The sequence below is a fragment of the Zootoca vivipara genome, chromosome 15 (assembly GCF_963506605.1).
Source record: "Zootoca vivipara chromosome 15, rZooViv1.1, whole genome shotgun sequence".
In the NCBI taxonomy this organism is placed as follows: Eukaryota; Metazoa; Chordata; class Lepidosauria; order Squamata; family Lacertidae; genus Zootoca; species Zootoca vivipara.
In genome coordinates, this window is record NC_083290.1 from 734,128 (window position 1) to 804,080 (window position 69,953).

At 51.3% G+C, this 69,953-nt stretch overlaps 3 protein-coding genes across 3 annotated transcripts in view; 2 read left to right on the forward strand and 1 right to left on the reverse strand.

Moving 5' to 3' along the window:
* The window catches only part of SARM1 (sterile alpha and TIR motif containing 1), a 13,940-nt gene extending 12,942 nt beyond the window's left edge, over nt 1–998 (forward strand). Inside the window, exon 9 of the mRNA XM_035139328.2 lies at nt 161–998. Coding sequence (XP_034995219.1) covers nt 161–284 — 124 coding nt within the window. The 3' untranslated portion in view covers nt 285–998. The remainder of the gene's footprint in view (nt 1–160) is intronic.
* A 628-nt stretch (nt 999–1,626) lies between these two features.
* On the reverse strand, nt 1,627–9,541 carry SLC46A1 (solute carrier family 46 member 1). The gene is made up of 5 exons (XM_035139944.2): nt 9,170–9,541; nt 7,022–7,877; nt 5,957–6,040; nt 5,143–5,299; nt 1,627–4,192 (listed from the first exon to the last, which is right to left on the reverse strand). Exons 1-5 carry the CDS (start codon nt 9,539–9,541, stop codon nt 4,111–4,113), a joined length of 1,551 nt encoding a protein of 516 aa, XP_034995835.2. The 3' UTR covers nt 1,627–4,110.
* Nucleotides 9,542–22,714: 13,173 nt separating this feature from the next.
* Nucleotides 22,715–59,314, forward strand: SLC13A2 (solute carrier family 13 member 2). Its single transcript, XM_060268618.1, has 12 exons — nt 22,715–22,921; nt 40,776–40,904; nt 43,038–43,174; nt 44,893–45,101; nt 46,463–46,646; nt 48,859–48,981; nt 51,814–52,035; nt 52,342–52,445; nt 52,574–52,686; nt 54,085–54,246; nt 54,777–54,914; nt 56,750–59,314. Exons 1-12 carry the CDS (start codon nt 22,829–22,831, stop codon nt 56,879–56,881), a joined length of 1,746 nt encoding a protein of 581 aa, XP_060124601.1. The 5' UTR covers nt 22,715–22,828; the 3' UTR covers nt 56,882–59,314.
* The last annotated feature ends 10,639 nt before the right edge of the window (nt 59,315–69,953 follow it).

The following is a 69,953-nucleotide window of genomic DNA, read 5'->3' on the forward strand; positions in this document are numbered from 1 at the left end:
CGAGGGATGATGAGCAGCGTGCGAAAGGGCTCCGGAGAGGGGCTGCTTACAAAGCCCAGCCCCCTTCCTCCTCTAGGCAGGGCAGGGAGAAGCCAGGAGGAGGGAGGGAGGGAGGGAGGAGCCCTGTGGTTCAGCTGTTTCATTTCCACTTCCCTTGCAGATGGTCCCACGAATACCAAGACGCCACCATTGAGAAGATCATCCGCTTCCTGCAGGGCCGCTCCTCCCGGGATTCCTCCGCTGGCTCGGAAAACAGCCTGGACTGTGGGGCCCCTCAAAACTAGGGAGCTGGAAGGTGCTTCCCCCCAACGGAGCGGGCGGTGGGGCGGAGTGGGAAGAAGAGGGGGACCCTTTGCTTCTGTCCCCAAGTCTGCACTGGCCTAGAGAGTGGCCTCACCCCACTGCTGCAGCCCCTCCCCCCCAGCTTTTGCAGGCTCAGCCACTGCTGCTGCGTCAGTGCCCCCTGCTGGCTGCCTTTGGGATACGCCAATTAGGTTATGCAAAACTCCGGAAGACAGTTGGAGCAGCAAACTTTCTCCCTTGCTAGTGGCCTTTCACCAGAGGCTCTTAACTCTTTGTGTGCCTGGGTAAGATTTTTGGTTTCTCAACAAATTCGGTTATTACTTGGCTGTGGGGAAAGTAGTCGGGAAGGTGGCCTTTGTAGCCTTTATCTTGTATTAATTAAAGTATTTATCAGATTCTAGGCTCCAGAAGCTTCTTTAGGTGTCTGCTCATCTGTTTTTTAAAGCTAAGGAAATGGTAAGAGGTTTAGGAAATGACTGCATTTCAAACCCCTTCATAAACCCTCTAGAGATTGGAAGGAGCGGCAAAGTGGCCAAGTTCAGGGACGTTTAAACACAAAAGAGATTCCAAAGAGCTCCGAAACGGAGTGGATGGGTGGTAAAATGGCAAATGCAATTCAATGCAAACAAGTGTTAAATGATGCTGGGTCAAAAAAGTCTTAATTTCATGTACCTGCTCATGGGGACCTGAATTGCAGGTGGCAGACCAGCAGTGAGACCTTGCGCTCCTAAGAGACAGCTCAGTGAGGCTGACCGAGTGACAATGCACATCCCAGGCAAGGGATGGTTAGGAAAGGAACTGAGAACAAAACGGCCAGGATCATGAGGTCGTTATAGAAATCTATCGTGCGGCCACGTTTGGAGAACTGTGTGTAGTCCTCAAAAAGGAGATGTTCAGAAAAGGGAAGCCAAAACAGCCAAGGAGGTGGAAGAACGACTCCCAGCGTGAAGAAAGTCCGCAGCATTGGGGATGTGAGAAAGAGGCGCCATGGTAGAAGTTCATAAGGTTATGTGTGGCGTGGAGAAAGAACAGGGCTGCTCACTACTCCTGGAAGGGACCCCCAAGGCTCATCTAGTCCAACCCCCTGCAATGCAGGAATCGCATTTGACCTGTTGAAAAAAAACCCGGTGTGCCTCAGGAGTAGCAGCAGAACACAGCCCCTTATTCTTCCTTGGCTTATCTATCTATCTATCTATCTATCTATCTATCTATCTATCTATCTATCATCTATCTATCTATCATCTATCTATCTATCTATCTATCTATCTATCTATCTATCTATCTATCTATCTATCATCATTATTATTATCTATCTATCTATATCTATCTATCTATCTATCTATCTATCTATCTATCTATCTATCTATCTTTTTTGCTTTCCTGGCTGGACTGCTCTCAGCCGCCGTCCCATCACCCAGCCTTTCCTGCCCGTGCCAGGCTCGTGGCCTCTCCTCTGTGGCCCCGGAGTGGCGTGGAGTTTGCAGAGTCAGGAGGAAACGTGAGCGGAGCTGGAAGGGAGCGTCAATTATACAGGCGCCCAAGTGAGCCGTTCCCCTGAATTATGGGTGCCTTTCAGTTGGAGGGTTGGAGGGAAGAGGGGGAGGAGGGGGAGACAGGGAACCAAGTGCCGAAGGAAGGTCTCCCCTCGGTCACCACCCAGTTCCCCCACACAGGGCCTTGGTCTTTATGACCCCCAATGATTGCAATTTGCACCCCTGCCAGTCAATTTTAAGGACCAGATTCACAGGTCACTTGGAAGCTGCCTCTATACCGAGCCAGACTACTGGGTTTGCCTGCACTGACTGGCAGCAGCGGCTCTGCAAGGGCATCCTTGAGAGCTAGTGTGGTGTAGTGGTTAAGAGTGGTAGACTCGTAATCTGGGGAACCGGGTTCGAGTCTCCGCTCCTCTACATGCAGCTGCTGGGTGACCTTGGGCTAGTCACACTTCTCTGAAGTTTCTCAGCCCTACTCACCTCACTAAGAATAAGAATAAGAATAATTTATTTATACCCCGCCCATCTGGCTGGGTTTCCCCAGGCACTCTGGGCGGCTTCCAATAGAAATATTAAAATACAATAATTTATTAAGCATTAAAAGCCTTCAGATGTCCTCTAAAAGTCTGGTAGTTGTTTTCCTCTTTGACATCTGTTGGGAGGGCGTTCCACAGGGTAGGTGCCACTACTGAGAAGGCCCTCTGCCTAGTTCCCTGTAATTTGGCATCTTGCAACGAGGGAACCGCCAGAAGGCCCTTGGCACTGGACCTCAGTGTCCAGGCAGAACGATGGAGGTAGAGACGCTCCTTCAGGTATACTGGACCGAGGCTGTTTAGTGCAGGCATCCCCAAGCTGCGGCCCTCCAGATGTTTTGGCCTACAACTCTCATGATCCCTAGCTAAGAGGACCAGTAGTCAGGGATGGTGGGAATTGTAGTCCAAAACATCTGGAGGGCCGAAGTTTGGGGGTGCCTGGTTTAGGGCTTTAAAGGTCAGCACCAACACTGAATTGGAAATTTACTGGGAGCCAATGTAGGTCTTTCAAGACCGGTGTTATGTGGTCTCGGCGGTCGCTCCCAGTCCCCAGTCTAGCTGCCGCATTCTGGTTTAATTGTAGTTTCTGGGTCACCTTCAAAGGTGGCCCCACATAGAGCGCACTGCAGTAGTCCAAGCAAGAGATAACCAGAGCATGCACCACTCTGGCGAGACAGTCCGTGGGCAGGGAGGGTCTCATCCTGCGTACCAGACCCAGCTGCCCTGGATACAGAATTAACCTGCACCTCCATGGACAGCTGTGAGTCCAAGCAGAGTGTTTGTTGTGGGAGAGGATGGGAAAGGAGAATGTTAGCCGCTTTGAGACTCCTTCGGGGAGGGATAAAGCGGGATATCAAATCCAAACTCTTCTTCATCACCGTCCTGCATGCAAACGGGCTGGAAATCACAGGAGGGAAAAGGGCGCTTAGGTTCTGCACTGTGAGAACGGGACGCTGGACTCAGTGGGCCCCTTTGGGCCCGATCCAGCAGCCTCTTCTGATGTTCCTGAATTGCCAGCTCTCCCTTCTTATCTGTTCTCTGTGCAGAAGGACAGGCGGAGGAGTGGGAAAACCCTCCCTCCCTCCCACGCCAGGCCCACCCCCAGGCCGAGATGCATCTCCAAGGCCGCTCTTTAGGGCCCCAGTTGGCACACCTCAGAGTACCAACGTGCCACAAAAGGGCAAAGAGAGGAGCGAGCATCTTATCAGCACACACCTCCAACTTTATTGTGACATGTCCTTTGATGCACACCCTCGTCGAGGTGTGTCCGGGAGCCGTCTGCAACCAGCAATTTCCCCTTGAAGTAAGAATGGGGAAGCAAACTTGAGGAGTGGGGGGGGGACCACCTCCCTTGGCACAGGAGAGCTAGCTGTCATCGAGAGATGGGCCGTCTCCCCCTTGGCACCCAAGCCCGTCCTAGAAGCCTGCTCTCTTGGGATGAACTCGCTGTCTCTGTTTCCTGGAGACTTGCGACAGACTGGGCTGGAAAGAGCGGCAGCTGCCCCACTAGAAAAGGAAAATACTCCCCACTGCTGGGGTGGGTGATACCCCAGAACGGGGACGGAAGAAGAGATTCATGGGAGAGAAGAGGGGGCTTTCTTTGCGGTCTCCCCTAAAAGCCAATGTGAATGGCACACACAAAGTCGTCCCCCCCCCCGCCACTCCCCTGGCTACGATTCCTCCTCCCTGCTCCACAGATCTGAAGAAAGGTTCTAGTCCTCATGACACACCCAATCCAGTGGCACAGAAATCACAGCATGTCTCAGGTGAAAGTCAGCTGGTCATTGTTCCGCCTCCTGCAGCGGACCAGGCATGTCGGCAAAGTGGCTGTAGTCGGGTTTCGAGTCCTGGATTTCAATCCAGCTGGGGGAGGGAGGGAGAGAGAGAGCGAGAGAGAGAAAAGGGGCAGAGTTAAGGACCTCCGAGGAATGGAGCCGATAGAGCCCAGGGTGTGCTGCAGCTGCACAAAAGGCAAATGCAATGCCAGGCGTCATTAGGAAAAGAAAAATTAAATTAAATGCAGCCATGATACAACTGCATTTGGAATACTGTGTACAGTTCTGTTCACCTCAAAAAGGGCATTGCAGAGAGGGAAAACGTTTCAGAAAAGGGCAACCCAAATGGATCAAGGGGGGGGTGGTGGAAGAAAAATTGTGTCGTTTGGGACTCTTTAGTTTAAATGGCAACATTAGAGGTGTTTATAAAATTCTGCAAGTGAATAGAGAAGACTGTCCCTCCCTCTCTCCTAACACTGGAACTAGTGGTGATCCCACGAAACTGATTGATGGAAGATTTAGGCAGAGTTAGACTGCGGAACTCCCTTCCACAGGAGACAGGGATGGCCACCAACTTGGGTGGCTTTTAAAGAAGATTAGGCAAGTTGGAGGAGAGGGCTCTGGAGGGCTCCTAGCCAGGAGGCTCGGCTCTGCTTCCATGGTTGGAGGTGACAGCCATGCTTCTGAATCCCAGTTGCTGGAAACCGCAAGAGGGAAGAGTTGCTCTTGGGCTCGGATCCTGCTGGTGGGTTTCCCATTGGGGCATCTGGTTGGCCTCCGTGAGAACAGGAGGCTGGACTAGATGGGCCCCTTTGCCTGAACGAGCCAGGCTATCCTTACACAGGCTATCCTTACACACTATCCATTTCTTCCTATATAAATAACAACTAAATGCTGTCGTCACACTGCAGTTTGAGTAGCTGCCACTAGGGCTCCCTTTGGCCTGACTCAGCTGCAGCCAGGCTCCTCTTATGGGGTTTGAGGTGACCTTGCGATGCAGGAAGCCAGGGTGGTCAAGATGGAGAGAGGAGGACTTACCCGATGATGGCGGCTGGAACGAGGAGGATGACGGCCCCAAAGAGGAAGGGGAATCCTTTCATGAAGGAGAGGCTGGCTGGGTAAAGGGAATTGAAGACCCCCGTGGCCACCAGCGAGCAGAGGCCTTCCACGCAGGCCACGGCAGCAAAGAGAGCCCCTGGAGGGGAGAGCGGAGAGCTGAGGCACGCATGGGGCATGCCCCCAATGCCCCAACCCCAAATGGTGGGTGTTTTCATACAATCATAGAGATGGAAGGTGTACCCAAAGGTCCTCTAGTCCAACCCCTGCAATGCAGAAATTGCAGCTCAATTTCCTGACCTGACCTCTCCAGTCAACGAGAGACCATCTTATAAAGGAGTCTGCTCTTCCCAGGGTGCTGGGAACTGTAGTTCTGTGACGTCCAGACCTTCCTAGCTGGGGATCTGAACTTGCTCTTTGTCCCCAGCAACACACACACATAGGGAGCCTACCCAGGAGGGGTGTTTGGGAGAGAGGTGAGGTCCTCAAGCCTGTTGGGGAAGCGACTCCCACCAACCACCCAAAAAATGTCTGAAACTCACGTTGTGCTTCTCCAGTAAATGCACAACCCCTGATTCTTGCAGCTCGTTCCAGCACCATTATTTCTGGATTCTGCCACGAGGACTAGAAACTTTTGAGTTTGTTTTTAGTCCTTAGGGTAGCAGTGGGAAGCTTTGGCCCTCCAAATATGACTGAACTACAATTCCCATCAGTCCTAGCTGTCAGCCATGTTTGCCCCAATGCATTGTGGGTCAGGTGATTTGGCTGTGGATCCCCGAACCCTTGCTTTGCTTACCTTGCTCCTTCTTGTCAACCAGCCTGGATAACTTGGAGCGGATCACAGGCGTGACCGTCATGGAGAGGAAAAGGAGGCCGTATCCTGTCGGGGGAAGGAGGAGAAAGAAAACGAAGAGACCCACTGAAATGACTTCGGTTTGGGGCAAACTTAAGTGTCCTTGGATGTCCACCAACTGGCAACCAGAGGCCTTGACTGTCTCTGACAGTTAGTGCTCTCTAGGAATCTAGATAGACTGCCTCTGGGCCTGGAGGTTCCACAAGAGCATCATAAGAGCCTGCTGGATCAGGCCCAAGGGGCTCTGTTGGTAGGGTAGGAGGAGATGTTTAATCTCAGAGTCATGGGTTCAAGTCCCACATTGGGCAAAAATATTCCTGCATTGCAGGGAGCTAGATGAAACCTTGCGTTCCCTCCCCACTCTACAATTCTGCGATTCTAGCACGGCATCCTGTGCCCATAGGGAAGGCCACTCAGGTCCTGCTTGTGATCTCCTCGCTTGCGCTTCCCACCCACCAGGGCTCACAGAATCTTATAATCATCCGAGGTGGAGGAGCACCCAGGGGTCATCTAGTCCCACCCCCGCAGTGCAGGAATTCAGAGGCACGCTGCCTCTCGACACTGAGGGTACGTAGCACAGAACGAAATGGATCAGGCCAGTGGCCCCTCTAGCCCAACACCCTGTCCCCACAGTGGCCAACCATATGCCCCCACAGGAATCCCACAAGCAGGACCCGAGGGCAACAGTTCTTCAGTTCTGCACCGTCTATTCAGGGGTAGACTGCCCCTGAGCATGGAGGTTCTGTTCCCACAGTAGGCCTCCAAGCGGAGAGCCCGGTAGCAGGATCAGGCCAGGGACCCATCTGGCCCAGCATTCTACACAGATGCTTGGGAGATGGTGGACTCCCATTCCCTGGAGGTTTCTAAGCAGAGGCTTGGTGTCCATCTGCCGGGGGACTCTTTAGCTTTGACCCTTGCGCGGCTGGGGGGTTGGGCTAGATGGCCGCCAGGTGTCCCTTCCGACTCTCCAACCCTCAAGCAACGCCTCCTCTCCCAGGAGCAGCTCACCTGTGAACATCAGGGGTGTGGTGCTCGCCAGGGCGATCGTCCCCAGGCCCAGGACGTTGGACAGCAGGCCGACTTCGGCCACCCAGCCGTCCTCGAGGCAGGTCTGCAGCAGGCGCAGCCCCAACAAGCTGGCAAGGTAGGCCAGGTAGTGAGCGGCCGAGCCGTAGCCGATCAGCTCCGAGCCCCAGCAGAGCGGGGTGCTCAGCTCGTACAGCACCAGCAGGTCCGAGGCCCCAAAATGCACGGTGACCACCAGGAAGAAGGCGAGGGAGTACAGGAGCAGCTTGTGCCACTCCCAGCCCCGGGCGCCAGGCACATAGAGGCGGAGGACGGAGGCGTAATGTTGGAGGGTGAAGAGCCCCGCGGGCCGTCCGGGCTGCTCCACCGATTCCCGCAGGCAGACGGCGGCATAGAGAGCGGCGGCGAGGCTAGCCGAGAGGGCCAGCCAGAAGGGAGCCACGTAGCCTTGGGCATGGCGCCACTGCCCGCCCACGATGCTGGCTCCCATTCCCGCCAGGCCCAGGCAGGCCTCCAGGATGGCCACGCGGAAAGTGCGCCCTCGCCGGTCGCTGACATCGGCCGCGTAGGCGAAGGAGGCAGCCAGGATGAGGTTGTAGTCGCCCGAGAGGCCGGCCAGGATGCGGCCCAGCAGGAGCCAGGCCACGGGGAGCCGGAGGGACATCACGGCCAGGAAGATGGCCGCCTGCAGAGCCATGCCCAGCGAGGGGAGGACGAGGGCCGGGCGGCGCCCTCTGGAGTCGCTCCAGGGGCCGAGCAGCGTGACGGAGAAGAGGCCCACCAGGAAGCCGGACAGGTTGAGGTAGAGGTTCCAGTGGGCCACCAGGGTCTCCAGTTCCTGAGAGAGAAAGAGGGGGGGGAGGCAGAGGGCTGTGAGGCAGGAGGAGGGCTGGACTACTGCAAGGCGCTCTTCACAGGGCTGCCCTTGGGCTTGGCTTGGAAGCTACAGCTGGCCGCGGCCAGATTGCTGGCAGGAGGGCAAGAACAAGGGTTGCCCTTGTGAAGGAGCTGCGCCGGCTGCCCACCTGTATTCGAGGGTCTTGCGTTAATCAACAAGGCCCCGAGCTACTTGGGTCTACAATTCCTAAGGGATCGCCTGAACCCTTCTATCCCAGCTCGCTCACTGAGATCACCCGTGGTGCGGCTCACTTGACAACAATGAGAAACCAAGCCTCTCAGGTCATGGACCCGGTCCTGTGGAACTCCCTGGCACTGGAGATGCAGCGGGCACCTACTAAAAACTTTTCTATTCTGCCTGGTCTAGGCAGGCCACGAAGAACACAAGGGTTGGCTGGTGTTTGCTTTTAATTCTTTGTTTGCTTTTAACTCGGTTTCAAATTTTTATGATTTTATTGAACGGTTTTATGCTTTTACATTGTTGTAAACCGCTGTGATATGTTTTTATGGTACCGCAGTATATACCGTACATATCTATTATAAATAAATAACTTGGAGCTGGGAATGTCCCCTGCCTGAAACCCCGCAGAGCTGCTGCCAGTCAGTGTAGGCAATACTGAGCTGGGAGTCCAGAGGGTCTGACTTGGTATATATGTCTGCTATCTCTTAGGGACACCATCAAGGCCGATGCTGTGGTGTTGTTGTTGTTGTCTGTTGTTTTTAAAATTTGTCTACTGCCCCTCATTCATAGATCTCAGGTCGCTTCACAGCATTAAAATCCAAGATAAAAAACACAAAGTACATATTAAAGCAAGAACGAAAAAAGCCACAAACCAATAACCCTGTGCTATCTTTTATACCCACAAACATTCTTCTTCGTTTTCTTTTAAAAACGGTATGTGGTTTCAATTCCATTCATATTTAAAAACTTTCCTATGTTTCCAGCTTTCCCCTACTTTATCGGTGTTTCTGCTTTGGTTTTTATCGGTAAGCCACCTCCAGTCCCAATCTGGGGCAAAAGGTGGGAGATAAATAAACGCAGCAACAACTACAACAGCCCCCCCCCCAGCCTGAAACCCAGAGGAGAACGGCTGCCAGTCTGTGCCTGCAGTCCAGATCCTGATGGAGCAAGAACGTGACTGGCTCTAAGACACCTTCCCGGGCTGCCTGGTCAGGTGAGCTTCCCCGTTCAGGCGCAGTCTACCCCAGCCAAGCCCCGTTGCCGCGACGCACCTCCTCCTGCTTGGCGGAGCCGCTCCCGTTGGCGCATCCTCCTCCTCCTCCCTGCCGGGCGGCGCTGCTGCCGTTCCCGGAGCCGAGGCGCTCCCACAGGTACTGGGTGCAGAGGGGGCCCTGCAAGCCCATGGCCAGCGTGGCCAGCAGCAGCACCGGCTCCACGGCCCGCGGGCGCGCGCACCCGGCCCGGCGCGCCCGATCCTCCGTCTCCGTCTCCGCCTCCGCCTGGTCCCCGGGCTGCCCCGCCGGGGGTCCCGCCGGGGGTCCCGCCGCCTGCTCGGCCATGGCGGCGGCGGCGGTAGCAGCGACCAAGGGGCGGAGCGGCCACCAGCTCCGCCCGGCCCGACGCGGCGGGGATGGGCGGGCCATGGCCGGGTCGGCAGCCGGGAGGAGAGAAGGAAGGAGGCGGCCGCCGGGGCGCGGAGGGAGGAAGGAAGGAGAGAGAAGCGCCGCGCGCGGCTCTCGCGGACCTGCCGTGACGTCACGGCAAGACGGCGGCGTGCAGAGAGCCATTGCAGCCTGGGAAACTGGGAAGAATCTTGCCCGCGTGCTTGGCTTCCTCTCTCCTCGATTAATAGGGACTACTAGGCATAGCTGCCCTGTTGTCTTTGTCCATGGAGTTTTCTTGGCAGGGTTACTGGAGTGGCTTGCCAGTTCCTTCTCCAGGTGGATCACGTTTAGTCAAAACTCTCCACTATGACCTGTCCATCTTGGGTGGCCCTGCATGGCATAGCTCATAGCTTCTCTGAGTTATTCAAGCCCCTTCGCCACGACAAGGCATTGATCCCTGCTTATTTAACTTATATGCAGAATTCATCATGCGAAAGGCTGGACTAGATGATTCCCAAGCCAGAATTAAGATTGCCGGAAGAAATATCAACAACCTCAGATATGCAGATGACACAACCTTGATGGCAGAAAGTGAGGAGGAATTAAAGAACCTTTTAATGAGGGTGAAAGAGGAGAGCGCAAAATATGGTCTGATGCTCAACATAAAAAAAACCAAGATCATGGCCACTGGTCCCATCACCTCCTGGCAAATAGAAGGGGAAGAAATGGAGGCAGTGAGAGATTTCACCTTCTTGGGCTCCTTGATCACTGCAGATGGTGACAGCAGTTCGAAATTAAAAGACGCCTGCTTCTTGGGAGAAAAGCAATGACAAACCTAGACAGCATCTTAAAAAGCAGAGACATCACCTTGCCGACAAAGGTCTGTATAGTTAAAGCTATGGTTTTCCCAGTAGTGATGTATGGAAGTGAGAGCTGGACCATAAAGAAGGCTGATCGCCGAAGAATGGATGCTTTTGAATTATGGTGCTGGAGGAGACTCTTGAGAGTCCCATGGACTGCAAGACGATCAAACCTATCAATTCTGAAGGAAATCAGCCCTGAGTGCTCCCTGGAAGGACAGATCGTGAAGCTGAGGCTCCAATACTTTGGCCACCTCATGAGAAGAGAAGAATCTTTGGAAAAGACCCTGATGTTGGGAAAGATTGAGGGCACTAGGAGAAGGGGACGACAGAGGACAAGATGGTTGGACAGTGTTCTCGAAGCTACGAACATGAGTTTGACCAAACTGCGGGAGGCAGTGCAAGACAGGAGTGTCTGGCGTGCTATGGTCCATGGGGTCACGAAGAGTCGGACACGACTAAACGACTAAACAACAACAACAACAGGCATAGCTGCCAAGTTATCCCTTTTTTAAAGGGATTTTCCCTTATGCTGAATAGGCTTCCTCGCGAGAAAAGGGAAAACTTGGCAGCTATGCTTCTAGGCACTTGGCTGCGTTGCTTTCCTTCGAAAGAATGAAAGCTGGATCTTTCATGGAGACGGGCAAACATACCCTCCTCTGGATCAGGCCCTAGGGGCCCTTCTAGTGCAGCCTTCTGTTCTCACAGTGGCCAAGGGGAAACTCTGTGAGCAGGATCCGAGCGCAAGAGCCCTCTCTTCCGATGCGCCTTACAAATAATGGCCAATAGCCCTTGAATGGCAAGATCAACATCCCAAAATGGTTTTCGACCACAGTGATTTTCACCGCTCGACAACTTCAAGAAAAATGCAGAGAGCAAAACCAACCCCTTGATAGGGGAAAAATCCTGGGGTGCAGATTTACTCCCCTGCCCAGCTCGTCGGGGTGCAACTTCCCTCGGATCTCTCTGGGTCAGCAAAAGGAGGAGTCTGTCTCCAGCCAAGCTAAAGAAGCAAATACTGTACAGTACTACTACTGAAGGAATTGTTTTATTTTACTGTAGTGGTCAGTAGATCTGATTTTTATTTGTTTCAACAAGGTTCGAACACACAAACAGTAGGAACCCCTGAGCATGGGCTTGCGTGAACTTCTTAAGACCTCTCCCCATTTCCCATAATACATTACATTTTTCAACAGCATCATCGATACATCACAAATATGTCACAAAGTGGGAGTGTTTGGCATGTAGAAACATGAGCCCTGTCAATCACCCCAGTTCTTCCCAACACCTTTGGGAAGATGTAAAGTACTACACTTCGGCAAAAAAAAATGAAAGGCACAAATACAGGATGGGAGACACCTGGCTTGAGAGCAGTACATGTGAAAAGGATCTAGGAGTCTTGGTAGACCACAAACTTGACACGAGTCAACAGTGTGATGCAGCAGCTTAAAAAGCCAATGCAATTCTGGGCTGCATCAATAGGAGTATAGCATCTAGATCAAGGGAAGTAATAGTACCACTGTATTCTGCTCTGGTCAGACCTCACCTGGAGTACTGTGTCCAGTTCTGGGCACCACAGTTCAAGAAGGATACAGACAAGCTGGAACGTGTCCAGAAGAGGGCAACCAAAATGGTCAAAGGCCTGGAAACAATGCCTTATGAGGAACGGCTTAGGGACCTGGCTATGTTTAGCCTGGGGAAGAGAAGGTTAAGGGGTGATATGATAGCCATGTTCAAATATATGAAAGGATGTCATATAGAGGAGGGAGAAAGGTTGTTTTCTGCTGCTCCAGAGAAGTGGACACTGAGCAATGGATTCAAACTACAAGAAAGAAGATTCCACCTAAACATTAGGAAGAACTTCCTGACAGTAAGAGCTGTTCGGCAGTGGAATTTGCTGCCAAGGAGTGTGGTGGAGTCTCCTTCTTTGGAGGTCTTTAAGCAGAGGCTTGACAGGCATATGATGGTGTTTGATGGTGTTTCCTGCTTGACAGGGGGTTGGACTGGATGGCCCTTGTGCTCTCTTCCAACTCTATGATTCTATGATTCTATTCCCCAAAGAACAATAAAAGTGTTTACACACACCCCTAGCTGCGAGGCTTCCCTGCCCTTCTCCTTGGAACGTATCAGGATTGAATCAACCATCCCGATGATTTCTTGCTTAAAAAATCACGTGTGAGAAGGTGCCTCCGTGTGGCTTTGGAGCCTGTTCTTTGCCCTCTGAGGAGATGCGGATGTGCTGGGGGGGGGGCAGGAGCAGAGCCCTGTGGTCGTGCCCTCCTCCTTGTTCCTTGGGGCTGTGAACCCAGCCGAGGCTGGAAGCAGGATCAGGGTCAGGGTGCAGAGAGCCCCTCCCCTGCTTCAGCCAGTGAACCCGACCAGTCCAGGGGTTTATGACCCGTAATTGCAGATTGCAGGCCGTGACTTTTGCGACTTTTCCGAAGAGACAGGAGCAGGACAGGGGGTTAAAAGGGGTCAGGCAGATCCGTCTGTGGGAAATAAGGCTCTGTTCTCAGAGTCAGTCAATGCTGGGAATCTCAAATGGAGAGTTTCTGCTGTTGGGCTCAGCTGGTGGGCATCTGGTTTGGTCTGATCCACTTGCAGGGCTCTCCATATGGAGGTTTACGGTGGCAGCAGAACTTCCACACCCAGGGACAGTCTACCTCTGAATGCCAGTTGCTGGGAATCACGAGTGGAGAACGTTGCTGCTGTTGAGCTCAGGTCCTCCTTGCTTGTGGGCTTCTTTCCTCTGGGACACCTGGTGAGTCACAGGGAGAATGTTGGGTTAGAGACCCTTTGGCCTTATCCAGGTGCAGCCACTGTTCTTCTGGAATTCCTAGAGCCCACCGAGTCCAGCATCCTGTCCTCACAGTGGTCAAGCAAGTCAAGTGTTAGGGGAAATCAGCAAGCAGGATCTGAATCATCATTGCCTCTGACCGTGGAGCAGAGCACAGCCATTGTGGCTAGTTGCCCTCTCCTCCCCTAGGAATGAGTCCAACTCTCTTTTTAAAGCCTTCTCAGTAGTGGTGCCCGCCCTCCTATCAGATGTCAAGGAAATTGGTAACAACTGCCTGACTTTTAGCAGAGTGGCTGGGTAAACGGGCAGGGTATAAATTTATTATTATTATTATTATTATTATTATTATTATTATTATTATTATTATTCAGGTTGGTGGCCATCACTGCCTCCTGTGGCAGGGAGTTCCACAGCTTAACTCTGTGCTGCACAGTTGGGCACTTAGATATGAAGAACCTCTGATGATCGTGATGAAACACGGCGAATGGCCCTGCTGGGCCTTCCAGATGTTCTTGGGCTGCAGCTCCATTGTCCCTGACCATTGGCCATGCTGGCCACTGAGGAAAACTGGAGTTGGGGCCCCAGGAACATCCATGAGGCCCCAGGGGTGTGCTGAGACAAGACATTTCTGGGGGCCATGGAGCTTCTTCCCCTGCCATGAGATGAGATCACCTTACCCCACAACGAGATCTACAAGATCACCTTACCCCACAAACACCCACTCGGCCACTTTGAACAGTGCAATTGGCACTACTGCAAATAATTCCTGCTCTACGTTTGTAAAAACAGCACCTCCCCTTTGGAACTCCCTGCCTCTTGATATCAAGCAGGCACCTCCCCTGCATTCTTTTCAGCACCTGCTAAAAACATTTTGCTGAGACAAACCTGCCCAGGCACTTAGAAAGCCACTGCAAGTTTCGTTCTTAGTATTTTAACTTTTCCGGTGTTTTTAAAGTATTGCTGTGGTTTCCCCTTGATTTTGTTGTTTCATCTTCTCGTAAATCGCTTTGACGACTTTTAGAAAAACAAGCACAAGCGGCCTATAGGTTTTATGAAATAAATAAATACACCCGGCCGGGGACTTTGCTCCTTGTGCCCGCTCCCAGCTGCAAAAGATAAACGATCCCTTTCCAAGGTTTGACGTCCCTCCGCCCCTTCTCCTTATTATTCCCAGAAGTAATTCATGAGGCCGGTTTATGATGAGGCTTCTTGGCTTCTAGCGAAGGGGCAGAGCAACGCTCTTGCGACTGGCATTGTACTTCCACGGAGAGCGCAATGTTCTCCTTGGTGGAGGGGAACAGAACTGTGATAATTGCTATAACAGCAGAAAAAGGCTTCCTCCTAAGGCGCAGAGTTCATTGGGAGGAAATGAAAACCATCATAACCACCCCATTACCGGCTAGGATGGGCTGGAGACGGATGTTTGTGCTTGTGACACCCTAAAGAGCTCTGAGATCCTTTGCACAATGGCTGGCCTTGTGCTTGCCCCTCGAGGGGGGGGGGAGGTTGTGATGTGGGGCAATGGCTCTGGGGCTGAGCCCTCGCTTTGCAGGTCAAAGGTCCCAGGTTCCTTCCCTGGCAGCATCTCTGGCGAGAAAAGGAGCTGGAAAGGAGGAAACATATGGAGGTTGTGGACTCTCCTCTCTTGGAGGTTTTTAAGCAGAGTTTGTATGCCCATCTGTCCTGGATGAGATTCCTGCATTTTCCAAAGCAACTACATACTCTATTCCGAACTTAAAAATGGAAAGCGTAATACTGGTGGTCAACAAGAAGGGTCATCACCGCCTCCTGTGGGAGGGAGTTCCACAGTTTAACTCTGCGCTGCGTGAAGAAAGATTTCCCTTTATCTATCCTGAATCTTTCAACATTCAGATGAATGGGATGCCCACCAGAGTTAGGAGAGGTGGAGAAAAATCCACTTTCTCCAGGCCAGGCATAATTTTAACAGCTTCTATCATGTCGCCTCTGATCCGCCTTTTGTCTGAAGCAAAAAGTCCCAAATGCTGGACCCTTTCCGTATAGGACCTGTTGAGAGATCGGGGTTCGAATCCTCCCACTTGACCATGAAGCTCTCACTGGGTGATCTCGGGCCAGTCCGTTGCCTCTTGACCTAGTCTGCTACTTCGCAGGGTTGTGGTGGGGAATTAAATGAGGGGAGGGAGAACGGTGGGTGCTCATTGTGCGCACGATCATGTGACGTCATGATTTCACGATGCAACGTGACGTTGTGACGTGACGTCATGTCATGTCATGTGACGTCATGGCGACAAGCGGAGGGCACATGTGTGATCTGCAGCCGCAGCAGCGCCAGGGCCTGTGTGTCTCCTCTGCGGGGCTTCTGCAGTGCCCCAGAAGCCTGTCCACAGCCTCAGCAGGCGGCAACAGAAGCCCCAGAGACGCATGTCACCTTTTTTATGTATGCCACGACGGCGGCAAGAATTTTACTAGCTAAGAACTGGAAATCTCATGAATTACCAACAGTTGATGACTGGCAGATGAAGATGATGGAGTTTATGGAACTGGCTGAGATGACCGGAAGAATCCGTAACCGGGGAGAAGAAGCGACAGAAGAAGATTGGAAAGATTTTAAATTATATTTGCCAAAGTTACATATTAAGAATAGAATTAGGATAGAAGGAAGCTGTGGATTGAAGAATTATGTTAAGTAGAGGAGTAAAATAAGTCTAGATAATGTTAGTAAAATGTTTTAAAGGTAAAGGGACCCCTGACCATTAGGTCCAGTCGTGACCGACTCTGGGGTTGCGCGCTCATCTCGCATTATTGGCCGAGGGAGCCGGCGTATAGCTTCCGGGTCATGTGGCCAGCATGACAAAGCTGCTTCTGGCAAACCAGAGCAGCACATGGAAATGCCATTTACCTTCCTGCCGTAGCAGTTCCTATTTATCTACTTGCATTTTGACGTGCTTTTGAACTGCTAGGTTGGCAGGAGCTGGGACCAAGCAACGGGAGCTCACCCCGTCACAGGGATTCGAACCGCCGACCTTCTGATCAGCAAGCCCTAGGCTCAGTGGTTTAACCACAGCGCCACCTGGGTCCCTCCTAAAACATTCCTAAAATGTTTTAGGAATTGCTAAATTTTAATTTGTCAAAGAACCACAGTAGATGGGAGCCTGAGGGGGTCCCAACAGATAATGTGAAATGAAAAAGGAATAAGTATTTGGATTTTTCTTGTTTCTTTTTTTGTCTTTTTATTGTTGTTGTATTCTATGTTGCTCTGTCTTTTGTTGTTATTTCTTTAAAACTAATAAAAATTATTATTAAAAAAAAGAGACACTAGCCCTGATCTAGTTGCCATCGCCACCCTGGAGCGCCAGAGGTAAGGTGGCAGCCAGTAGTGGCTGCAGGCAGTGTGTGGCAGCGGTGGGGGGGGGGAGATGCCGGGCACCCACAAAAAAAATGCTGGGTGCCCAGACCCCCAGAGCCACCTGGCCTTGGCACCATTACCACAGATGAATTATTATTTTCTTTGTTCAGTAATCGTGCAGCAGAGGCTTCCAAGGTGTGGCTGCAGAGGAGCGGGCGAGGGGGAGCGAAAGCAAAAAGCCACCCCCCCCTCCCTAGACAATCCATGACCTTGGACATGATCCAGCTTCCTGCTCACCCTCAGGATGGCAGGTTTTGTTCCCCTCCTCCTTTCCTCCATTTGCTTCTTTCAATATCTGTTTTGAACGTGAAGCTCAGCCAAGCAGAGCAAAGGGATGTGGGATCTCGCTTTCTCTTTCACACACTCACAGGTTGGGCGGTTTAATTATTACAGGGATATTTTTTAATGGCTTTATGATCTTACATAATGTGCTCACTTTGCATCATAATATTGCAAAAGGCATCAGATAAGGATCAGATGAGAGAGAGAGAGAGAGAGAGCTCTTGGGATGGGAAGCCTCAGTCCTGGAAGTCAAATCTCTCTCCCCCCCCCTTCAATCTGGACCTCAGAACTCTCCCTAAGCCACACCCCTTCTCTCCAGGCCACACCCCCAATCGCCCCTGCTCTGCACCCTTTTTGAATGTTTTTGCTGGACGGAAGGTGGCCTTGAGCTGTGATCCTGCCTCTTGCTTTCCTGGAGATGTGCCCCTCTTACTTCCCTGTGGCTGGAAATATAATCTAACGTACAAAGGTTAGAGTCACATCCATTCCTCCGCAGCTTTTGCCTCTGGCCCCGCCCACTTTGGCACCCAGCCCGTTCATGTCTGACCCCTGACCCCCAAAACATTTCCCGTGAGACAGTGTGGGCCCCAGGCTTAAAAACAGAGTCAGTAGGGTATAATGGTTGGACTCCTGGACTAGGGACTTGGGAGAGAACAGGGTTCAAATTCCTTGTTGTTGTTTAGTCGTTTAGTCATGTCCGACTCTTCGTGACCCCATGGACCAGAGCACGCCAGGCACTCCTGTCTTGCATTGCCTCCCGCAGTTTGGTCAAACTCATGTTGGTAGCTTCGAGAACACTGTCCAACCATCTTGTCCTCTGTCGTCCCCTTCTCCTAGTGCCCTCCATCTTTCCCAACATCAAGGTCTTTTCCAAGGATTCTTCTCTTCTCATGAGGTGGCCAAAGTATTGGAGCCTCAGCTTCAGGATCTGTCCTTCCAGGGAGCACTCAGGGCTGATTTCCTTCAGAATGGAGAGGTTTGATCTTCTTGAAGTCCATGGGACTCTCAAGAGTCTCCTCCAACACCATATTCCTACTCAAATTCCTACTCAGCCACAAAACACAAAAATTCCTACTCAGCCACAAAACTCACATACGTTCCAACTTTTTCCTAACTCAATTTGGGACACCCCCGGCCCACTCTTGCCACTTGCCCTCCCCACCCTCGCCCCCTGCTTGTGCCACTCGCCCGCTCTCGCCTGGCGCTCTGGCAAATATCCGCAGAGTCGTGCCACAGCTCTGGACGGGAAAGTGCTTTGATGCGGCACTGTGTCTCTTGGTCCATGACTTGCACCAGAGCCCTGGACCCAAAAACGGGACATTCTGGGATCAAGACAGAAGCCGGGATTGCCTTCTGTGATCCAGGATGTCCCAGTAAAGCCAGGACAGTTGGTGGGTCTGTCTCTTAGCCTGATCTACCTCACAGGTTCTTATGGGGAGAAGGAGAATGATGAATGCCACCTTGAGCTCCTTGGAGTAAAGGTGGGATATAATAATAATAATAATAATAATAATAATAATAATAATAATATATATTTTTATTTATACCCCACGCATCTGGCTGGGTTTCCCCAGCCACATATAAATGCAGGCTGCTCCTGACTGGTCTGGATTGCAGAACTGTGCAAAGTTGCTCTCCATCGCTAGCCCTGCTCTTCTCCCTCTAAACAGCAGCCTGGTGCTCTGGCACAGAGCTGCAATTTCTCGCTGCAATTCCTGCCGCCCAGGCTGCTATTAAAAGCAGAGGAGTGGAGCCAGTTTAAAAAGCTGGCAACCACCGGAGCCTGGGGGAAAGACAGTGTGTGTTTTCTAAAGGGGCCATAAGATTCCCACAAGCGGAGAGGAACGCCATACATTTAAAGCATTTTCAATGCCCATCTGAAACACAATGACTTCTCCCGCAGAGTCCTGGGAACTGTAGTTTAAGGGTGCTGGGAATTGTAGCTGTGTGAGGGGACAAGTTTGGTTGTGCGCTGAATATCAATTAAATGTGCTGTTCAAAGATTTAGGAGAGATAACAGAAAGTTAAACCTGGTTAACTGTGGAACTCCCTCCCACAGGAGGCCGAGAGGGCCGCTAACTGGGATGGCTTTCAAAGAGGATTCGACAAATTCACGGAGGAAGAGGCGGCTATTGATGGCTGTTAGCCAGGGTGTCTTTGTTCTGCTTCCACGTTTAGGGGCAGCAATGCTGGAAACCACAGGAGGGGAGAGTGTCGCTCTTGTGCTCAAATCCTGCATGCAGGTTTGCCCCAGTTTCAACCACTGTGAGAACAGGGTGCTGGACGAGATGGGCCTAATCCTTGTTATTCTCTTGGACACCAGCAGCTACACAATCCAGCTTTCTGAGAAGCTCAAGTTCCTAGTCCTCATCATTCTATGAGAACAGGATGCTGGCCTGATCAGCAGGCTGCTCTTAAGTTCTTAGAATCATAGAATCCTAGAGTTGGAAGAGACCCCAAGGGCCATCCAGTCCAACCCCCTGCCAAGCAGGAAACACCACCAAAGCATTCTTGACATATGCCTGTCAAGCCTCTGCTTAAAGACCTCCAAAGAAGGAGACTCCACCACACTCCTTGGCAGCAAATTCCACTGCCGAACAGCTCTTACTGTCAGGAAGTTCTTCCTAATGTTTAGGTGGAATCTTCTTTCTTGTATGTAGTTTGAATCCATTGCTCCGTGTCCGCTTCTCTGGAGCAGCAGAAAACAACCTCCCTCCCTCCTCTATATGACATCCTTTTATATATTTGAACATGGCTATCATATCACCCCTTCACCTTCTCTTCTCCAGGCTAAACAGTGCTGGGAATTGTAGCTCTGCGAGGGGGAAGCTACAGTTCCTGGGATTATTTGAATGGGCGTTGAGCGTGCTTTAGATGCCAAGTGGGGCAATACCGTGAGAGGGGAGGCTGCTTCTGGGTACGTAATCACCACTATAGAGAAAACATGCAGCGAGCTGTCTTTCACTTCCTTGTCCTCCTCCCAGGAGTTGGCACACAGGGTCTTGTCGCTCTGCACGTGCACCCACACCCCGAGGATTAAGTGTTGGGGAAAGGTGTGGCTTTCTCTGGGAATTAACCCCCTCCTCAACCTTCCTTGGCTGCAGCAGGAGCACAAGGGAGTCCTCGATCTGAACCTCCTCCCTCCATGAGCAGATGGAGTCACTGGGATGCCAGATGAGAAGGGCAAGCTCTGACTACATTGGAAGCTCATCCTCCCCAAAACAAGAACTACCGGGTGCTGGGAACTGTAGCACAGTGCAGAGTAAACTATAGTTCCCAGGATGGCGGTTTTTTGGGGGGTGGGTGGGATGATAAGATATGGTGTGTATGCAACCATTCAGAAGTAGAGCCAGGAAGCTCCACTTTTCACCCCAGCCTGCAACATGGGACCCTTTTAGCTGAGATTCCTGCATTGTAGGGGGTTGGACTAGATGACCCTTGGGGTCCCTTCCAACCCTACAGTTCTATGATTCTATTATTTTTAATTTAGTCTTGGGGGGTGGGGTGGGGGTGCTTCCAGAAGGGGAGTTAAAAAATAACAGAGTCATTCAGAAATTGCAAAGCAGGTGTGGTTTGAAAAATTTTAAAATGCAGGTTTTCTGGTCAATGGTTTCTAGCCACGATGGCTCATCTCTGCCTTCATAAGAAAGGGCTCTTGTGCTTGGATCCTGTTGAAAGGTTTCCCATAATAGGCATCTGGTAGCCTGCTGTGAGCGCAGAAGGATGGGCTGGAGGAGCCACAGGCCTGATCCCGCAAGGCTCTTTTGGTATTTGCCTGAGTTTGCAATCTTTTCCATTTTATCTCACTGTGCCCTGTGCCCTGCTTCAATAACTTGGTCGTGAAGCAATTATCTACCAAGCTAGCAGATTAATAATAATAATAATAATAATAATAATTGGATTTTTCCTCGAAAGGTTAATTCTAGGTTAAATTTGGGGGTGGGGGTGGGGGAGAATGCAGGCTGCCATTCTGATGTCAACCAAGGTGTGCACATGCTGTGATAATATTTTCTGCATGATCACCCATCCCATAATAAACACCCCCCCTTTCCCTCTCCCTCTCTCCCTCACCTATATTACGGATATCTTTGTGGGAGATTGGGGGGGGGCGGCGGCGGACGACCAATTACAGTTCCAAAGTTTTGTGGTTGGGGCCGAAAGTTAGACTGGCACAGGACCAATACAAATGCGTAATGTTGGCAGAGGTTGGACCAGATTCCTGTATCTGAACTTTGCCTACCTCCCAGGGTTGTTGTCAAACAGGGAGGGGGCTTTGAAGAAAGTGCAAGGGACTGTGCAAATATCACTGGCAGTGTCGCTCCTCTAATCTGGGGTGGGGGTGGCAGCTGATTCTCTCCAGTGAATGATAGCATGCAAAAAGGAGCAAAACAGACCCCCCTAAAACATCATAATAATATAGAAAGACATCAGACGAAGAATCATAGACATTGAGAGACAACAGGACTGCTCAAGATGCCCCGAATACAAAACTGGAGAAACTGAGAGAGATATAGCCGCTCCGGCAGCTTACCTCTCCTTTCTCTTAGCCAAGAACGCAAGAAGGGCTTTCACACTTGCCAGAAGCTCGGCCCTGCCCACGCCTGTCCTGGAAGGATCTTACAAAAAAGTCCCCTATGCTCAAAGACTCTGCGCCTGCTCATTGGGGGAAATAGGTAGTCCAGAGCACCTTTTCTTGAGATGTCCCTTCTATGAAGAGGCACACAGGGAGACCTTGGATTCCATGCTGGTGAGGTTAGTTGACACCCAGGAAAAGCAAATATACGACATGCTCCTGTTAGGCAAAGACCAGAAGACAACCCGGACGTTCGCCAGATTCTGTGTGTCCAGATCTGCAGACAGACACCTTCCCATGAGACAAACCAGTTCATTTGAAAGTCCCTAATTCCGGTCCCCCGAGCGACCCAGGGCCCGTTTTCTGTGGCAGCTTTTCTAAAGTTTCAAGTATTTTTATGCTCATTGCATTTATAAATATTATTTTTATTGTTGTATAAAGTTTTTTATATATGTTTTGTACTTCGGGATTGTTCTCCCAAATGGGTTTTCAGAAGCTGGTCTTCGACCGTAATAAATTATTCAATTCAATTCAATACAATACAGAAAGCCTCTTGCATCCCATTTTTATTTTTAATTTCAAATTACACGTGCAAATTTTTTTAAAAAAGCAAAGCAAACAAGTTTCATACATCTGGAAAACATTCAAGAGTTCACGATGGAGCTGAACGTGTGAAAATGCAATGTTGACCCTCCTTAACCCCCCCCCCGCATTCACTGCCTCCAAGAGGGGAAGGAGCATAGCCATTGTGGCTAATAGTAGCCCCTGATGGCCTTCTCCTTCCGCACGAATCTGCCCAATCCTCTTTCAAAGGCCTCCAAGTTGGTGGCCCCCGCTGCCTCTTGTGGCAGCGAGTTCCACGGTTTCAGGCCAAGGCGCAGTGCGTGTCTGTTGGGGTTGCATCCTCCCCATCGAGCCTGCCCCCAGCCTGGTGGTGCTGCTCTTCCCGATATCTTTGGGAAGAACACCTCCCCTGCGTCTCGGGGAGCAGCTGCAGCCCCAAATTTCTGGAGGGCGGCACTTTTTTGGGGGGTGGGGGTGGGCGGCAAGTCTGGCCTAGAAGTTGTTGCCAGCAGACGCCCACAAACTGAAGCGGCCCCGCCGCCTTGCCGAGGCTCTTGCCGGCTGCCGCGCGTGGGAACTTGGAGGCGGGTTTCGCCCGCCCGACCTGGAGAACGAGATCAGCGCACCTGAGTCACAGGTGAGCGCCGGAGAGCGTTGAACTGGGAGAGGCTGCCAAAGAGTTAACTTGGCGAGCGCGCAGGAGTTCCTCCCTGGAAGATTTCGAGCAGCTCCTGATTCTTCTTCCTTGGCAGGCGGGCGCTCAGGTGCCAAGGTCGGCAGCCAGGTGCCGCGGAGCCTTTATAAAGTCTCCGAGGCGAGATCGAGCGCTCCTTTCGGCCCCAGGCACGCAGAGTCTCCCATCAGGATGTGGAGGGAGATTCTGGCGCACAGGAACTACCTGATCGTCCTGCTGACCCCCTTCCTCTTTCTCCCCCTGCCCGTGCTCCTACCTTACAAGGTAAGCCTCTCTCCGGGTCCTGTGCCCCTCGCCATGGAAAAGGAGAGGCGTTGGGGATTCATAGAATCCTAGAATTGTAGAGCTGGGTGGGACCCCGAGGGTCATCTAGCCCAACCCCCTGCAATGCAGGAATCTCAAGCATCCATGACAGAGGGCCAGCTGTCATCCAACAAAGGAGAGATTCCCTTGCCCTGTCCCAGCGGCTGCAGGATCCAAGCAATGAAGCCATCAAGACTTCATCAAAGAAAGAAGATTCCACCTAAACATTAGGAAGAACTTCCTGACAGTAAGAGCTGTTCAGCAGTGGAATTTGCTACCAAGGAGTGTGGTGGAGTCTCCTTCTCTGGAGGTCTTTAAGCAGAGGCTTGACAGGCATATGTCAAGAATGCTTTGATGGTGTTTCCTGCTTGGCAGGGGGTTGGACTGGATGGCCCTTGTGGTTTCTTCCAACTCTACGATTCTAGGATTCTATGATTCTAAGACACAATTTTCTTTTATGGGCATTGCTTAGGGTGACGTATCAGGGTTTTGCTTCCAGAGGAAAAGTGGGGGGGGGGGTCGCAGTTGTGACACCACAGTCCCTTTGCAGAGGGAGGAACCCCCCCACCTCCCAGGCGGTCCCCAAAGATGGCAATAACAACACAGAGAGAACGCTGTGTCCCGAAGAAGCAATGTTTCCTTTGCCGTTTCCAGAACACGCCGAAGAGGCAAGCAGCTACTTTAAATTGTGGCACCTGAAAAGCAGCTTGCCTCTTCAGCAGAAAGAGTGACTGCTGGGGATGCTGGCGATAAGCCCCTGTTGGTGTTGCGCTGTACAGAAGGCAGATGCAACAGGTAACTTAAATAATAATAATAATAATAATAATAATAATAATAATAATAATAGGAATTGGAGGCCCTCCAAGCAACCTCTAACCCGACAGCCACAGCGTGGGGTGGGGTGGGGAATCTAAATGAAATGGGAACCAACAAGTTGGAAGAGCCCTCTAGGTGGAGCAAAGTGTCTTTAGTTGTGATTCTTCCATTGCAGCGGGTTGGACTAGATGAACTTTGGGGTCCCTTCCACCTCTATTATGAGTCTATGAAGCGGGAGAAACGGGGGCGCCGGAACTGCAGATCAGGCTTGCTTCCAGGGATTGGGTGCTTAAGAACGCAAGAGAAGGCTGGCTGCAGCCGGATCAGGCCAAAGGGGACCCCTCTAGGCCAGAATCCTGTCTATACAGGGGCTCCCCAGATGCTCACAAGAGGCAGGACCTGGGTGCAATGGCAGAACTCTCCCCATTTGCGACACACACTTCCGGCAGCCAGAGACATTGCTGCCTTCTCCCAGTGGAGAGAGAACATAGCCATTGTGACTAGCAGTAGCCTTTTCTTCCTCCATGGATTTGCCCAGTCCTCTTTTAAAGCCGTCCAAGTTGGTGGTCACCCCTGCTTCTTGTGGGAGGGAGTTCCACAGTTTAAGGTCAAGCCTGGGTTTCTGTGTGTGTTGGAATGCAACTCAGAGGGTTTGCATGCAGTGGCCTTGATATTGCAAATTCCAAGGAGGGTCCGTCCAGGGAGAAAGTTTGACAGACGCAAGTGGAACTGTCTCCCACGACCTGCTCCAGTCCAAAGCACCTCTTTGAGGGAAGGGCTGTGTTGCTGAGTGGTGCTGAGCACCTGTTTGGAATGAAGGAATGTGCCAGGTACAATCCCCAATGGCAGTGCTAGTCACTGCCTCCGTCCCAGGCAGGCAGCTTCCTATGCTGGAAACTTCAGAGAGTAGAGAAAAGTATAAGAGGCTTTTGGTGAGAAAAGGAAAGGAAAAACAGCTTGATGCCTGGAACAGCAGGTAAAATCCAGCTGCTTTGGAGAAGAGAAACTCCACCATTCATTGGTGGCACATGATCGCCTCCCATTAAGGAATCCTGGGAACTGTGGTGTGTTAAGATTCATAGAATGGTAGAGTTGGGAGGGACCCCAAGGGTCATCTAGTCCAACCCCCAATGAACACACGAGTTGGAGCATTTGTTCACCCAGCCCAGTGGTACTTGCACTGGCTGGCAGCAGATCTTCTGGGTCTCAGCCAGGAAGCTTTCCCCAGGCACTCCCTGCCACCAGTGACCGACCCTGGGACCCTCTGCAGGTGCTCTGTCACAGAGCTGTGGTCCTTTCCTTTGAAACCCTACCCCTTGCAAGAGTCTAGTCCTCATGGATCTGGAGCGGAGAGGCGCAATTTGGGCACAGGATGGCATTTTTAGCAGGACCACCTCCTTCCGCTGAACTCTGCCGCTGCCTTCATGCCCATTTCCCAATTACATAAGCAGCCTGACCATCTGGACGCTGAGTTTCCTGCTTGGACCCCTTCCAGCTCACTCTCCGTCTTGCCCTCGAGGTGTGAAAGGACCGGCTGCAGGGAAGGTGCCAAAAGAAATGAAGGCTGGGCAAATGGACCAGAGAGAGGGTTCCCTGGGCCAGATGGGCCAAGCCTTGATTCGGGGGAGGACAGACACCCCCACCCCCTCGCTTTCCCATCTACCCAAATTGGAACATTGGAATCTGCCTCACACCGAGTCAGACCAGGGGTCCATCTTCCAGATTCTAGATTCAGGGAAGATGAAAGGAAGCTGCGTCGTTCACACGGAGCATTGTTAAACGGTGGAACTCCCTGCCACAGGAGGCAGTGATGGCCATCAGCTTGGATGGCTTTTAAAGAGGATTGGACAAAATCATGAAAGAGGAGAGGGCTATTGAGGAGGGCTAGCCAGGATGGCTCAGCTCGGCCTCCACGGCTGGAGGCAGCCATACTTTGGAATACCAGTTGCTGGGAAGTGCAGGAGGGAGGGGAGCGACTTTTGTGCTTGGGTCCGGGGGGGGGGTCTCCCATTGGGGTATCTGATTGGCCACTGTGAGGACAGGAGGCTGGACTAGATGGGCCACTGGCCTGATCCAGCAGGCTCTGCTTATGTTCTTAGGTACCAGTACTGTCTGCACAGACCGGCAGCAGCTCCCCAGCATTTCAGTCGGGGGGTCTTTCCCCAGCCCTACCTGGAGATGCCATTGGGGATTGAACCCGGAGCCTTTGTGTAAGCAGGTGCTCTAGCACAGATGTCTGGTTCATCCCACTAAAAACACAGTAAGATTCTAGTCCTCATGGTTCTGGATAAATGGATGCTTTCAATAGGAACATAGGAAACTGTTTAAGGCTGAATCTGGCCATTGGTCCACCTACCTCAGCATTGCCTACACTGACCGGCAGCAACTCCCTAGGCTTTCAGATGAGAGATTTCAGTAGCCCTGCCTGGAGATGCTGTTGAGAGTTGAATCTGGGACCTTCTGCATGCCAGACAGGCGCTCTAGCATAAAGCTCTTACTCACCCTCCTAAAGCTTTAAACAAGTCAGCCTGGGTAGCTCAATTAGTTAGAGCGTGCTGCTGAAGAATGCCAAGGTTGCAGGTTCATAGAATCATAGAGTTGGAAGAGACCACAAGGGCCATCCAGTCCAACCCCCTGCCAAGCAGGAAACACCATCAAAGCATTCTTGACATATAGCTGTCAAGCCTCTGCTTAAAGACCTCCAAAGAAGGAGACTCCACCACACTTCTTGGCAGCAAATTCCACTCTTACTGTCAGGAAGTTCTTCCTAATGTTTCAATGGGGTTCAATCCCCATAAAGGACAGCTGCATATTCCTGCATTGCAGGGGGTTGGACTAGACGATCCTTGGGATCCCTTCCAACACTACCATTCTTTCATTCTAAGTTTCTGGTCCTCGTGGTTCTGGTTTAAATAGGAATCTGCTTTATACCGAGTCAGCAAATAATCAATTAACCCCTGCGCTGCAAACTCCGAAACTTGTGACAAAAGAAGCAACACGTAGACCAACGAACGATAAAGGCATAAATACATAAATTCATAAAGCATAACAACAAAGCATGGTGAAAAACCACAATGTATTATTTAGAATAAGATTCCTAACAACATCATCCCTATCAACAAAGCGAGTACTATCGTCTCTTAATAGTAACTGAAATACTGCTCATCTGGCAATGCAATCTTTGAAATGCACGTTGATGCACGTCGATGCACGTGAACTGGTGCCAAGGTGATCGTAAGGACAGTGATCCGGATAATAGCACTGTTTCGACTTCATCTTCCTCAGCGTTAACTACAAAAAAATAATAATAATACCAGGGACGAGATGCATGCATGGTCTCTTTCGCCCATTCATTTCTAAGCCTGGGGTGCTTTGACCCTGCCAGCTGTGCCGGGGTCGAGAGGGCAAAACAATGAAAAGGTAAACCACCGTGAAGTGCAAATATATAAATGTATATGCGCCAACAACCTTCACATATGCGAGGAGCTTCAAAAATGTGTACAAAATCTCATGTTCGAGGTCTTAAAAGTCCAGTATAAAGTGCAAGAATCAAGTCCGACAGTAAAGTGCTATGATGTATCATGTGCTCTTATCTCTTCCCATGCATTCTTATCTCATCCGACGAAGGGTGGCCAGCTTCTTCCCCGTTTCACGGGAATGCTTTCCTCAGGGGGCGGGCTCTTTCTTAAGTAATAAATGTGTATAGATTTATATGATGCACCATACATACTTATACATTTCTTTAAAACATTGTACAGAAATGTTTAAAATACTCACCAAAGGTTCATGCGCAAAAGCTTACCAAAGGTTCAAAATACTCACCTTTATGCTGGACTTTTAAGACCTCGAGCATGAGATTTTGCACACATTTTTGAAACTCCTTGTATATGTGAAGGTTGTTGGTGCATATACATTTATTCATTTATTTCATTTATTTATTCAGTATTCATCCTGGAGAGTAGTGACTAGTGGGGTGCCCAGGGTTCTGTCTTGGGCCCAGTCTTATTCAACATCTTTATCAATGACTTGGATGATGGGCTTGAGGGCATCCTGAGCAAGTTTGCAGACGACACCAAATTGGGAGCGGTGGCTAATACCCCAGAAGACAGGATCACACTTCAGAATGACCTTAACAGATTAGACAACTGGGCCAAAGCAAACAAGATGAATTTTAACAAGGAGAAATGTAAAGTATTACACTTGGGCAAAAGAAATGAAAGGCACAAATACAGGATGGGGGACATCTGGATTGAGAGCAGTACATGTGAAAAGGATCTAGGAGTCTTGGTAGACCACAAACTTGACATGAGTCAGCAGTGTGATGCAGCAGCTAAAAAAGCCAATGCAATTCTGGGCTGCATCAATAGGAGTATAGCATCTAGATCTAGGGAAGTAATAGTACCACTGTCTTCTGCTCTGGTCAGACCTCACCTGGAGTACTGTGTCCAGTTCTGGCCACCACAGTTCAAGAAGGATGGAGTCTCCTTCTTTGGAGGTCTTTAAGCAGAGGCTTGACAGGCATATGTCAAGAATGCTTTGATGGTGTTTCCTGCTTGGCAGGGGGTTAGAATGGATGGCCCTTGTGGTCTCTTCCAACTCTATGATTCTATATATTTGCACTTCACGGTGGTTTACCTTTTCATTGTTTTGCTAACATTACCGTGTTCTCTGTTTGTTGCTGCTACTGGGGTCAAGAGGGCGGCAGCAGCGGCAGAGGCTGGGCAGACAGAAGTTACACTTTAAGGGGGCAGAGTTTGCCTCTTTGCTCCGAGGAGACCTCCGTGACTAACCTGATCTCCTGTCTCCACGCCAGCAATTGGCGCAGAACGTTCGTTCTTTATCAACTCAAGGTTCTGGTCCTTATGGTCCTGAGTTAAGGTCTGATTCAAATAGGGACTGAGGAAGTGGCCTTATTCCAATCCAGACCCTTGGTCCTCTCAGCTCAGTATTGCAGACTCTGGCTGGCAGCAGCTCCCGGGCTTTCAGGAAAGGAGTCTTTCGCAGCCCCTACTTGGAGATGCCACCGCGGACTGAACTTGGGACCTTCTGTATGCAAAGTTGGAGCTCTGCCACTGAGGGGTGGGCCTATAACTAAAGTAAGATTCTAGTCCTCATGAGTTCGGACAAAGGGCTGGTTTCAAGAGGAAATACCTGGGGGTATTTCGTGAAGAAGCGCCTTAACTCAGTGTTAGAGCCTCTTGCATACAGAAGAGTCAAGATGAAATATCCGCAACATGTCCATTTTAAATACATATATATATATATATATATAACCTAAGGTGATGATGTCTGCCTGAGACCTCAGAGATGTGCTGCTAGCCCCAAACTGTTGATGAGCTGCGGTTTAGAAAAAGACAATTAAAAAGGGAGCCATGATATAGGTTTACTTTACAAGATGAGGTTCCTCCTGTGGTTGGGAGTTCCAGAGTTTAACGCCATGCCACAAAAGAACTCCTGGATCTCCCAGCAAGGGAGGTTTTCATCTGCCTCTCGACGTAGCGAAAAGCAACTTATGCACAAGGCAGAGTTAACAGTCCCGTTTTAAAAGCAAACCCAGAGCTGCTCGTTACTCATCCACCACAGACCACATCTGCCAACGTGATAAAGCAGCTGTAAAGCGGTGATTGACCATAAATGAGGTTGTGTAAATCAGCGAATGTTGTTTTTGCCTTGAGCCAATTAAACTCACCAAACAAGAGGGCAAAACCAACCAGGCAGTGCCTCCTAAACCACGTCCACCAGACACAATTAAAATCCACTTGCAGGCCTGCTTAAATATCACGGCCCTCAGCCAAGGAACGCCTCTGACCTTCTTTCCTAGACACAAAGTGGCCCCTGTCTGCATAGGACCAGCCGTAATATCCTTTGGAGTGAAGGGGGAAATCTAATTCGGTTTCCATTTACTGTCTCTGTTGTTGTTGCATTGAGGGGGTTGGGCTAGATGACCGTTGGGGTTCCCTCCCAACCCTACAATTCTATGATTCTGTGATTATCGATTGCATTTATATCACAGCTTTTTCTCCAGGGAGCTTTAAGGTGGCATAAAGGTAAAGGGACCCCTGACCATTAGGTCCAGTCGTGACTGACTCTGGGGTTGCGCGCTCATCTCGCGTTATTGGCCAAGGGAGCCGGCGTACAGCTTCCAGGTCATGTGGCCAGCATGAGTAACCAGAGCAGCGCACAGAAACGCCGTTTACCTTCCCGCTGGAGCGGTACCTATTTATCTACTTGCACTTTGACGTGCTTTTGAACTGCGAGGTTGGCAGGAGCTGGGACCGAGCAACGGGAGCTCACCCCGTCGCGGGGATTCGAACCGCCGACCTTCTGATCAGCAAGCCCTAGGCACAGTGGTTTAACCCACAGCGCCACCCGCATACACCTTGTTTAATCCCCACAACAGCCCTGTGAGGTAGGCTAGGCTGAAAGGCAGTGACTGGCCCCCGAGGCCCACCCAGTGGCTGAGTGGGGATGTGAACCCTGGTTTCTCCCAGGTCCTAGTTCAACACTAACCACTGCACTACACTGCCTCTGGCTCCAGTGGAGTCAATTGACCAAAAAAACACTTTCTGATGGTGAGAGCGTTTGGCAGTGAAATGGACTCCCTTGGAAAGTGTTGGCCTTGCTTTCCTTGGACGATTTTAAACTCAGACGGGACGACCACCCGTCAGGGTTCCCTTAGCTGCAATTTCTGCATTTCAGCAGCCCTATCTCGACGGCATTAGGCATCGGCCGGCCCTTGGGGTTTTCTTCCAGCAAGAGACCCATCTCGGGTGGCAACAGGGGAGGAGAAACGCCAACCCTGCGGGGCGGGCGGTGAACCCTTGTGCCCTTGGCAGCACGCTCATGCCGCAGAATGGGCAATAAAACGGAGCATTGTGCTGAAGTCAGCTGAGGAGGAGGAAAACAGAGATCAATGTAGACGATGTGGCTGATAAGAGGCTGTTGTTTTCAGGCAGTTCTTCACCTGTCTCTCGCTCTGTTGCTACGCAGGAAGCAGGATCCCGAGCCAAGGCAGAGAACACAACAATTTAGAGAAACAAAAGAGGCTTCATGGTCCACGGCCCAAAGAAAGGGCTGGATCTGTCTTGTTCCGGAGGTTTCAGAATACCAGTTCCTAGAAGCTGCAGGAGAGGAGAGCGTTGCTCTTGTGGATTTCCCTTGGGGGCACCTGGTTGGCCACTGTAGGAACAGGAGGCTGGACTAGGTGGACCACTGACCTGATCCATCTAGGTTCTTCTTAAGGAGGTCCATTGTGATAGCAGAACCTCCATGTCCAGTGGCAGTCTACCTCTGAATACAAGATACTGTAATAACATCTTGGAGGTCCCTGGCCTCAAGGAAATTAGACTGGCCTCCTGTCACAAGACACAACAGGGCCCTGCGGGATTTGACATCTTTCTGCAGGGCCTGCAAGACGGAGCTGTTCTGCCAGGCCTTTGGCCGGGGTCCAGCCTGACTCCCCCCCTCTCCTTATAAGAACTTGCATGAAAGTGCCCCCCTGCCTTTCTCACAGGCACATATAAGATCAGTATAAATCAGGCATCCCCAAACTGCGGCCCTCCAGATGTTTTGGCCTACAACTCCCATGATCCCTAGCTAAGAGGACCAGTGGTCAGGGATTATGGGAATTGTAGTCCAAAACATCTGGAGGGCCAAAGTTTGGGGATGCCTGGTATAAATAGTTAGGCCTGGTGAGCATTTAAGGTCCTCATTCCTACTTAGCTGGTTGCCATCTGATTGGATCTCACTTTGATTCTGACTTGATTTTAAGATGTATTTTAATTGATTGCTTGATTTTATGGTAATTTGTCATATATTTTCATTTTATTGTATTTTTAACTAGTTGTTTTATATTTGGTGTTAGCCGCTCTGAGCACGGCCTTGGCTGGGGAGGTGGGGTATTGTGAGGGACAGGGGATATCGCGAAGTCCCTCCCCTCCTGAGTTCAAGCCCGTCCCCGAGCAAAGGGGAAAGCAGGGAGAGTTCCGATTCCAGTGGGGAAGCAGGAAGTCGTGTCCGAGGCTCAGGCAAGGTAGAGGAGCCAGGGTCCCAGGTGGGACAGGAAGGGGCAAGTAAGGGGGGAAGACCCATCCCCCCAACTCCAGAATTACGCAGGAAGAGGAGGGGCAAGAGGATGGGTCTGCCAAAGCTTTTGTGTTGGAGAAAGACGCGCCAAAAGCCATTAGGAGGTTCTGAAACCGACTGACAACATCGCTCCGTGTAAATAGCAATGACTTGAGCACTGTAAATACGCAGCACCAATAAAAGAATAAAATGCAGAGCTGCGTAGCGTCGTTACTCTGAAGTAGTCCACTCCGGCCACTGTGACAGCAACCTCCTAATCATTTTTGGGCTACTTTGGAGTTGCCGGGATGAGCGTGTCAGAGGCGGAGAAGTGGCGGCAGATCGCTGAGCAAGCCCAGCTAGAACTGCAACAGCTGTCGCTGCAGGCGCAGGGAGAATTGAAGGCAGCTAAAGAGGAGACTAAGAAGGTCCAGGACGACCGGCTACAACTTGCGGAACAGGTGAGAGAGCTCCAGGAAAAAGAGCAGCATTTAAGGGCGGTGGCGGTAGACCTCCAAAACAAGCTGGATGCAGAGAAAAACAAGGCGGGAGGGGCACCCCAAGTCCAAGTGCTGCCAGGAAGGAGAGCCGGGACCCTAGTAAGCAAGTTCAATGGAGACCCGAAGGAGTTTCAGGGCTTTGAGACTGAGATTGTGTATGCTCTTGAGCTGCACCACGATGAGTTCCCTGATGATGAGCACAGAGTAGCGTTTATTGTGGAGCACCTTACAGGGGCGGCCAGGGAGTGGCTAAGACCGTTAATTGCAACAAGGAATCCTTGCATGAAGAATGTCAAACTATTTCTAGAAGGTTTGAAAACGATGTATTCGTCCGATAGTCATATGGACCAGACTAAGGAGGAACTTCATAATTTACGCCAAGGAAATATGACAGTTCGCGCGTATTGGGCGAAATTCACCATGCTGGTGCACAGATTGGGGTGGGATCTGGAGTCTGCCCCAATGCAAGCGGCGTTTTACTTGGGGTTGCATGAGGAGGTGAAGGATGAGCTCTCGAGAGGTCCAAAGCCCAGTAATATGGATCAACTGAGCAAAGCGGCTCTGGCGGTGGGGGTGAGGCAGGAATCCAGATGGAGCGACAAGCAAGCAACGCGCGCAAAGCGGGCTTGGTTCCCACGGTCGCAGGAGAAGCCACTCCCTCAACAACCCTTTCAAGCCACGCCTGGGGCCAGTCAGGACCAGGAACCCATGCAGATTGATAGCGCGCGCGCGCGGGCTTTTCAAACCCCAGCGGCGCCAAGACGCAAGGAGGGAAGGGGTGGGAATTGCTTTCTCTGCAACTCCCCCCAGCATCTCGTCAGAGACTGCCCACATCGCAGGGAGTGGCAAGGAAAGGCGGGAACGGTTGTGCCCTCCCCCACTGACGCAGCACCACAGCAGGGAAACGGGAAAGCCTGGCTGCAGGAGACAAGGGGCGGCAGCCAGGCACAGTCAGCAGACAACAGCCCCAGCCCACCCACCCGCACAGAGAGGAGCAGAGCCAGCCCACCCCTCCCAGAGCAGGAGTGGTTCTAGAAGTGACGCTCACGCTCCCAAATGGCTATCCATTGACGGTCCTCGCCCTAATTGACAGTGGTGCCTCAGCCAACTTCTTCTCGAGAAACTTTGCAGAAGAGCACCAGATCCAGCTTCTGCAGCTGGATTTTCCTCTGCACGTGGCAACCATTGACGGCAGAGAGCTGCTGGGAGGGGCCATCACTCATCAAACCCCCCCCATGAGAATGACGGTTGGAAGGCACTCAGAGACACTGGCATTCAACGTCACCACCATCTCAGACCCCCCAATCGTTTTGGGCATGAGCTGGCTGGCGCGCCACGACCCCTCCATAAGTTGGCATCAGAGATGCATCACTTTTGGATCGGACTTTTGCCTGGAACATTGCATGCAGCACCAACCAGGGGAGGGGCCTCCGATAGCCACGGTGGCCACCATGCACGTCAAAGGGGGTGAGGCGATACCCAAACCATACTGGGACCTGCAGGAGGTCTTCAGTGAAGCGGAGTCCGACCACCTGCCCCCACACAGGCCTTTTGACTGCCAGATCAACCTGGTGCCTGGGGCAACTATACCCCCAGCCAAGCTGTACGCCATGTCAGACCAGGAACTGGAGGATCTGCGCGCTTTTATCGACAAGAACCTCAAGCGGGGGTTCATCAGAGAAAGCAAGGCAGCAGGGGGCAGCCCGGTCTTCTGGGTGGACAAGAAAGACACGCAACAGCGCCGTCTGGTGGTGGATTTTAGACGGCTGAATTCGGTGACAGAGCCAGTGGCTTTCCCCATGCCCAGAGTGGATGATCTCCTGACAGCGGCACGCAGAGGCAAGATTTTCACCAAGCTAGACCTGAGGGGGGCGTACAACTTGATCAGGATCCGGGAAGGCGATGAGTGGAAAACCACGATGTTCACGCCTCTGGGCTCTTTTGAATATCTGGTGATGCCCTTCGGGTTGCAAGGGGGCTCAGCATGCTTCCAGGCCTTCATGCACCACGTCCTGGGGTCCCTACTCTTCAGGAAATGCTTGGTCTTTCTGGATGACATCCTTATTTACTCCAACGACCCAGTGCAGCACGTGAAGGACGTCAGGGAGGTGTTACAGCGCCTGAAGGAGAACCACCTGTATGTGAAGCTGGAGAAGTGCAAGTTTCACACCAAGGAGGTGGACTTCCTGGGCTACAAGCTGTCAGACAAGGGGCTGGCAATGGACAAGGACAAGGTGCAGACCATCCTGGACTGGCACAGCCCCAGGACGCGCAAAGATGCCCAACGCCTACTAGGCTTTGCCAACTTCTACAGGAAGTTCATCAAGAACTTCTCTCGAGTTACGGCTCCCATCACTGACTGCCTGAGAGGCAAGCAGAAGTTCAGGTGGACACCAGAGGCGCAAGCAGCGTTCGAAAGCCTCAAGAGGGTGTTCGCCTCAGACCAGAACCTGTTCCACGTGGTTCAGGACGCGCCCCTACGCATTGAAACAGATGCTTCTGATAAGGCTGTGGGCGCCATTTTGTTGCAACTGGACGCCAACAGAGAGTGGAGACCCTGTGCCTTCTTCTCCAGGAAGTTGACCCAGCCCGAGCGAAACTACACAGTTTTTGATCGGGAACTTCTTGCGATCCACGCGGCGTTCCAGCACTGGAGACACTTCCTGGTGGGCGCCAAGCACCCCATCCAGGTGTGCACAGACCACAAGAACCTGGAGTTCTGGAGAACTGCCAGGGTGCTCAACCAGCGGCAGATACGGTGGGCGGAGTTCTTCTCGAACTTCAACTTCTCCATACACTACATCCCAGGAGAGCAGAATGTCAGGGCGGATGCCCTCTCCCGCAAGCCAGAGTACATGGAGGAGGAGGCGCCACCAGCCCCAAGGCACATTTTCCCCCCGTCGGCATGGTCCTGCGGAGCAGCAGTGGTGAGCGAGGCAGAACTCACAGCACTGACGGCAGCGGATGAATTTGCCAACCGCATCTTCAGAGAACTGAGAGGGGGGAGGGAGCAGGCAAAAGACTTTGCAGAACGCAGAGGGCTGCTTTTCTACAAGGGTGCGCTGTACCTACCCACCACCCAGCTTCGACGTACGGTCCTCAAGCAGATGCACGACAACCCTACAGCGGGGCATTTTGGAAGGGACAAGACCACTCACCTAGTCATGAGACACTTCTGGTGGCCAGGGGTGAGGGAAGATGTTCGAGACTATGTAAGGGGCTGTACCACCTGCCAGCGGGCGAAGGTGGTCAGAGCAGCGCCACCAGGGTTGCTGGAGCCCTTAGCCACACCACACAGGCCGTGGGAAGTGGTGTCCATGGACTTCATCACAGATCTGCCTTCGTCCAGGGGTAAGACTGCAGTGTTGGTGGTGGTGGACCTCATGTCCAAAATGTGTCACTTTATACCGTGTGCCAGGGCAGTCTCGGCAGAAGAGACAGCCAAACTGTTTGTTGATCACGTTTTCAGACTGCATGGATTACCTTTAAGGGTTATTTCGGATCGTGGCCGCCAATTTGTTTCCAGGTTCTGGCGGCGGCTCATGAACCTCCTGCAGGTGGAGGTCAGCTTGTCGACGGCTAGACACCCGCAGACCAACGGACAAGCGGAGAGGGTCAACGCCATTCTGCAGCAGTACCTGAGATGCTACGTCAGCCAGCGGCAAACGGACTGGGTGGATCGCTTGCCACTAGCAGAATTTGCCTACAACAATGCAGTGCACGTCTCCACAGGGGTGTCGCCCTTTAAGGCCAATTACGGGCGCGACCTCAGATCTTTCCCAGAGAGGGAGAGGGAGGAGGAGGAGGAGGGCCCACAGGCTGAGGATTGGGCAGAGGAACTGGAGACGGTGCACCAGCAGCTCAGAGAACACTTGGAGAGGGCCAAGGAAGCGTACAAAAAGGGGGCAGATCGCCACAGGCGACAAGGGGAGGTCATCAGGGTGGGGGACAAGGTGTGGTTGTCCTCGGAGGGCCTTCCCACCAGAGGGAGGTGCAAAAAGCTGGCACCCAAATGGCTGGGCCCCTTCACGGTCACGCAACAGGTCAACCCGGTGGCATACAGGCTGGCACTGCCAGAGGACATGAGGGTGCATCCAGTGTTTCATAGATCGCTGCTGTCGCCGTACAGGGAAAGCAGCAGGCTCAGAGACAGCGAACAAACCCCCGAGGGAGGGGGGGAGAGGGAAAGCAGGGAGCAACTCAATGAGGCCACGGCCATCCTGGATTCAAGGTGGGGGGTGGGGGGCCTGGAGTACCTCATGGCATGGGAGGATGCTCCACCGTCCCAGAATGAATGGGTTCCCGCCACTCAGATACAGGAGGAATTCTTGGTGGAAGAATTTCACGCCCTCTTTCCCCACAGACCCAAGCCCTGGCACATGGAAAGGGAGGGGGAGGAGGAGGAGGCACGGGAGAACAGCTCACCATGGCGCTGGGAAGCGGAGTTTGAGGAACCAGAGGATGAGGTATGGGTGTCGCCAAGATCCACCCAGTCAGAGGAAGGAGCAGCTTGGCAAAACATTTTTACCCCCACCAGCTCTGACGCCACGGACTTTTTGGGATTCCCGTCCTCCCAGGCGGAAGGGGGGGGCTCGCAGGACTGGGGGGAGGTGTTCACACCAACGGGCTCGGAGAGCACCGAGTTTTTAGGCTTCCAGTCGTCACCGACACATGGGGGGGGCCTGGGGAGGGGTGAAGGAGAGCTTGGGAGGGGGGTGGATGTGAGGGACAGGGGATATCGCGAAGTCCCTCCCCTCCTGAGTTCAAGCCCGTCCAAGGGGAAAGCAGGGAGAGTTCCGATTCCAGTGGGGAAGCAGGAAGTCGTGTCCGAGGCTCAGGCAAGGTAGAGGAGCCAGGGTCCCAGGTGGGACAGGAAGGGGCAAGTAAGGGGGGAAGACCCATCCCCCCAACTCCAGAATTACGCAGGAAGAGGAGGGGCAAGAGGATGGGTCTGCCAAAGCTTTTGTGTTGGAGAAAGACGCGCCAAAAGCCATTAGGAGGTTCTGAAACCGACTGACAACATCGCTCCGTGTAAATAGCAATGACTTGAGCACTGTAAATACGCAGCACCAATAAAAGAATAAAATGCAGAGCTGCGTAGCGTCGTTACTCTGAAGTAGTCCACTCCGGCCACTGTGACAGGTATAAATAAAAATTATTATTATATTTGATGTTAGCCACTTTGGGGTGGGGTATAGATAAAATATTATTATTATTATTATTATTAGGAACAACAATTGGAGCATACTGCTTGTGGGCTTCCCTTGGGGCACCTGGCTGGCCACTGCCTGTGAGAACAAGAGGCTGGACTAGATGGGCCCCCTTTGGCCTGATCTAGCAGGCTCTTATTACATTCCGATGGAACCTCCAGGTCCAGAGATAGTCTATCTGGATTATTTGGAGGTATTTGGCCACTGTGAGAACAGGATGCTGGATTAGATGGGCCCACCGCCCTGACCATGAGGTTCTTAGAGATGAGAGGCCCGTCCATCCTTCCTCCTCAAAAAAGCAGAAAAACGACCTGCAACCCTTTCCTCTCTCCCAGGGTAGCTGGCCATTGGGGCTCACCCTAAGCCACCCCTCTTGCAAATAGGAACATCAGAAGAACCAAGGAATCGTAGTTGGAAGAGACCCCAATCTTCTTTCCAAGCCCCACACTCTCCTTGAGTACTCGCCCTGCTTGGGATGGTGAATTCTTGAACTTCTGTAATAATAACTTGGGTGGAGAAACAGAGGGATGGGTTGGGTGTATAGAGACCTGGGACTTTTGCGCGGCTCGAATGAGGGCGAGGGAATGGAGGAAGGAGTCGTCGCTTTACCGGTGCTTGTCTGCAGCCCTACCCACTCCTGGCATGCACACACACACACACACGGAAAGGAAGGAAAGTGGTCTTTGAGGCAAGAGTTTTCTTGCTGGGGCTCTGCATTGTTGACACAATCTCCAGCTAAAAAGCTTAAAAACAAATAATGCCGTGAAGCCTTTTGGGAGGGAAGGGGGTGGAATCGGAGGCACAGCTGAAAACAGAGACAGCTGGCAACTTCCTTCTCTCCCCCCCCCCTTCAAGTATAGCATAACATTCTCAGGAAACCCACACCAATGAGGGGAATAATCACTCTACCTCGCAGGGTTGTGGTGAATGTGGAGCCCAAGAAAGAAAGAAAGAAAGAAAGAAAGAAAGAAAGAAAGAAAGAAAGAAAGAAAGAAAGAAAGAAAGAAAGAAAGAAAGAAAGAAAGAAAACCTTCCTCTTTAACCATAGCTGCCAAGTTATCCCTTTTTTAAAGGGATTTTCCCTTATGCTGAATAGGCTTCCTCGCGAGAAAAGGGAAAACTTGGCAGCTATGTCTTTAACCCCCACCTCCAATTTCTGGGCCATTTCAGGGGCTCCCCAGTTATTTATTTTAACCAAAGCAGTTAGGTGCAACAAGATCACCACCTGCAGGCCAAACTGGCCACACACATGTATAATCAGGGCGTAAGAGCCAATAAGCCCAACTCCAGTTCAAAAGCACGTCAAAGTGCAAGTAGATCAGGCATCCCCAAACTGCGGCCCTCCAGATGTTTTGGCCTACAACTCCCATGATCCCTAGCTAACAGGACCAGTGGTCAGGTAAGATGGGAATTGTAGTCCAAAACATCTGGAGGGCCAAAGTTTGGGGATGCCTGAAGTAGATAAATAGGTACCGCTCTGGCGGGAAGGTAAACGGCGTTTCCGTGCGCTGCTCTGGTTTGCCAGAAGCGGCTTTGTCATGCTGGCCACATGACCTGGAAGCTGTACGCCGGCTCCCTCGGCCAATAACGGTCAGGGCGCCCTTTACCGTTACACATTTCAAGCGCTTGTATGCAACTCCTCCCACAAGAATCCTGGGAACTCCCCCCCCCCCAAAAAAAGGTACTGTGAATGGTAGCTCTGTGAGAGGTAAACTATAGTTCCCAGGTTCCTTTGAGGGAAGTCTTAAATAGAGTGTGCATTGGTCACACCCAGGGAGAGCTTCGCAGCTGAGTGGGGATTCGAACCCAGGTCTCCCAGGCCCTGCCTAGGCCAACACTCTAACCACTATGCCATTCTGGCTCTGCAAAGTGTCTTGCTTTGCAAAATCGCCTGCTCCTTCTGCCCTTCCAGACACTGACCCCTTTGCAAAACTCCCTTCCCCTCCCCACTTTTTTTGGCAATTTTTTATTATTATTTCATTTTATAATGTATATAAAACAGAGAGAACAGTTATGTCAACAGGTGGAAAGTAAAGGATGAAAAACAAAACTATAAAACAGGCACATAGAATGAGCACAGTTGCATGTGGGTGAAAATAACAAAGTCCAAGGAAATAATATCGGTGTTATCTGATTATCAAGTCAAGTTCCAGATTTGCCAGGCTTGTGCCAACAGTTATCTTGAAAAAGATGGTCCCATTGTGCATGTCACAAAGAAATGTCCTCACTGAAATTGCAATCTTTGCGTGATTTTCTCCATTATAGCTCCGTAATGACCAGATCCAGGTGCTGTTTGGGGGAAATTGATATTCTAGATCGATTACAATTGGGGTCTCAGCCTGGCTTTGGCATAGAAACTGCCCGGGTTGCCTTATATAATGACCTCCGTCGGGACAATCTTTGGCGAAAGGGTGGTATATAAATCAGATAAATAATAATAAATAGAATCATAGAATTATAGCGGTGGAAATAAGAATAACAATAGTGAGTGCTACCAAATGGTCAGTGTAATATTTTGGGCTGTTTTCCGTTGAGTTGCAATGACTCTTTGTGCTGCCAAGATCATATATAAGACCAATTCTTTTGACCGGTGCTTTTTTTCTGGGGGGACGCAGGGGGACGCATACCCCTAAACATTTTGTGAATCCAAGTTTGGCCTCATTGAGGACCAGTATTTCAATATGAGTAGGAAAACGAGAGTGCCACTAAACATTTTTTTAAGGAAAAAAAAAGCACTGCTTTTGACAATGTGCCCCCCCCCAAATATCCAATAACATTAATTTTGGACCTTCGTTCCTTTGGTAAGGATTTCTGTCAAGATTAAATTCTGAGGATCTTGCAGCAGTTTATCACCCCACCCCAATAGATGACATGCACAGCACTGGGTTTATTGCAATATTGGGTTTATTGGAGCAATGGATTCAAACTACAAGAAAGAAGATTCCACCTAAACTTTAGGAAGAACTTCCTGACAGTAAGAGCTGTTCAACAGTGGAATTTGCTGCCAAGGAGTGTGGTGGAGTCTCCTTCTTTGGAGGTCTTTAAGCAGAGGCTTGACAGGCATATGTCAAGAATGCTTTGGTGGTGTTTCCTGCTTGGCAGGGGGTTGGACTGGATGGCCCTTGTGGTCTCTTCCAACTCTAGGATTCTATGATTCTATGATTCCCTCTAGCGATGAGCTCCTGCCAAATGGCCCTTCTCATTTCTCCTGCCTCTCCCTTGCAGGAAGCGCAATGCGGCTACACCATCATCCTGATGGCGCTCTTCTGGTGCACAGAGGCTCTGCCGTTGGCCGTCACTGCTCTGCTGCCCGTCCTCCTCTTCCCGCTCATGGGCATCATGGATTCCACCACGGTAAGGAGACGGCCGGACCAAAGAGGCCCTCAGTTTTGCAGCTGGCCAGCCACGCAGGGCTGCCATGACCTGGCGCCAGTCCCAGCCAGGGGAGAACAAAGCATGGCCCTCAATAACCCCTCCAGGGCTGCAGCTTAGCGGGAGAGCATCTGCTTGGCATGCAGAGGGCCCCGGGTTCAATCCCTAATGGTGTCCACAGCTGCCAGTCAGTGGACACAAAACTGAGCCCAGATGAACCAATGTTCTGGCTCAGTATAAGGCAGCTTCTAAGTGTTTCTGAAATATACTCAGAGTCCTGGAGAGCCCTAAACGGCCTCGGTCCTGTATACCTGAAGGAGCGTCTCCACCCCCACCATTCAGCCCGGACACTGAGATCCAGCACTGAGGGCCTTCTGGCGGTTCCCTTATTGCGAGAAGTGAGGTTACAGGGAACCAGACAGAGGGCCTTCTCGGTAGTGGCACCCGCCCTGTGGAACGCCCTCGCCCTCCCAGCAGATCTCAAGGCAAGAAGCAACTATTTTACTTTTGAAATACAACTGAAGGCGGCCCTGTTTAGGGAAGTTTTTAATGTTTGATGCTGTATTGTTTTTAATATTCGGTTGGAAGCCGCCCAGAGTGGCTGGGGAAACCCAGCCAGATGGGTGGGGTATAAATAATAAATGATGATGATGATGATGATGATGATGAATAAAATGCCCCCCAAACCTCAGGCTTTTATATACATTACTAGTGTAATTCAGCCCGTTAAGTAAACGGCTGCTAGAACATCCCGGGGTTCGGAGAAGCGCTTGCTTCCCCCCCCCACCGGGAGCGGTGGTTGGCGGCCGCAGGGAAATGGTAGGTAGAGGGGTGGGAGTGGGGGGAGCGCGCGAGAGAGAGTGCGTTCCAAGTCTCTGCGTCCAATCCCTGTGTCCGTGGGGCACATGTGCAGTAGCGCAAGGGACACAGGGAATACTGGACACAGAGACACTTGCACTTTATTATATAGGATTTACCCAATGAGTCTCGTCTGATTGGCTGATTCTGCTTCCCTCCTGGAGCTTGATTGGTCTTTTCCTGCAAGGCAATCAGTTGTTGAATTCTAGGATCTTACTTGCCTATTATTCTACGATCCAAGCTTAGTACATAACAGTTTCTATTTTAATTAGGCCTTCAGGAGGACTAGAATCTTACTTCGTTTTCAAAATAGCTGTAGCTCTGTGGCAGGACAACTGCTTTGCATGCATAATGCACAATCCCTAGCGTCTCCGGAGGGGCTGGGAAGATCTCTTCTTAGCAGCCCTGGAGAGCTGCTGCCAGTCAGAGTGGACAATACTGAGCTAGATGGACCACTGCAGTGATTAAGTGTAAAGGCAGCTTCCTCTGTTCCTCTTTAAATCAGACCTTCAATTCAGGTATTTAGAAAGCTGGTGTGAGTTTTAATCTGTTTTTAGTTTGCTGTTCTTTAACTTTTTGAAAGTCTTAAATTATTGTTGTTACTTCTTCTTGTGAGTAATATTATTGTCTTATTGTTTTTTGGAAACCATTTTGAGATTTGTTTGGTTTTCTTCATTATCAAGCGGCATATAAATTTCAGTATTTTTATTAATCAAAAAGTGGCCTAGAAACTCTGGCTCAGTGCTAAGAGCGCAAGAGAGGGGGTTATAGCCCCTCCTGGCTGACAATGCCCCCTGCTGCAAATTGAATCCCTGATCTGAACCTCGCGTGGAGTAGAAATTAGTGCTCTCTGCCACAAGACAAAGTTCCAAAAGGTTTTACTGCAAAACAGTCTTAAAATAGTTACAAAACAGAAAGTTGCAAAACGCAAAGTAACACATCGCTCTAAACAAACTCACAATGGGGTCAGTCTTCTTTAAGTCCTCAATTCAGTCCAGGATCTATCCTCTCTCTGGTCTCAGAAAGAGCTCCTGAACAACTTCCTTGTTCAACACTGCGCCTGCTGGTGGTGGTTCCATCTCTTGCTGTGACCGCACCACCACTCAGCGTAGTCACCAAGCCTCTCCTTGCCGCATTTACCTAGAGTTCAACCTCCTGCCTGATGCAAAGCTCTCTGCAGAGCATGTTAAATGCAATGCATTCAAACATAGGCTTTATTAAACTTATATCCTTAACACCCCCCCTCCTTCCTCACAGGTGTGCATGGAGTACCTGAAGGACACCAACATGCTCTTCATCGGGGGGCTGCTGGTGGCCATCGCAGTGGAACACTGGGACCTGCACAAGCGCATTGCCCTCCGCGTCCTGCTGCTCATCGGGGTCCGGCCAGGCCTGTGAGTTGTGCCGCCTGGAAATAGGGAATGAAGAAGAGGGGGAGGCTCTGGAGGCGGCCCAGATTCAGGGCACCCCACCTGCTTTGCATGGTTCAGTGCCTAGTGGCGTCACCATCTCGGGCTGGGAGAAATCCCCCTGCCTCTAAGTCCCTGAAGAGCTGCTGCCAGTTAGTGCAAGCAGCACCATGCCTGACTCAGCATAAGTCAGTTTCCTCCCTATTTAGATCAACCCTGAGTTCAGATCCACGAGGAATGGAATTTTTCCTTTCTTGTATGAGAAGAGCTGTGGCTCAGCAAGAGAGCACCTGCTTTGAACGCAGAAGGCTCCAGGTTCAATCCCTAGTAGCATCTCTGGTCTCCCAGTCCGAAACCCTGGAGAGCTGCTGCCAGTCAGTGCAGGAAATCCCAAGCTAATTGGGCTGAATCGGCACAAGCCAGCTCCCTCCGCTCCATAGCTCAGTGGCAGAGCAGCTGCTTTGCGTGCAGAAGGTCCAGGGTCAACCCCCGCCCTCCCCGGGTTGGAAAGCCCTCTGGAGTGTTTGCTGCCAGCCAGTACAGACAACACTGAGCTGGCTGGGCCAATGATCTAAGTTCCCAAGTTCTCTTTAAACTGGCTCCTAATTCAGAGCCAGGAGGACCGGTGCGTTGTTTTATTCTTAATGTCCGAGACCAGACTGAGGATTACAGCTCTGATGAGGAAGAGTGGGAACCTCGCTCTCGTCTTGCTCTTGACCAGAATCCTGAACAGTGGAGCAGTATATAGATTTAGAGAATTGGTTTGCAGAGGGACATAGTTCAGAAAGCAACAGCTGGGCAGAGCCGAGTGGGGAACAGCTAGGAGAAGCAGAACAGGGAGAGAGAGAGAGAGAGAGAGAGAGAGAGAGAGAGAGAGAGAGAGAGGGAGGGAGGGAGGGAGGGAGGGAGGGAGGGAGGGGGAGAGGGAGAGGGAGAGGGAGAGGGAGAGGGAGAGGGAGAGAGAGAGAGAGAGAGAGAGAGAGAGAGAGAGAGAGAGAGAGAGAGAGAGCGCTGACTCCCCTTGGCTAGATAGTGTGCAGCCTTTATCTCCAAGGGCAAGGAGAGCGGATAAGGTTGCTACGCAGAAGGTTCAGTGGTTAGATCAGGTTGCAAGAATGGGAAGTGCCGGGCACTGGCGGAGGAACAGGGGTGGGGGGGAGGCGTACTACCCCCCGCGGCACGATCCCGATGGGGTGCCATCGCGACTGCCCCCCCCGCACTGGGTGCCACGACCCCGCAGGCAGCGCACCACGCCCCTGGGACTCATGCCACGCCCCTGCGGGCAGCGTGCCTTGCCCCCGGGATGCATGCCATCCACGCCCCCCGCCTGCTCTCTGCCCCCCCCCCCCCGCTGGAGCTTGAAGCTCCACCACTGGTGCCAGGAAGGACTCCGGGGGGGGGGGTAAGGAGGAAAACTTAACTGGGAGCGCCTTCACTCTGAGAATGGCTGCGTTGTTCTTTTGCTGTGATCCTTAAACACTCTTCAACTGGTAAGAGACTCTAATTGCTTTGCTCTGCTGCTCCGTGGCCGAAGAGGGGCAGGGAGCTGTTTCTCCGAAGCCTGACACTTAGGGGCCATGGCAGGTGGCCCCTTGGTTGGCCTCCACCCTCCAGCACCTCCAAGGAGGGCTGAGCCGTCCTGCTCTTGTGGCGAGAGGAGCCGAGGGCCAGCCAAACTCAGGTGCGCTCTCCATCCCTGGCAGGCTCCTGATGGGCTTCATGGCCGTCACGGCCTTCCTCTCCATGTGGATCAGCAACACGGCCACCACGGCCATGATGGTGCCCATTGCCCAAGCCGTCCTGGAGCAGCTGCACAGATCCGAGGTGGAGCGGCTGCAGGCCAAGGAGGCCGTGGCCAAGAAGGGGACCGTCAACGGAGGCTTTGAGCTGCAGGAGACCGCCCACCAGCAAGGTAGGACCCCCGCTTAGCCCTCCTTCCTCTGAAGCCACCAGCGGAAGGACGTCAGAAGAGCCCTAGAGAAGGATCAGGCCAAAGGGGCCTCCATCTAGGCCGGCATCCCGCTCTCTCCAGTTGTCGCTTCCCATTGCCTGGTATTCAGAGGTAGACTGTCCCTGGGCATGGAGGCTCCGCTATTGCAATGGAGCTCCATAAGAAGAGCTGGATTGGGCCATAGAGGGCCTGCCTAGACCAGCCTCCTCTTCTCACAGGGACCAACCAAAAGAGAAGTCCCCAAGCAGGATCTGAGCCCAAGAGCCCCCTTGCTGCCCCCGACTGTAGAGGCAGAGTAGAGCCACCACGTCTGGTAAATGGTGATGGTCTTCTCCCTCCATGAGTCTTTGTTGAATCTCATTTTCCCCACCCATTTTATTGCATTTCTTTCCCACCTTCTTCTCCATGGAGCTCAAAGTGGAAAAACCAACCCTGTGAGGTAGGCTAGGCTGAGAGGCAGTGACTGGCCCCCAAGGGCACCCAGGTCCTAGTCCACCCTGACTGGGGAGTTGACCCCTGGTCTCCATTATTATTATTATTATTATTATTATTATTATTATTATTACTATTATTATTATTCATTAATACCCTGCCCATCTGGCTGGGTTGCCCCAGCCCCTCTGGGCAGCTTCCAACACTAATAATAATAATAATAATAATAATAATAATAATAATAATAATAATGAATCAAACTTTAAGGGTAACAATCAGATCCTATATAAAAAGTCACAATAACTTTAAAATAAACAACTTCTACCAAATAAAGCAATATGCAATAATGCATTAGAATCCAATAGTAAACACTAAAATTAAACACCAAGTAATAATGAAACTGTTTACACTTATCAATTACAATAAAGAATTACTCCTCTATAATTGATAAAAATAGCAGCAAATCACAATACAGAAAATACCACAAATCATACAATACGATGTAAAAGGATTAAATTAAGAAACAAGGTCCTAGCTCAATGCTCTAACCCAGGGGTCAGCAAACTTTTTCAGCAGGGGGTCTATTGTCCCTTTGTGGGGGGCTGGACTATATTTTTTTAAAAAAATATGAACGAATTCCTATGCCCCACAAATAACCCAGAGATGCATTTTAAATAAAAGGACACATTCTACTTATGTAAAAACATGCTGATTCCCGGACCGTCCGTGGGCCGGATTGAGACGGCGATTGGGCCGCATCCGGCCCCCGGGCCTTAGTTCTGCTCTAACCACTAGGCTAGCGCTGCCTCTCTCCCAACCTTGCTTGGGCCAACCTCTCTCCCTTACTGCCCCTCTCTCCCCCTCGCCAACCCCACTCCTGCCTCCCGCAGTCAACGGACACGTAGTGACGGTGGAGAAGGAGAAAGTGTCCCGCGAGCAGGAGCAGCTGGAGAAGAAGCACCTGACCTTCTGCAAGGGAATGAGCCTCTCGGTGTGTTACGCGGCCAGCATTGGGGGAATCGCCACCCTGACGGGGACCACGCCCAACCTGGTGATGAAGGGGCAGATGGACGAGTGAGTACCAAGGCAGGCCCCATCCCAGAGACCCCCGAAGAGTGCAGCTCGCCTCCCCACCCCACCCCCTTCCATGGCAAGCAGGGGGTGGCAGGGGAAAGCCTGGTGGGTTCTGCATTGTTGTTGAGTCGTTTAGTTGTGTCCGACTCTTCGTGACCCCATGGACGCCAGGCACTCCTGTCTTCCACTGCCTCCCGCAGTTTGGTCAAACTCATGTTGGTAGCTTTGAGAACACTGTCCAACCATCTTGTCCTCTGTCGTCCCCTTCTCCTTGTGCCCTCCATCTTTCCCAACATCAGGGACTTTCCCAAGGATTCTTCTCTGAGGTGGCCAATGTATTGGAGCCTCAGCTTCACGATCTGTCCTTCCAGTGAGCACCCAGGGTTGATTTCTTTCAGAATGGAGAGGTTTGATCTTCTTGCAGTCCATGGGACTCTCAAGAGTCTCCTCCAGCACCGTAATTCAAAAGCATCAATTCTTCGGCGATCAGCCTTCTTTATGGTCCAGCTCTCACTTCCATACATCACTACTGGGAAAACCATAGCTTTAACTATACGGACCTTTGTCGGCAAGGTGATGTCTCTGCTTTTTAAGATGCTGTCTAGGTTTGTCATTGCTTTTCTCCCAAGAAGCAGGCGTCTTTTAATTTCGTGACTGCTGTCACCATCTGCAGTGATCAAGGAGCCCAAGGGTTCTGCATTAGCCTTAGAATTAAAGAGGGAGGACGACATTTGTAGTCACAGTCTGCACTTCTATACTGATTCTGTGAACCAAAACCCAGTCAAAATGCTATTCTAGGCTGCATCCACATGCCCAGATCTAGGGAGGTCGTGACCTTGCTCTCTTCTGCCTTGGCCAGGACAGCCCTGGAAGACAGTGTCCAGTTCTGGGTGCCGCAATTTAGGAAGGATGTTGGCAAGCTGGAAGGTGGGCAGAGGAGGGCGACCGAGATGGAACACTTCCTGGGCAGATTTTAAGCAAACTCTCCCCTGCTCACGATGGTTTAGCTGTGATTCCTGCATTACAGGTGGGGGTGGGGTGGGGACTAGGTGACTCTTTTTTGGGGGGGTTCCTTCCGGTTCTATGACCCCCATTTGTTCTCTGCTTGAGCTACCACTGTATTCTGCTCTGGTCAGACCTCACCTGGAGTACTGTGTCCAGTTCTGGGCACCACTGTTCAAGAAGGATACTGACAAGCTGGAACGTGTCCAGAGGAGGGCAACCAAAATGGTCAAAGGCCAGGAAATGATGCCTTATGAGGAACGGCTTAGGGAGCTGGATATGTTTAGTCTGGAGAAGAAGGTTAAGGGGTGATATGATAGCCATGTTCAAATATATAAAAAGGATGTCATATGGAGGAGGGAGAAAGGTTGTTTTCTGCTGCTCCAGAGAAGCGGACACGGAGCAATGGATTCAAACTTCAAGAAAGAAGATTCCACTTAAACATGAGGAAGAACTTCCTGACAGTAAGAGCTGTTCGGCAGTGGAATTTGCTACCAAGGAGTGTGGTGGAGTCTCCTTCTTTGGAGGTCGTTAAGCAGAGGCTTGACAGGCATATGTCAAGACTGCTTTGGTGGTGTTTCCTGCTTGGCAGGGGGTTGGACTGGATGGCCCTTGTGGTCTCTTCCAACTCTATGATTCTATCATAGCTGCCAAGTTTTCCCTTTTCTCGCGAGGAAGCCTATTCAGCATAATGGAAAATCCCTTAAAAAAAGGGATAACTTGGCAGCTATGGATTCTATGATTCTACACTCAGAAGGAGAAGGACAAGACCCTGACTCAGAACCAGGGATGGATGAGACCCTGTCCATTTCAGCTTCTCGTTGTATTGGTTTGGTTAAAGAGAGCTGCCTGTCGGGGAATGTTTAGCTGCAATTTTTGTCATGTATAGAAGTGTTTTCTACATGTCCCACAAGTATTTCTCTACTTCCCCATCATGAAGTATCAAAGCAGTGTGCAATATTATTAACTGTGTGATTCCTGTATGGCAGGGATTGGACGAGATCACCCGTGCGATCCCTTCTAAATCGACTATTCCCTTATTCCTCCATATTTTGCAATGCGATTCTGCAAATGAACAAAACGCACGCACTGTGGGGAGGGGGAAAGTGTGCAATAATGAAAATGCACGGGGTTGGGGACATGCAGACCCACCTCCCCACCTCCAAGCCAACGCTGCTCGCGTTTCACGGCTCCCCTTTCTCCTCGCCAGCCTCTTCCCCGACAACGACAACGTGGTCAACTTTGCCTCGTGGTTCAGCTTCGCCTTCCCCACCATGGTGCTCCTGCTGTTCCTCTCCTGGGTCTGGCTGCTGCTGATGTTCCTGGGCGTGGAGTAAGTCAAGACCCAAGGGGGATATTGGGGTGGGGGTGGGGGGTAGGAGAAACCCACCTGGAAGAGGGTCACTCCCGTTTCTCCACCCAAGACTGGCATGGAAAAAAGAGAGGCAAAATTCTAGTCCTTATGCCTTATGCAGAGTCAGACCATGAGCCCATTAACCTCAGGGCTGCCTGCACTGACTGGCAGCCGTGGCTTGCCAGGCAGGGAGTCTCTCCCATCCCCGCCCTGGGACTGAGCCGTCTGCATGCAATACAGGGGCTCTGTCCCTCAGCTACGGACTTTTCAGTGTAGCTGATGTATGGCAATTTCCTGTAATCCAAAATCGGGTTGGGGTAGGGGGTGAGTCTGAGGCCCCCAGGGAGCTGCTGCCAGCCAGAGCAGACAATGCAAGGCTAAGTGAGCAAAGGGTGAGCGGGTCTAAGGTAGCTGCTAAGGTTCATATGTTTGGCCCAGTGACACCCACTCTGCCCAGCTGGCTAGGTCTTCTTTTAAAGACTGGTCACAAGGCATTATACTCAATGTTGGAGAGACATTAGGCTCTGCCAGCCACACACCAGCTCACGGCTATCTTTCTATCTATCAGTCTATCAGTGCTCTCATAAAATTTATACTGTACTCTGCTGTACTTTATTTCCACGGGTGTCAAACACAAGGCCCGGGGGCCTAATCCGGCCCGCCAGACCTCGTCATGTGGCCCGCGTAGCCGCTGCCAACAGTAGCCGCTGACAGTAGTTCTGGAGCCTGCGATTGGCCGAGGGTCAAAACCGGGGGCGGGGCTGCAGGCGGAGGCCGGGGCGCTGGAGCCGCGCTGATGGCCTTGGCCAGGGAATTTCAATTTCGAATGAGGCTGAGGGAGGCGGTGGCACAGCGGCCAGACGGGGAAGTGAGATGCAGGAGGAGGAGGAGGAAGCCTGCCGAGGAGGTAGGAAAGCCCTACAGGCGCCGCCGGCAAAGTTGGTGCCAGGACGGAGCAGCGTTGCATTTTTTTTTTTGGCGGGCTTTGCTGTTGTCTCCGAGAGTGAGTGAGGCGGCACTGGGGAGCTGCCGCCTGCCGCCTCCCTTCCTCTCCTCGGCTGCATCCGGGAGGTGGGAGAGCGAGCGGGCGAAAGGGACGCGGAGTGAGCCTGAGGGCGAAGCGCAACAGCCGCTCTCTTGATGGAGCCGGGTTTCTCTTTCCTCTTCCCCCGTTTTCTCCTCATAGACACTCGGGAGGGTGCCTGGCTTTTGCTCTGCCCCCCACCCCCGAGCCGCCCTTTGGCTTCTCATTTCCGGCGGAGCTGCTCCCCGGGGGGCGGCCGGGAGGGAGGCGGCGGCGACGGCACAGGTTCCTGCTCTTCCCGCTCTGCCGCCACCTCCTCTCAGCCCCTCGTGATGTAGGGCTCCAGATGGAGTCGCCTCGCGGTTTGAGTAGGTGGGAGGGGAATTTTTTTTGGGGGGGGAGGTTTTCAAGCCTCCTCTGCCTGCAGTCCCGGTAGGGAGAGGCGGCGGCGAAGACGACAACAGCGCGGGTGGGGGGAAGAGCAGCTCTGAGGCGAAGATGCACGTCCGCTGGGGCTGCCGCCGCCTTCCTCCTCGGGAAATCCGCTGCCCTCCCTCAGCGCGAGGGGAAGGGACTCTGGCGCTGAGGAGGGAGGATGCAAAAGCAAAGCAGGGAGTTGGCGCTGCACCGCATGTTCCTGCCCCTCTCCAAAGCATGGGGTGGGTTGCAGCGTGTGCCATCCTGCCTAGCGGGGTTTGGGTGTGCGCAGGGCGGGAGAGGGAAGCCCTCTTTCCATCTGCAGGCTTTTAATCCCAGCAGTGGCTTTCTCCTTCCTGCCGAAGGTTTAGTTGAGCGCCCCCCCCCCCCGGAAGCCATCGATCCCCACCTTTTGTTCAAATTTCCCTCGTTTACATCCCCTCCCACACACGCGCCACGACGCAGGAATGTGATCCGCGTGGGGGCGGGAATGACCTTACATTATTACAAAAAACAGTAATAATTGAATGCAGTGACAATAATTTATGATAATAAAGAGTGGACACATAGTCCTACAGACACAACCGGCCCTTTGAGGGTGACCAAACTGCTGATGCGGTCCCCCGATGAATTTGAGTTTGACACCCCTGATTTATACTGTACCTCAAGATTAACCTAAAACTGTCAATAAGTGAAAGTAACAATAGACTAAAAGCAGATTAAAACTTGCATCGGACTTCTAAGCATCTGGACAGGTTTGTCTAAATGAAATTGTCTTGAGCAGGCGCCGAAAAAAGGTACAGTGAAGACGCCTGCTGGATATCAATAGGCAAGGAGTTCCAAAGTGCAGCCACACTAAAAGGGCCATTTATTTCAAATACGGAACAGGGGTCTATGTGTCCCGAATCACAACGCAGATCAAAGCGGCCAAATGGGTGTACATGGGGTCAGGTGAACTTACAGGTCAGCTTGCCCCAAGTTGTGAAAAGGGTTTGCACCCAAAGAGTAACACCTTGAACTTGGTCCATGATGAGCAGCCTGTGCAAATCTCAAATCTCACGGCCATCAGCAATTATGCTGCAGCATCCCACACTAAATGCAATTTCCGGATCGAGCTCGAGGGGAGTCCTACATGGAGCGCATTGCAGCAATCCAATCTCAAAGGAACCAGGGCACAAATGACTGCGGCAATTTTTTTTGCTGCCAGAGCTGTGCTTGGTCAAAGGCACTTCTGGCCGCGGAGGCTACCCGAGTCTCTAGGGACGGAGCTGGACCCAGAAGCAGGGAACGGCCCCTCTTAAATGGGTTTTGTCCCCCAGGGGAACCACACCCACACACCCACCCCATCTTATTTCTCTCTGCCTTTCCAGCTTCCGGAAGAACTTTGGGTGCGGCACCAACGATTCGGAGAAGGCAGGCTCTCAGATGGCCTACCGCATCATCAAGAACCAGCACCAGGCGCTGGGGCCCATGAAGTTCTCCGAAATCACCGTCCTGGTCCTCTTCGTCATCCTGGTGCTGCTCTGGTTCACCCGGGAGCCGGGCTTCATGCCGGGATGGGCGAGTGCCGCCTTCACCAAGGACGGGAAGAGGTGAGAGAGGGGCGCCCCTTCCCTGCTCCTTCCTGCCCTGGCCTAGAAATGCCCTGCCTGCTTGTGGGTTTCCCTCGGGGGCATCTGGTTGGCCACAGGAAAGAGAGTAGGAAACTGGGCTAGAGGGGGCCCTTTTGCAGCTAGGCTCTTTTTTGTAGAACCTCCAGCTCCAGAGGCAGTCTATCTGGACCTCCAGGTTCTATGGGGCATTTGACCGCTGTGAGACTAGAATGCTGGGCTAGAGTGGCTCCCTCAGCCAGACTCGTCTTGTGACCCTCGCCTGCGGTGTCCATCCTTTCCCCGCAGCTACGTCACTGATGCCACGGTGGTCATCTTCATTTCGATGCTGCTGTTCCTCATCCCCTCGGAGGTGCCCAGATGCGGCTTCCGGAGCAGCACCCCACCAGGAGGTGAGCAATGATGCCCGCAGGCTGCCCCCGCCTAACCTGCAAGTGGTTCGCAGAATTGCAGAGGTGGGAGGGACCCCCAAAGGCCATCTAGTCCAGCCCCAGGGACTCACAGACCCTTTGCATTGCAGGGCAGATCCGGGTGACCCCGCCCCTCCTGGACTGGCCAACCGTCAATCAGAAGATGCCCTGGAACATCGTCATCCTCTTGGGAGGAGGCTTTGCCTTGGCCAAAGGCAGTGAGGTGATTGTTGTTGTTGTTGTTGTTGTTGTTGTTATTGGTGTTTTTTTCTGGGGAGATGCAGGGGTACGCATACCCGTAAACATTTTGTGAACCTTTGTACTTTTGTCCATTTACTGTACAGTGATACCTTAGTTTGCAACCATAATTTGTTCTGGAGGTCCGGTTGTAAACCAAAACAGGTTGTAACCCAAGACACACTTTCGCCAATGGGGCCTCCCCCCCAAAAATGAGTTGAAATCTTAAAAAAGGGATCCAGGTGGCACTGATGGTTAAACCACAGAGTCTAGGGCTTGCTGATCAGAAGGTCGGCGGTTCGAATCCCTGCAACGGGGTGAGCTCCCGTTGCTCAGTCCCAGCTCCTGCCAACCTAGCAGTTCGAAAGCACATCAAAAAGTGCAAGTAGATAAATAGGTATTGCTCCGGCGGGAAGGTAAACGGCGTTTCCGTGCGCTGCTCTGGTTCGCCAGAAGCAGCTTTGTCATGCTGGCCACATGACCCAGAAGCTGTCTGCAGACAAACGCCGGCTCCCTCGGCCTATAGAGCGAGATGAGCGCCGCAACCCCAGAGTCGGACACGACTGGACCTGATGGTCAGGGGCCCCTTTACCTTTACCTTTACCTAATCTTAAAAAAGGGACACATGCTTCATGGTTTGACGTGGTTGTAATCCAAAACGGTTGCAAACCAAGGTACCCTTGTATCCCCCCCCCCGATTTGAACTATAAAATGGTGATTTTCTTAAGTCAAAATGAGAGTACCCCTAAACATTTTTTTAGGCTGAGCGGGAGAGGGCCTGGCCCATGGTCACACTCAGTGAGCTTTATAGCCAAGTGAGGGATTTGAACCCTGGTCTCTCCCAGGTGCCTAGTCTGATGCTCTAACCACTACACCGCCACTGTCTCTCACTGTCCCACGAGGTCCCACCGAGATGGGTCAGTGACTTGACTCAGATGAACATCGGCAATGACTCATCCAAAGCACTAGGGGGCGCCCAAGCAGCGCTGAACTGGCACGAGCTGCCATTCGAGGGATGATTGACGTGGCTGCTCTATTATCCCCCTGGGAAGCTCAGCTGCAGCAATATTATTTTAGGAGCCCACCCTACACTTGGGGCTGTAGGTTGCTCTTAATTGCTGCAAGACACCGCAGTGTTTTTTTTTTTAATTACTGCAAGACACCGCAAAACCTTATCGTGTTGGGTGGTTAAGAAATAAAAATCATAGAACGGGAGAGTTGGAAGGGACCTCCAGGGTCTAGTCCTGCCATACAGGAATCTCAGCCGAAGCAGAGTAGGGGAGCCACGTTTGCGTGAGAAGCCACGGTCTGCGGTCCTCTGTCTGGTCCACCATCAATGACACCCCCCCCCACACACATACACACCTGTCCTTTTTCCTTCCAGGCGTCTGGCCTGTCCAAATGGCTGGGGAGCAAGCTGACCCCCCTAGAGACCATCCCTCACCCAGCCATCGCCTTTGTGCTCTGCCTGCTCGTTGCCGTCTTCACCGAGTGCACCAGCAATGTGGCCACCACCACCCTCTTCCTGCCCATCCTGGCTTCCATGGTAAGCGCGGCCAAAAGGAAGGACTCGTTCGCGCAGCAAAAAGGGTTGACCTGCGGAACTCCCTCCCCCAGGAGGCGGCTATGTTCCACCGGCTTGGAGGGGTTCCAAAGAGGGTTGGAGACCTTCGCAGAGGAGGAGGAGGAGGAGAGGACTATGGGTGGCCAACAGGGGCTGCGCTCTGCCCCCATAGTTGGAGGCCACAATGCTTCTGCATGCCAGTTGCTAGAGAAACACAGGAAGGAAGAGGTGCTCGCATGCTCGGATCCTGCTTGCGGGTTTCCCATTGGGGCATCTGCAAGGACGGAGGCAGGACTAGACAGTGATCCAGCTCTTCTTACGGAGGTTTCTTGTGATAGCAGAACCTCCATGCCCAGGGACAGTCTACCTCTGAATCTCAGACAATGGGGAAGGACAACTGGAGAGTTCCTGCTGCTTGTGGGCTTCTTGGGGCCCCCTTTGGCCTAATCCAGCCAGACACACACACCCCAACCTCCTCCTGTCTTTTGTTGCCCCCCCACCCCCACCCCCAGGCTCAGGCCATCTGCCTCAACCCCCTCTACGTGATGTTGCCTTGCACCCTGTCCGCCTCTCTGGCCTTCATGCTCCCGGTGGCCACCCCTCCCAACGCCATCGTCTTCTCCTATGGGCAGCTGCGTGTCATAGACATGGTGAGTGAGTGTCACGCCGTTGTAGGGTTGGAAGGGACCCTCTGGGGTCATCTAGTCCAGCCCCCGCAAAGCTTGTGTCATCACTTCGGGCTCTGCCCTTCCAGGTGCTTCCCAGGGCGGGGGGGGGCGGGGGGGCGCAGAGAGAGATGGGTGGTTGTCGAGTGCAGCGCCCTCTAGTGGCCCCGCCTGCAGTGGTGTCCGGTTGCCTATTCAGACTGGTGAGGAGGCAGCGGCCAACAGTGGGCAGAGCCAAGGCCAACGAGAGGCGGAGCCAACTCATTCCAGCTTTGCCCCCCATCCTCCTCCCAAGAGGAAGGTGGAAGGAAGCACAGTCATATATCAAGGCACATCTAGGATGGCTGCTCTTTCTTGGGGCAAGGGCTGTAGCTCCGTGGGTAGAGCCCCTGCTTGGCATGCAGAAGGTCCCAGGTCTAGTTCCGCACAGCATCTCCAGGGAGAGTTGGGAAAGACTCCCTGCCGGTAATCTTCTGCCTGACGGTGTAGACAATTCTGTTTCGGGCAGCTTCCTAGGTCCTTGTTTAAATCAGCCTTTAATTGACAACCATGAGGACTAGGGTCTTAACTTTGTTTTAGGAGGGAAGTGCCGTAGGCTCCATGGGATAGAGCCCCTGCTTGGCATGCAGAAGGCCCATGCTTCAATCCCCAGTATCTATGGAGCAGGTTCAGAAGGCCCCTTCCCTGAAACCCTGAAGAGCTGCTGCCAGTCAGCGTAGGCAGAACTGAGCTAGGATGCTGATGATACCCAGCTCTACCTCTCTTTTAAATCAGAACCAGTGAAGGCGGTGAAGGTCCTGTGTGAGTGCTTGGAGGCGGTTGGAGGATGGATGGCGGCTAACAGATTGAGATTGAATCCTGACAAGACAGAAGTACTGTTTGTGGGGGACAGGAGGCGGGTGGGTGTGGAGGACTCCCTGGTCCTGAATGGGGTAACTGTGCCCCTGAAAGACCAGGTGCGCAGCCTGGGAGTCATTTTAGACTCACAGCTGTCCATGGAGGCACAGGTCAATTCTGTGTCCAGGGCAGCTGTCTATCAGCTCCATCTGGTACGCAGGATGAGACCCTACCTGCCTGCAGACTGTCTCGCCAGAGTGGTGCATGCTCTAGTTATCTCTCGCTTGGACTACTGCAATGCGCTCTACGTGGGGCTACCTTTGAAGGTGACCCGGAAACTACAACTAATCCAGAATGCGGCAGCTAGACTGGTGACTGGGAGCGGCCGCCAAGACCACATAACACCGGTCCTGAAAGACCTACATTGGCTCCCAGTACGTTTCCGAGCACAATTCAAAGTGTTGGTGTTGACCTTTAAAGCCCTAAACGGCCTCGGTCCGGTATACCTGAAGGAGCGTCTCCACCCCCATCGTTCTGCCCGGACACTGAGGTCCAGCTCCGAGGGCCTTCTGGCGGTTCCCTCACTACGAGAAGCCAAGTTACAGGGAACCAGGCAGAGGGCCTTCTCGGTAGTGGCACCCACCCTGTGGAATGCCCTCCCACCAGAGGTCAAAGAGAACAACAATTACCAGACCTTTAGAAGGCATCTCAAGGCAGCCCTGTTTAGGGAAGCTTTTAATGTTTGATGGATTTCTGTATTTTAATGTTTGATGGATTTCTGTATTTTAGAATTTCTGTTTTGTTGGAAGCCGCCCAGAGTGGCTGGGGGAACCCGGCCAGATGGGCGGGGTATAAATAATAAATTATTATTATTATTATTATTATTATTATTATTATTATTATTATTATTATTATTATAGGATCTGTCTGACTCACTCTGCGGCCTCTTCTGGCATCCTGATCTCCTCTCCTTGTGTCCCCAGGTCAAAGCTGGCTGCATGCTGAACTTACTGGGGGTCTTGACCATCACCCTGGCCATCAACACCTGGGGCTTCCCCCTCTTTGACCTCCACAATTTCCCAAACTGGGCAAACGGCACCGCAGGTCAATGCTGAGCCCGGGGACAAGACTCTCTCTCAAATGCGCTTCGGATCCTCGTGTGGCAACTGCTATGCTCTGCTGAGGGACCGGCTCGCTTGGGGGGCCATTGAGGTGCAAACTCAGCCTTCCCAGGCCGGCAGCGGCAACTGTGGACGGGGCTCCCCTTCCTCCCTCACTGGGATTTCTTCTGCCCCAGTTGTAGCTGGAAGCTCCCTCCAGGCATCCGTGTGGGGCTTAGCAGTGGGGCAGCTCACCTCACAGACGCAGCATTGTGGGGCAGAAAAGAAATGGCCCCCTCCACCCAGCACCATCTTCCCTGGGCAACACACCACAGAATCATAAAGTTGGGAGGGACACCCAGGGGCCATCCAGTCCAGCCCCCTGCAATCCAGGAATTACTTCTCAAGAATCCCTGGCAGGCGCCCGTCCAACTTCTGTTTAAAAGCCTCCAGAGAAGGGGAGCCCGCCCCCTCCTGGGGTCATGGAATTGTGGATTAGAGAGGGACCCCCCAAGGGTCATTTAGTCCAACCCCTGCAATGCAGGACAATTTCATCAGGCGCAGAGTGCCAGGGTGTCTGGGTGTGTCTTTGTGCCGCTGTTGCTGCGGAGTAGTTCTGTGTGAGCCACAACAGCGGACAGGCAGAGCCAAGACCCCCCCCAACCTCCTTGTGACCCCACCAGTCGCTGGGCACCCTGGTCATCGTGCCTATTGGTGCCTGCCAGCTTCCAAGGAGGTCGGGCTTCCAGGCCCCTGGGAAAAACACAACAGCTCTTTTGTGCAATAAAAGTGTGGGCCAAAACTGTATTGTGATTGTTCTGCTGAGTTTAAGGGGGTCCGTGGATCACACACAGTCACACACATACACAGAGTCTACTTAAAGCACTTTTATCTCACTTCAGCCAAATAATAATAATCCATAGTACCTCACAAATATCAGTGATAACAGCCTCTGAGCTCAAGTTTTACAGACACGACACAGAAGGAAAGAGTGTCCGGAGGGAAGAAGAAAAAAGCAAGCTCTGGCACTAGTTCTTATCTATGGTTATCAGGGCCGGATTTAGGTTTGATGAGGCTCTAAGCTCCTGAAGGGAATGGGGCCCTTTATATGTCCAGCTGTGCTTTGTCAACAACAAAAGTGTTGCTGTTTTTTGTGTTGAATAGATGCTATATGGTAATTTGTGAACCTAATAGGTATCTCAAGCCATTTGCCCATGTTGCCATGCAACCAGTCCATGCAGAATGTAGGCACCCTATATATAGAAAGGAGAAAACCAGTGATATTTGGGGAGCAGGCTAGCAGGCGGGGCCCATGACTTACACCATAGGAGCCTACACAACACAAAACACTGTTGTTGTATGTGGGCTTTATTTTATTTGTTTTTTATCTTATATGTTGGAAATGTACATCCAGGTTTCCCTCCCCCCTTTAAATTGTTTTGGGGGCCCCGAGAGAGTGGGGCCCTGAGCTAGAGCTTGTTTAGCTTCTACGTCAATCCGCCACTGATGGTTCTGCATTTCCTTACATTCATAGCCCATCTTTCCTCCACGGAGCTCAAGGTGGCCTTTGTGATTTGCCTCCTCTCACAACAACCCTGCGAGGGAGGTTATGCTGAGAAAGGAAGAGGCTGTGAGACTGGCCCCCACGGTCTTCCAGCGGAAGCCACGTGGCCGAGTGGGGATTTGAACCCTGGTCTCTCTCAGGTCCTAGTCCGGCCCTCTAACCCAGGCAATCCCAAACTGCGGCCCTCCAGATGTTTTGGCCTACAACTCCCATGATCCCTCGCTAACAGGACCAGTGGTCGGGGAAGATGGGAATTGTAGTCCAAAACATCTGGAGGGCCGAAGTTTGGGGGTGCCTGCTCTAACCACTACACCACTGCTGCCTGGACCTCGCTCACCCAGGAGGCAGTGACAGCCAACAACTCGGATAGCTTTAAAAGAGGATGGGGCAGATTCATGGATGGAGAGGGCTATGGATGGCTCTGCTCCTCGGACTCCCCATTTGGAGGCAGCGAAGCTTCTGACTCCCAGTTGCTGGAAGCCAAAGGAGGGGAGAGGGCTCTGGGGCTCGGATCCTGTTTGCCTGTTTCCCATGCCGGCTCCTGGCTGGCCCTGTGAGGACAGGAGGCTGGAGCAGGTGGGCTCCAGCAAGCTCTTACCTTCTTACCTCCATGACACGATCCTTTGCTTGTACACAGTTTGTGAGTTGACCATCCTTTAAAGTTCAGCTCACCCCTTTTCTTTATTAGTTTGCAAGATTTTAAAGCAAGTTTGCATGAAAATTCACGCACAATTTTGTACGCCTCTCTTCTGAACTAGGCAGGTTTGTTCAATATATTCATCCTCTTCCCCCCCCCCAAGCCATCCTCCCTAATTTAATGTGTGTTTGCACATGGTTTCCCTTAAATGCATGCACTTTTATACACTTTTAAAAAAAATTAAAAAGCTACTTTGCAAAATTCAGAAACGATGGTCATCTTCTGATGTTCTTATATTTTACATATTTTTTCGCTGTTCCAGTGCTTTTTTTTCTTTAAAAAAATGTTTAGGGGTACTCTCATTTTGACTAAAAAATAAATCATTTTATAGTTCAAATCGGGGGAAATGAATACAGTAAATGGACAAAAGTACAAAGATTCACAAAATGTTTAGGGGTATGCATACCCTTGTGTGTCCCCCTGAAAAAAAGCACTGGTTCTGCCTATATTTTAAATTTTAAACAAACACGGCTGCCCATTTTGCAGCTGCCTTCAGTCTCAGGCTTACGACTCCCTCCACGAAGGATTTGCATGGGGGACCCGCCTCGTTTGGGAACTGCGGCTCTGAGCATCTCGGGGAACAGCCTGGGCACACACCCTTGCCCTCCCTCTGCTCCAGGCCTGATCCTTATCATGCGGCTGGTAAAACAAGTACCAATTTGGCAAGATGCTGCAGAGCATGCCATGCGGGGAAGAGAGGCAGGTGCTTCCTCGGAGGAAACCCCAGGCATGGCTCTAGGGGTCCCCCTGCCCGTTAGGATCCCAGCTGCCTCACCCAACGGGCTGGGGGGGAGAATCATGGAATTGCCGAGTTGGAAGGGTTCCCCAAGGGTCATCCAGCCCAACCCCCCTGCAATGCAGGAATCTCAACTGCCTTGAATGCAGAACCCAGGGTTCAACCTGCAGGCAGGGCTAGGAAAGCCCCCACTGGCCCCTCCCAGGTCCTAGTCCAACCCTCTTGCCCAGCCACTCATAGAATCATAGAATCGTAGAGTTGGAAGGGACCACAAGGGCCATCCAGTCCAACCCCCTGCCGAGCAGGAAACACCATCAAAGCATTCTTGACATACGCCTGTCAAGCCTCTGCTTAAAGACCTCCAAAGAAGGAGACTCCACCACACTCCTTGGCAGCAAATTCCACTGTCGAACAACTCTTACTGTCAGGGAAGTAAGAAACACTGCCCCCTTGTTTCTGAAAACTCATCCCCTACTCCGTAAAAAGTGCTATTTAGAACAGCAATTACGTAGCACGACCCGCTAGAGAAGGTAACAACACAGTAAAATTCAAAACAGGAACCCTCTATCGCCCATTGATTCCAAATCCAGTTCAAAGCTATTTAGTTCAGTTAAGTCAACACAACTGATGAAGGTGATCCAGTGATTATTGCTGGCAATTGGCTGCCTTGTGAAAACTCAGAATCATAAATGCAAACGAAAGAGGTCAAAAGAAGCAGGTTTGAAAAGGACAATTGCCTCTTACTGCCCCCCTAAGCAATCCCACTGCTGCCCACTTTGGGCACCGCTGGGTGGAACATTTGCCCAGCATGCAGAAGGACCAGGCTCCATGGCCAGGTAGGGGTGGAATGTCCCCATGGTCTGAAAGCCCAGAGAGCAGCTGCCAGTCAGTGTCGACAATACTGAGCTGGTCTGAATCCGTGTAAAGCAGCTCCCTACATTCCTATTTAAAGCAGACCAAGAGGACTAGAATCTTAGTTTATTGTTAGAGGAATGGCTGCATCTTTGTATGCAGAAGGTTCAATCCCCAGAGAAGGCTGGGAGTGTCCCTTTCTTGAAACCTTGGAGAGCCACTGCCAGCCAGTGTAGGCAGTGCTGAGCTAGGTGGATCCATCCATCTGACTGAGGAGCAAAGGAAACTCTCTTCCACCATTTAAACCATCCACACAGCTGCAAATAAAACGTTTTAAGTGCGTGGTAAAGTGCGTTATACAAATGCGACACTAGATGGCGATGGTGGGCAATGGCAAATTCAATATATTTTTCAAAACGTTTTTTAAAAAAGCATTTTCACAGCACTTTAAATATGTTTACCTTTGTTTAGCACCATGAGGACTAGAACCTTGCTTTGTTTTTAGGGAAGGGCTGTAGCTTAGGGGTGAAGCACCTGCTTTGCATGCCAAAGGTCCCACATTTAATCCTCCATGGCCTTTCCAAGCAGGGCTGTGAAGGCTCCCTTACCCGGAGAGCTGCTGCCAGTCAGTGCAGGCAGTGCTGAGGTAGATGGATCAGCGGCGTTTGTGTCTGAGGTGCAATGCAACTGCAGACACACCAGAAACACCACAAGTGTCAAAAAACCCCAAACGCCATGTCTTTCTCTCACACCCTCATGCCCATCCCAGCACCCTACAAATTGATCCTCTGTTCCGACGAGGCACCCATAAAAACTGCTTGCAGGCTGACTCACACCGCTTTACAATGGGAGTCAGCCAAGGCTCAGGTGCCCAAACTGGTACCCAGGTGCCTGGCATGCACTGATCCGGTGCCAGGAGCCCAAAATAACCCCCGTTTATTGGGTGCTAATCACCACTGCCAGCGCTGCCGGGCCCCTGTTAAACACAGGCTTAGAGAGCGGGTTATTTATTTTAGTCCTTTCCTCACACATCTAGCCCAGCATCCTGTCCTCAGTCACAGGGGCTGACCAGATGCCTCAATGAGAAACTTGCAAGCAGGATTCGAACACAAGAGCCCTCTAGTTCCATAGTTTAACTCTGATCTGCGAGAAAAAGGACATCCTTTTACCTCTCCTGAATCTTCCTGCAGTTCCAGTGTTAGGAGAGAGGGAGGAAAGCTTTCTCCATGCCAGGCATGAATTTATAAACGTCTATTATGTCGCCTCCTCCTTGCCTTTCCTTCATCCTAAAGGGTCCCAAATGCTTTCACCTTTCCTCAAAGGGGAGTCTGCTCCATAAATGGAAGGAGACCTTTTTTTCTAACCCCACCTGCAAGGCACACCTGAGGCCCGAGACATCCAGGGAAAGATTCCAGCAAATCACACGCCTTTCTCACAAACAAAGAATTGTAGACGGGGTCACCAAGGGTCATCTAGTCCAACCCTCTGCAAATCAGAAATCCCACCTCGAGAATCCATCTTAACCTCAGAAAGTTCTTCCTAATGTTCTGCAGGAAGAGCAGTGCCAGACCCTGGGGTCTCAAATTTCAGCAGCACCCCTGTGCAACAAAGGAAATTGGCGCCCCTCGGCCTCTTGTCTTCCATTCCGCATCATAGTTGCAGCTCATCCCCCACCCCCGGTCTCTGCCCCCAGTCCTGCTCCTCTAAATCTGCCTCGGAGGAGAGTAAAGAGGTTTGATCTGCCAGAGGACCCCCCCCCTCCGATTCCGCCTGCATTTTAAAAACGAATCTAAGAAATGTGCATGTTCCGAGATTTGTGGGGTGCAAGGCACCCTGAATTCCTGGGTCCAATAAATGTCAGAATTTTAATCAAGATCTGGGAATTTGAATTATGCCCAACAGCAGGTGTTAAAAATGCAAGCCAGGTTGGCCTGGTGATCGCTTGCGGAGTCCGGTGTGGTTTCCAATTGTATGGGAGTCGGCGTGGTGAGATTCCTGCATTGCAGAGGGTTAAAATAATAGAATTGTAGGGTTGGAAGGGACCGTGACGATCATCTAGCCTGACCCCCTGCGATGGAGGAATCTTTCACTCAACGCAGGGCTGAAACCCACAACCCTGAGAGTCCCATGCTCTAGCCCAGTGATGGCGAACCTATGACACGCGTGTCAGACGTGACACGCAGAGCCCTCACTGCTGGCACACGCCCCCATCGGGCCATTCACGTTGTTGTTGTTGTTTTCCCCCCATTTGTTCTCCCACTCCTCCTACAGCTTGTCTCCGCTACAGCTTGTCTCCGCTGTTAAAACCTGGATCCATTTTTGTTGTTGTTGTTGCTGGTAGCCAGAGATTGGTTTTTTAAGCCTTTCTGTGCTGTTTGGTCAGCAGCTCCCCCAAAAAAGCTCAACAACTCTGGGCACTTTGTGATAAATAAGGGGTTTTTGGTTTGGTTTGGTTAAATAATTAGTTTTTGGTTCATTAAATACAGTTATATATTACAATTATGCATTTTTGTTATTTAAACTATAAATATCGCAAAATTGTGGGTTTTTTTCTTGAAGTGACACACCACCCGAGTTATGCTTGGTTTTTTGACGAATTTTGACACACCAAGCTCAAAAGGTTGTCCATCACTGCTCTAGCCCCACATGATCAATTCTACCATTCTATATATTTATACCCTGCCTCAAGGCAGGATGCTAGACTAGATGGGTCATTGGCCTGATCCCAGCAGGCCGTCTTTCTGCCTCTGTGATCAAATCCTCCTTGGGGCATCTGACTGACCCTGCTGAGAGCAGGAGGCTGGGCTAGACGCTTCCTTCTTCGGAGATGTGAATTCCATAGGGGTCCTAGTGAGTCCCAGGACCCAGGACCCCACCACGATGCCACCTTCTGAACGGACAGCATTATAGAGACCACGACTTGGGACTGGATCCTGCCCAGGCAGAGTAAGAAAGAAACAGCACAGGTCCTCCCCCCCCCCAACTCTGCTCCACCACCCCCTGCTTTGCTACAGGGCTGTCCTGATGAGACTTGCAAGGGAATTCAAAAGGATTCCCCCCCCCTCCCCGCCACTGCCGCTGCGAAGGTGCCGTGTCCCCCAGAGCAAAGTCGACTCTCTTTTCCTGCCGTTTCATTCCTGCCACGGAAAACATGAACACTCATAAATCACTTGTCTTCTTGGGGAAGAGCGGCTCAGCCCCCTCCTGTCACCGTCCCCCTCCAGCCCCTCCACGCTCCCCTGCTCACACCTGGGACTCAAATGGAGGCCATGTGGGCAACCGAAGGGGGCTCAAAACATCAGAAGAGCCCAGCAGAATCAGGCCAATGGTCCATCTGGTTCACCATTCTGCTCTCACAGTGTCCAAATGCCCCTAAGAACCTAGGAATCGAGATAGACTGCCTCTGCGCCTGGAGGTTCCATAAGAACGTCAGAAGAGTCTTGCTGCTGGATCAGGCCAAAGGGGGCCCACCTAGTCCAGCATCCTTTCCTCACAGGGGCACAGGCAAACTCGGCCCTCCAGATGTTTTGGGACTACAATTCCCATCATCCTTGACCACTGGTCCTGTTAGCTAGGGATGATGGGAGTTGTAGTCCCAAAACATCTGGAGGGCCCTCCTGGCTAGGAGCCATCGACAGCCCTCTCCTCCTCCTCCTCCGTGAATTTTTAGAATCCTCTTTTAAATCCATCTTACATTGGTGGCCATCACTGCCTCCTGTGGCAGGGAGTCCCATGGGCTCATCCAAACTTCCTTCCGGGCCGCATTTCTAGGCACAAGTTTGTCCTTTAAAGTGCTGTCTCTGAGCACCTTCCTTTTGTCACAGCGGTCCCTGGATCACCCACATTGCTGTTAGTTGTGATTCAGCGTTAAAGACCGGCAAAAATAAAAAGCACTCTGGCATGGTGCTTTAAAGTGCTTTAAAGTGCTAGAAGGAATCAAGGAGTTGGAAGAGATCCCCAAGGGCCATCTAGTCCAACCCCCTGCAATGCAGGAATCTCAACAATGCAGGGCAAACGGAAAGTGGCCCTGTATGTTCCATGAAGAAGGACTTTCTTTTGTCCATTCTGAATCTTCCAGTACAGTGGTCCCTTGGTTCTCAAACTTAATCCGTTCTGGAAGTCTGTTCCAAAACCAAAGCGTTCCAAAACCAAGGCACACTGCTTTCCCATAGAAAGTAATGCAAAACGGATTAATCCGTTCCAGACTTTTAAAAACAGCCTCTAAAACAGCAATTTAACATGAATTTTACTATCTAACGAGACCATTGATCCATAAAATGAAAGCAATAATCAATGTACTGCAGACACACAATCAATCAATCAATCAATCAATCAGTAGGTGTACTGGGTTCCATGCAGTCACAAAACCAAAAGAGCAGCAAAACCAAAAGCACAAAATAAATAGCAAAAACAGACAGACCTCGGTGTAACACTCAAAACGGAAGCGTGGCACTCGAAACGGAGCACGTTCGGCTTCCGAAAAATGTTTGCATTCCGGAACACTTTCTTCCGGGTCTGCTGCTCCAGAGAAGCGGACACGGAGCAATGGATTCAAACTACAAGAAAGAAGATTCCACCTAAACATTAGGAAGAACTTCCTGACAGTAAGAGCTGTTCGACAGTGGAATTTGCTGCCAAGGAGTGTGGTGGAATCTCCTTCTTTGGAGGTCTTTAAGATGTAAAGTACTACACTTGGGCAAAAAAAAAAATATGAAAGGCACAAATACAGGATGGGAGACAGTCACCTGGCTTGAGAGCATTACATGTAAAAAGGATCTAGGAGTCCTGGTAGACCACAAACTTGACATGAGTCAACAGTGTGATGCAGCAGCTAAAAAAGCCAATGCAATTCTGGGCTGCATCAATAGGAGTGTTAATTTGATTTGGGCTGCATCAATAGGAGTATAGCATCTAGATCAAGGGAAGTAATAGTACCACTGTCTTCTTCTCTGGTCAGACCTCACCTGGAGGACTGTGTCCAGTTCTGGGCACCACAGTTCAAGAAGGATACTGACAAGCTGGAACGTGTCCAGAAGAGGGCAACCAAAATGGTCAAAGGCCTGGAAACGATGCCTTATGAGGAACGGCTTAGGGAGCTGGGTATGTTTAGCCTGGAGAAGAGAAGGTTAAGGGGTGATATGAAAGCCATGTTCAAATATATAAAAGGATGTCATATGGAGGAGGAAGAAAGGTTGTTTTCTGCTGCTCCAGAGAAGCGGACACGAAGCAATGGATTCAAACTACAAGAAAGAAGATTCCTCCTAAACATTAGGAAGAACTTCCTGACAGTAAGAGCTGTTTGGCAGTGGAATTAGCTGCCAAGGAGTGTGGTGGAGTCTCCTTCTTTGGAGGTCTTTAAGCAGAGGCTTGACAGGCATATGTCAAGAATGCTTTGATGGTGTTTCCTGCTTGGCAGGGGGTTGGACTGGATGGCCCTTGTGGTCTCTTCCAACTCTACGATTCTATGCTGTGTTTGGGTTCCAAGTTGTTTGAGTACCGAGGCGTTTAAGAACCAAGGTACCATTGTATTCAGCTTCATGGGATTCCCGGGAGTTTTCATGTTATGAGAGAAGCAAAAAGCTTTTCTCTCTCCACTTTTTTTCATGCTGGGCATAATTTTAGAAACCTCTGTCATTTTGCCTCTTCCTCACCTAAAAAGTCCCAAGAGTCACCACTTTTCTTCATAAGGAAGCCCCTCCATTCCCTGCAGCATTTCCTGATCTTTCCCCAACTCTACAATCTCCTTCTTGAGGCGACCAGAACGGCACGCAGTACCTTCAAATGCCACAAATTTGTATAACAGCATCATGGTATTTCACACACATACAATGCACAAGCTTTTGAGTTTCACTGAGCAGTTCAGCGCCCGGCAGCCCAAGCCTTTTTGAAGTGATGTTGCAAACGTCGGTCAATTCTGCTTTCTCGATCCCCTCCCCCTTATCTTAAATCCAGTCATTCACATTTCCAGACCTGTTTGTGAATTATTATTTTTAATTCTTCATGAAAATTCACCAGCGTTTCCATGTGAATTTATCACAGTATACAAAAAAAGCACGTAGACTCATGAACGCAGACATTAAAAAATGTTTTATATTACGGAGAATAGCAAATATACATATTTGTACCACAGCCAAAATCGCATGCAATACTTCTTTGTCTTGTGTCTGGAGAAGAAATGAATTGTTTTCAGGCTGCAAATGATACAGAAAATTCGTGCTAGAAAGCAATGGAAGTTTTTCACAAGGACTTTTAAAAACTGCAAAATGATGCAGGAAGGTAGAGCTTAGGTTAGAGAAGTAAAGATAAGCCAGATATGTAAATTAGATGAATAAGGTAGAGGAAGGAAATAAAGTACTCTGAGCAGAAACTGCAGGTGTGCTTGCGGAAATACTTAACAGCAACGTTGTAAAAGTTATGTGATGTCGCCGCAGCAGACAAGCAAGACTATACTTGGGCAAAAAAATGAAAGGCACAAATACAGGATGGGAGACACCTGGCTTGAGAGCAGTACATGTGAAAAGGATCTAGGAGTCTTGGTAGACCACAAACTTGACATGAGTCAGCAGTGTGATGCAGCAGCTTAAAAAGCCAATGCAGTTCTGGGCTGCATCAATAGGAGTATAGCATCTAGATCAAGGGAAGTAATAGAACCACTGTATTCTGCTCTGGTCAGACCTCACCTGGAGTACTGTGTCCAGTTCTGGGCACCACAGTTCAAGAAGGATACTGATAAGCTGGAACGTGTCCAGAGGAGGGCAAGCAAAGTGGCCTTATGAGGAACAGCTTAGGGAGCTGGGCATGTTTAGCCTGGAGAAGAGAAGGTTAAGGGGTGATATGATAGCCATGTTCAAATATATCAAAGGATGTCATATAGAGGAGGGAGAAAGGTTGTTTTCTGCTGCTCCAGAGAAGCGGACACGGAGCAATGGATTCAAACTACAAGAAAGAAGATTCCACCTAAACATTAGGAAGAACTTCCTGACAGTAAGAGCTGTTTGGCAGTGGAATTTGCTGCCAAGGAGTGTGGTGGAGTCTCCTTCTTTGGAGGTCTTTAAGCAGAGGCTTGACAGGCATATGTCAAGAATGCTTTGATGGTGTTTCCTGCTTGGCAGGGGGTTGGACTGGATGGCCCTTGTGGTCTCCTCCAACTCTATGATTCCATGATTCTATGACTAAAAATGTCGCTTTTAGGGAAGACATGAACTGCAGCAGAATGGAAGCAGCTCTGCTGGGCGGAATGGAAAACAGTAGCCCCACGGTGCAGCCTGGTTCTCCCCTTGAGATCTCGGAGCTGCTGCCTGCCAGAGCGTGCAAGGCGATGGGCAACAGATCCGAGCAGAGATGGCCGTTTCAGACGTTCTGAAGGCTTTCCTGCCATCAGGGTGCTGCTGTGGGCAGGAGGGCATGCCAGGATCTGGGAGAAAGTAGGAGGGCAGTGGAATGGGGGGGGGGGCAGAAAGCAACCCACCCTTTGTTGTGGCAGGGAACTCACAGTAGAAAAAGCCACACCAGAAAAAGCAGCCTGCCACCGCCAGGCAGGCGCTTAATCACAGTAATTACAAAGGCAATAAACTGTTTACTGAGAAAGCAACAAATTGCTGAACCTTTGAACGTCACTCGGGCCCCGGGCAGGACACACCGCAACTGCTGCTTCCCAAGGGAGGCGCCAGGACATAGGTAAACTGTGGAACTCCCTCCCACTGGAGGCAGAAGCGGCCACCAACTCGGACAGCTTTAGAAGAGCAGTGGGCAGATTTGTGGAGGGTAAGGCTTCTCAGTGGCTAGTGGTAACCCTGGCTCTGCTCTGCCTCCACAGTCGGAAGGGGCAATGCTTCCGAAGACCAGTTGCGGAAAACCGCAGGAAGGGAGAGGGCTCTTGTGCTTGGATCCTGTGTGTGGGCATCTCACTGACATCTGCTTGGCCTCTATGAGAGAAGGACGCTGGACTAGGAGGGTCATTGGCCTGGTCCAACAGGCTCTTCTTAAGTTCGAACCAAGCCCATTTCTTTGCCTAGCACAACAGCCAAGGCTCACCGTCCCCCCCAAAGACCTGCACCATTGCTGCCAAGTAGGCTGCTGCTTTGCTGGGTCAGAATCCTAGGAGGCCCAACTGAGCGAGGGGTGGCGAGCACCCAGGGCCACCCTTGCAGGTGTCGCTGGGCTCCAGCGCCCATCAGCCCCCACAGCCACCACCCTCCGGGGTCAGGGGCAATGCTGGGAGTCAGAGCCCAGTCGCATTCATTCCTTCATTCCATAAAATGTGTACTGTACTCTGCTTCCTCATTAGAATCATGGAATCATAGAATCCTAGAGTTGTAAGGGACCACAAGGGCCATCCAGTCCAACCCCCTGCCAAGCAGGAAACACCATCAAAGCATTCTTGACATATGCCTGTCAAGCCTCTGCTTAAAGACCTCCAAAGAAGGAGACTCCACCACACTCCTTGGCAGCAAATTCCACTGCCGAACAGCTCTTACTGTCAGGAAGTTCTTCCTAATGTTTAGGTGGAATCTTCTTTCTTGTACTGTAGTTTGAATCCATTGCTCCGTGTCCGCTTCTCTGGAGCAGCAGAAAACAATCTTTCTCCCTCCTCCATATGACATCCTTTCATATATTTGAACATGGCTATCATATCACCCCTTAACCTTCTCTTCTCCAGGCTAAACATACCCAGCTCCCTAAGCCGTTCCTCATAAGGCATTGTTTCCAGGCCTTTGACCATTTTGGTTGCCCTCCTCTGGACACGTTCCAGCTTGTCAGTATCCTTCTTGAACTGTGGTACCCAGAACTGGACACAGTACTCCAGGTGAGGTCTGACCAGAGCAGAATACAGTGGTACTATTACTTCCCTAGATCTAGATGCTATACTCCTATTGATGCAGCCCAGAATTGCATTGGCTTTTTTAGCTGCTGCATCGCACTGCTGACTCATGTCAAGTTTAAAAAACCAACAAACCATAAAACAGCAAAGGCTTATGAAAAGGATTTAGAAACAAGAGCATTACCCAAAAGAAGAATGAACAAGGATAATGTAAGACCTCCAGCAGCTAAAATAGCAAGCGGATGAAAGCTTGCACCAGCCTTCTAAACATCTGGACAGGATAAAATGTTTTTGGTGACCAGCGAAGAGAGTAACAGGGAAGGTGACCACCTGGTGTCAAGAGGCAGGGAGTTCCAAAGTAGAGGCATTGCCATCTGTTGATGGACTGCTGCAGCTGCCACGCTGGCTGATGGGATG

Excerpts from the sequence above, each read along its gene's own strand:
- SLC13A2 (XM_060268618.1), top strand. The coding sequence starts at position 22,829 with ATGTGGAGGGAGATTCTGGCGCACAGGAACTACCTGATCGTCCTGCTG. Across the intron at positions 40,905-43,037 it reads GCATCATGGATTCCACCACG|GTGTGCATGGAGTACCTGAA; the intron begins GTAAGGAGACGG and ends CCTTCCTCACAG. Across the intron at positions 52,446-52,573 it reads GAGCAGCACCCCACCAGGAG|GGCAGATCCGGGTGACCCCG; the intron begins GTGAGCAATGAT and ends TTTGCATTGCAG.
- SLC46A1 (XM_035139944.2), bottom strand. The coding sequence starts at position 9,541 with ATGGCCCGCCCATCCCCGCCGCGTCGGGCCGGGCGGAGCTGGTGGCCG. Across the intron at positions 7,878-9,169 it reads GCTCCGCCAAGCAGGAGGAG|GAACTGGAGACCCTGGTGGC; the intron begins GTGCGTCGCGGC and ends TTTCTCTCTCAG. Across the intron at positions 4,193-5,142 it reads GTTCCAGCCGCCATCATCGG|CTGGATTGAAATCCAGGACT; the intron begins GTAAGTCCTCCT and ends TCCCTCCCCCAG.